This window comes from Pistacia vera, unplaced genomic scaffold (genome assembly GCF_008641045.1).
Source record: "Pistacia vera cultivar Batoury unplaced genomic scaffold, PisVer_v2 Contig291, whole genome shotgun sequence".
Lineage (NCBI taxonomy): Eukaryota > Viridiplantae > Streptophyta > Magnoliopsida > Sapindales > Anacardiaceae > Pistacia > Pistacia vera.
In genome coordinates, this window is record NW_022196103.1 from 1,236,354 (window position 1) to 1,308,442 (window position 72,089).

At 35.0% G+C, this 72,089-nt stretch overlaps 5 protein-coding genes across 6 annotated transcripts in view; 1 reads left to right on the plus strand and 4 right to left on the minus strand.

Moving 5' to 3' along the window:
- Positions 1-12,699: 12,699 nt before the first annotated feature.
- On the minus strand, positions 12,700-13,756 carry LOC116134793 (uncharacterized protein At1g66480-like). Its single transcript, XM_031420438.1, has one exon. The coding sequence runs from the start codon at positions 13,501-13,503 to the stop codon at positions 12,799-12,801; it is 705 nt and encodes a 234-aa protein (XP_031276298.1). The 5' UTR covers positions 13,504-13,756; the 3' UTR covers positions 12,700-12,798.
- Positions 13,757-30,021: 16,265 nt separating this feature from the next.
- Positions 30,022-31,402, minus strand: LOC116134790 (transcription repressor MYB6-like). The gene is made up of 3 exons (XM_031420435.1): positions 31,222-31,402; positions 30,957-31,086; positions 30,022-30,854 (listed from the first exon to the last, which is right to left on the minus strand). The coding sequence occupies exons 1-3, from the start codon at positions 31,349-31,351 to the stop codon at positions 30,431-30,433; spliced, it is 684 nt and encodes a 227-aa protein (XP_031276295.1). The 5' UTR covers positions 31,352-31,402; the 3' UTR covers positions 30,022-30,430.
- A 6,640-nt stretch (positions 31,403-38,042) lies between these two features.
- On the minus strand, positions 38,043-38,941 carry LOC116134818 (ubiquitin recognition factor in ER-associated degradation protein 1-like). The gene has a single exon (XM_031420469.1). The coding sequence runs from the start codon at positions 38,745-38,747 to the stop codon at positions 38,076-38,078; it is 672 nt and encodes a 223-aa protein (XP_031276329.1). The 5' UTR covers positions 38,748-38,941; the 3' UTR covers positions 38,043-38,075.
- A 2,195-nt stretch (positions 38,942-41,136) lies between these two features.
- Positions 41,137-59,911, minus strand: LOC116134781 (protein POLYCHOME-like). The gene is made up of 4 exons (XM_031420427.1): positions 59,851-59,911; positions 59,531-59,775; positions 41,558-41,689; positions 41,137-41,439 (listed from the first exon to the last, which is right to left on the minus strand). The coding sequence occupies exons 1-4, from the start codon at positions 59,909-59,911 to the stop codon at positions 41,137-41,139; spliced, it is 741 nt and encodes a 246-aa protein (XP_031276287.1).
- Positions 59,912-71,187: 11,276 nt separating this feature from the next.
- Positions 71,188-72,089, plus strand: part of LOC116134736 (pyridoxal kinase-like) — a 7,174-nt gene continuing 6,272 nt past the window's right edge. Inside the window, exons 1-2 of one of the 2 annotated variants that reach the window (XR_004128797.1) lie at positions 71,188-71,358; positions 71,448-71,550. Coding sequence is in view for 1 of the 2 variants with exons in the window: in XM_031420397.1 (XP_031276257.1) it covers positions 71,285-71,358; positions 71,448-71,550 (177 nt within the window). In the remaining variant the exon portion in view is untranslated. The remainder of the gene's footprint in view (positions 71,359-71,447; positions 71,551-72,089) is intronic. The other variant, XM_031420397.1, reaches the window with a different exon arrangement.

The following is a 72,089-nucleotide window of genomic DNA, read 5'->3' on the forward strand; positions in this document are numbered from 1 at the left end:
TCATTTATCACCTGAAACAAGGAAGTAGTCAACTTCCTACAAAGCAGCCAAGTCAACAACAATCTCAGCAGCCAACCCAATCTTCAATGGTTTTACCGATCAATTAATTGCATAAACTCTATATTTGTCTTGTTGAATCATTTCATTTTACTACTATAACTTTAAGTGCTTTTAATCAATTTTTCACAGGACCTTTTGTTGCTGGACAACATTGAAGTGGTTCAAGTGAAGAGTTAAATATATTCCATTTCATGCTTTATTTTGGTAACTTTTCAGAATATATATATGAAATTCTCTTAGATAAACATATGACTTATGAAAACTTTTGTTTTTGTTTTGCTGCTAGTCTACAGGATATGAATATCTTTTGTAATGGGATTTCTTTTGGGCAATATTGATGTACACAACAGTCTTGCATCCTTTGCCAAGGTTGTGTATGCAATACTGTTATTACTTTATATGTAATATATTTGGTGTTCAAATCAGATAATGGAATGATGTTGAACATCTTTGGTGTTAACTATTTTACTTTGACAACTTGCTTTGAACTTTTTATTTTAAATATAATGAACTCATTTGTCTGGTACTAAGTGATAAGGTTTTGTGTAAAGAGATCGAGTTTTGTGTAATGGTGTAATGTAGGGTCAGTGTTGTATGTGAAGAGATGGAGTTTTGGTATGTATATTTGTGTAGAAAAATGCTACATTTACAACTCAATCTCACAACCTTCTCTTACAACCCTAATGTGACAATAGATTGGCACGGTTATGTCAGCTCCCACCACACCCAAGGCACCCAGGCACTACTAGAAACAAATGGTCGTACCTTCAGAAGGAATAGTTAATGAAGGAACATCTAACAATCATTCCTTATGAAAGGAAAGGTTGTATTCCTTCATAAGGAACGCCCATTCAATTCCTTTCATAAAGGATGGTCGTTCTCTATGAAGGAATGACCGTTTCTTTAGTTTAGTCAAAATCATTTTTAACGTGACAATGTCAACTCAACTGTCACGTCGGGGTTATAAAAGAAGTTTGTGAGAATAGGTTGCCGGCGTAGCATTACTCATTCATATAAGGCAATGGAATTTGGTCTATTTTTGTATAAATTGAATGTGAAGATGGGTGTTCTAAATTTCTGTTGAATTCTAGATAGAGGTTTTTGTTGGTGTTTAAAAATGGAAATTTAGAGAGAAATTTGGGCATAAATCAGCTTATTATTTTGATTTTTAGCTAATTATTCTTCTTTTAAATGTTGTAATGGAATGTTGTTTTTAATAGAGAGAATATCAATAATGCTACGGACACCGGGACTCTATACCAAATTACGTGTCCCGTGACTCACACCAGCCACGTTTCACATTCACAAAATTTTTTCTTGTGAACAGCCGTTCATCAACTATGGACTGTCGTTCACTAACGATGGACTCCCGTCCATATAATATGGATGGGAGTCCACATTTAAAGGACACCCATTCATTAGTAAATGGAAAAAAACAATATAAACAAAAATAATGGACGGTCGTTCATAGGTTATGGATGGCCGTCCCTAAATAAAGGATGGGCATCCACATAAAATGGATGCCCGTCCAATCTTTAAATAATAAATTTTTTACAAACAAAAGTAATGGACGGGCGTTCATATGTTAATGGACGCCCCTTCACTATTAATGGTTTTAAAAAAATTAAAAAAAAATTAGGGACGCCCATTCATCAGTTATGGACAGCCGTCCCTGAATTTTGGACGAGCGTCTGCAAATAAGGGCTGCCCGTCCATAATGTAAATTAAAAAAAAAAAATAAAACAAAATTTTGGACGATCGTCCCTAACTTGTGGACGGGCGTCCCTAACGTGTGGGCTAGCGTCCACATATAACGGATGCCCATCCATTATGTGTGGATGCCCGTCCATTATGAATGGACGAGAGTCCATATAGAAAGGATAGTTGTCCATATAATATGGACGACCGTCCATAATATAATAAAAAGTTTTTTTAATTTACTTTTTTATTTTGTTTTTATTTGCAAAAAACATTAGCTTCTCCAATACGGCTTCTCCAAAAACAAGCGCCAAAATTCTTCAAGCAAAAGAAAGAAAAAAACTTCATTTTATACCTATTGCTGCCTTCTGCTTCATCGTTCCCGTCTGTTCTTTGCGTCTGCATTCTTCTCGAGTTTCTTCCTCAACAACCGTTTCTTCCTTAAAAACCAACTATCGTGACAAGAACGAAAGCCATAAATTTTTCATAAAACAATAGTTTAGAGTGGAAAGGGAGATAAGAAGATCAAAATTTGTCCAGATTAGAAAGATTTTTTGAGGTTGTTAAGTGGTTTTTATTTCACTTATGCATTTATTTAGTTTTGTATTTTGTTTTGGATTGAATATATGTTATAATAGAAAATAACTCATAGAGAATATTTGTTGGTGATTGTTGTGAATCAGATTCGTGAACGCGAACACTAGTACTAGTTTTGCATTAAATTACAGAATATGGAAGAGTCAAGTTTGCCTCATTTAAATGATGATAAGGTAAATTGTGCTCGAAACCTTAACTTTTTCGTTAACATGATATTAAATTTATTGTATCGTATTGTTTCTTTTGATGTGTTGTATTAGTACATTCTAATTTTGTCTATTATAAAACTATTAAATGATCAGGAAAATGAACGTGATGAATTAGAAGATATGGGATGTGCAGAGGAAAAAGTGGAGCCTCATATTGAAATGGTGTTTGATTCAGTTGATAGTCTGGTGAAATATTACAAATGGTATGGTAACAAAATGGGATTTGAAGCAATGATACATACGTCAAAGAAAGGCGATGATGGAGAGATGAGATATGTGACAGTGGCATGTTCTTGTTCTGGGAAGGAGAGATGTAAGTCCATAAATACCTTGAAAAAGCAACCTGTTGCCAAAACAGATTGTAAGAGTCGGATTAGTGCAACTTTGAATGGTGAATGCAAATGGGAAATTAAATCAGTTGTACTTGAACATAACCATGATCTTACAAGTCCGACAAAAAAAAGATATTTCAAGGTTAACCGAACGATACAACCTTATATGAAAAGGAGACTTGAAGTTAATGATGTGGCTGGGATTAGACCATGTAAAAGTGAGGCAAGAGGTGTAGAGAATTTGATGTTTCTACAAAAAGATTGTGGAAACTACATTGAAAAAGTGAGAAGGCTACGACTTGGAGTTGGAGATGCTTCGGCAGTACTTGAGTATTTTATGAAAATGTAAAAGGAGAATTCAAATTTCTGGTACATGATTGATGTAGATAAAGAGAGTCGATTACAGAATGTGTTATGGGTTGATGCTAGATGTAGGACTACATATAAAAAATTCGGTGATGTTGTCACCTTCGACACAACGTATCTGATGAACAAGTATGATATGCCATTTGTTGTTTTTGTGGGGGTTGATCATCATGGACATTCGATGTTGTTAGGTTGTGGATTAATTTCCCATGAGGGCACTGAGACATTTGTATGGCTATTTCATTCTTGGCTTGAATGTATGGATGTTGCTCCTAATGGAATTATCACTGATCAAGATAAGGCCATGCAAAATGCAATTGAGATTGTTTTCCCTAGTACAAGACATAGGTGGTGTTTGTGGCATATAATGAAGAAACTGTCTGAAAAGTTAAGAGGGTATAAGGAATATGAAACTATAAAGTTTAAGTTGCAAAATATTGTGTATGATTCATTTACGCGTGAAGAGTTCGAAGAACGATGGAACCAATTTGTTAATGTGCACAACCTTCACGAGAATGGATGGTTATGTAGATTGTACAAAAAAAGAGCACAATGTGTGTCTGCATTTCTTAAAGATACTTTCTGGGCAGGTATGTCTACTGCCCAACGTAGTGAAAGTATGCATGCATTTTTTGATGGGTATGTGAATTCCAAAACTACTTTGAAACATTTGTGGAACAATATGATAATGCATTGCGAGATAAAGTGGAAAAAGAAAAGGAGACTGATTTTAGATCTTCAAATCTTGGATACCATGCATAACTAATTACCCTATTGAGAAACAATTTCAAAGTGCATACACAACTACAAAGTTTAAAGAGTTTTAAGAAGAGATTGCGGGGAAGATTTATTGTGAATTATCTTTTCTAAATAAATGTGATTCATACGAGGAGTATCAAGTTTTGGAAGATGTTTGGTTTGGAGATAGTAGTCACCGTCTTCCGTTTGCGGTATACTAAGTTTAAAGAGTTTTAAGAAGAGATTGCGGGGAAGATTTATTGTGAATTATCTTTTCTAACTAAATGTGATTCATACGAGGAGTATCAAGTTTTGGAAGATGTTTGGTTTGGAGATAGTAGTCACCGTCTTCCGTTTGCGGTATACTTTGAAGAAAGTTCGTGTGATTTTTGTTGTACTTGTCATTTGTTTGAGTTCAGGGGGATTTTATGCAGACATGCCATTATGGTGTTGATTCATAAAAGGGTTTCACACGTTCCAGAAAAGTACATTTTACGGCGTTGGAGGAAAAATATAAACAGATGCCATACGAAAATTAACGTGAGTTATAATAGGTGAAGCACCAACATTGAAGGACAACGTTTTAATAAGTTGTCTAATTTAATGCTGACAGTAGCCGATATGGCATCAAACAATGAGGAAGATTATAATATGTTGACGGAGTTTATGTTTGACATGCGAAAAAAGTTGGAGTAAAAGGAAAGTAAGGGAGGGCTTGGTACAAAAGTGAACATCTTTTCCACAACCGGTTTGAGTAGTCGAGATGGGGACAGTCCTCCGAAAGAGGGGAATAGTCTAATTATTAGTCCACAGACAATTCATAGCAAAGGTCGTCCTTCATGTAGAAGAAAGCAATCGAAGGTTGAAGAAATTGTACGTAGGGTTAAAAAGAAAAAATTACAAAAACAAAGAATTGGTATGAGTTATACACCTATTCTTACATGAGTTTTTTTTTTTTTTTTTTTAAACATTATTTACTTATTTGAAGTTTAGAATAATATCAACTTGATTATTAATGTGTTATGCTACTTTTTAGGAAAAGGATAATCAGTAAAGCGAGAAAAGGAACAGTTTCTTTCATCGACTTCTGTGGCCGATGCAGAAACTCAAGTGTTGTTGAATGATGTTGTTACTACCCAGGTATGTGTTATGTATTTTGTATAATTGTAATTGGCTTAAGTTTTCTATAACGTGTGCTAAATTGTGGTTGTTAAACAATGACAGATGTCCACTGGTCTGGTTCAGAATCTCGCAGGACAAAGTAATTTCTATACTGGACAGGAGTTTGTAAATAATGAACATGTCTCGTTGGGAAATGTTTGATATTGTTGACAGGTTGAAACATATAGAATTGTATTTGGTAGAAATTATTCATGCTTTGGTTAATTTCTGCCAAATGCAGTTGAGTTGTATGTTGATTCAGTTGTTTTGTTTTTAGTATTTTGGTCATTTGTTGTGTATGAGTATGCTATCTACTGTAGGGTTGTGAATTCATGATAATGACCTTAATGTAACTTATTATGAATGTTTTCAGTATATATTATCGTCACATTGCAGACTCCAGTTGTAGATGGAATTTTCGACATGCATTTCATTTCAGATTTGAATTTTGATGTCTTTGGGTATGTCTAGTATTACATATACGTATGCATTCAAAAGAGTAGTTGAGATATGTATAAAAAAAAGGCAAATCTATTTATAAACAAAAGACAATCTTTATCAAGAACATCCGTTGAAATCAATCTATTTATAAACAAAAGGCAAATATAATCTTCGTACATAAAGCTTAGTATTTGAAGTACACATAATCATAATTAACATTCATAGTGCATTCCCCAAGAATGTTAACAAGGAGGAGGCTGTTGAGAAATTCTTCATCATGGTGCAGGGGGTGGAGGTTGACTCGAGGAGGAGGAGACTGTTGAGAAGTTCTTCATCATGCTGAAAATCTCTGTCATGCATTCCCCAATGATGTCAACTGTTTCTTCTATTCTTGATGCGAACGAGTTGAAATCACTTTGCAATTGATCATGTTGCTCTTGCATTTGCCTCTCAATATGTGAAAAACGCTCCTCTTGAAACTTTTCCATCCGCTCAAATCTGCTTACTATTTCGTCTAAAGTATGAGAAGACATATCTTGTACATTCTGAGATGATCCAGGTTCAATACTCGTTCTTCTTCTTTTGTGCACATAGACTTGTCATTCATTTACCCTTTCTAGAACACTGACACTTTCCTGAACAGTTGCATCTCCCTCCATTTCATCCCTAATCACAAACCATTCTCCTGCCATATTCTTTTTAATCAAACCCATTTTATTCAATGTCACATCCCCCAACACATTATTTGCAGAAAAATTAATCTTATTTGCTGCATCATCAGGGGTGATCTCAATACCCAACTTCTCACATATTAACGTAACAAGCATTCCCCAATATATTTCTCCTTTCTCTACTTGAATCTCTCCCAACTTCTTAATCAATAACTTCGTTGAATTTACTTGCCTCCCTGCTAGTGCCGCTTCCATGAACATTAAATTCTTAACTGTCGCATTTCTATTTGTCTATTTCCTACCATTACATGTGTAAGTCAGATATCTGTGAAATACTCTCATAACATGATTCTTTAACTTTGTAGATTTACACCTATGTGGATGGTAAATCCCTATCCCAGAAACATCTATCCAAGCTTGTTTGGAATCCCATGTTCTAGATACGTTATCCAAACCTTCAAAATCAAATCCTATCCAGGTTGCTAAATCTTGTGGTCTCACTACAAAGTTCTAATTCTTTAATCTAAAAAACATTGTATACGCCGAAACTCATCAGTGTCTGTCTCCACAGCTTCCAAACTACCAAAAAACTCATAGATCAAATGCTTATATCCATCATATCTAATCCTCACCAATCGGTCCCATTTCAAATTATGAATCCAACCATTGATTTCATCACCTAAACCTAAACTTGTTATAAGTCCTAAATCCAAACTTCTTCCAAGGCAAATATCTCTTTTCAACACCTCCTTATATTGTTTTTTTATGTCGCAAGTCTCGAAATTGGATTGCAGATGACGATGTGCCTTCATGAGGAATGGTTGTATTTTTTGCTCTCACCATTTTCTACTTTCTTCTAAAACCTGTATACATAAAAAAATCATCATCATAATCAGTCATAACTAAATTCATCATCATCCTTACTATTAGTCTGCAAATAAGACAATATGAAAACTTTGAAACAAAGAACTTATTTAATCAACTCCAATAAGAACATAAGGGAAAATCTTCAACGAGAAGAAGATCCCATTGAAATAAGAGAAAGCTTCTCAGACTCCAAAACAGATCATTTTGCTTAGGAGATTCAAACCTTAATCTAAGAAACACCATCACATGAAAGCTTTCAGTAAGTAGAGATCCAGTATAATAAAAGAACATCAATTTTCCACTCAATACAAATGTCTTCCAGTTTAATTATGAAGTTAATTATACCATGAGATCTAAATGTCATTATACACATATGGATGGAGAGTAAAAAGACAGAGAGAAGGAGAATAGTTAATTAATATAGATCACAATAGAGCAAAAAATTAGAAAAATAAGAAACAAAATTGGAAACTAGCAGTCACAACAGAAGGTAGATCAAATTTTAACACTAGAAACTTAAATGTGGCTAACAAGTTTTAACAAAAATTTTGAGGACAAAAGATCATACCATAATATAATTATTGAAAATTGAACTTCATCACAGGCATAAATATTAATAGGAAATATTATAACCTATCATATAGCTACAATCACCAGCTCAATATTTAAAGGAATTGCCACCTCACACAGATAACCAAAAAAAAAAAAAAAGGCAACTATGAAGCAAAATAGAACTTGAAAATAATTACATACGGTGTTACCCCCGTAATTTAAACTTGGTGAAGGTACTGTTCACGTGCCTTCAAGAAACAGCCGTTCATTGGAGAAGAACGGGCGTTCTTGCTGCACAGAAAATTTGTAATGTGGAACAAGCACAGATTATTGAACCCTTAACTTTGTAATTTGTATACTCGCAGTATTGATTATACAATAATGTGGTCAAAAATCTAGTTTATTTCTTTTCATATTAACCATAACAGAATATTTCTTAACAATCGTAACATCAATGCTCAATTGTCAATTTTGTTAATTATATATATATAAAGAGAAAAAATTAAGACTTGTAAGTAATGAGGTTTTCCAGCCTTAGTCTAAACAAAAATTGGCTGAGAAAGCTAAGAAAATTGAACCAAATTCTTTGATAAAGTACAAAATTCATGTACATATAGAGGTTTTCTCAATGTATCCATTTGGTAGTAAAAATGAAAATCATGAAGTTCTATTTAGGTCTACACAGGGCAGGAACAGAAACTATGGGAACTTCAGATTTCAACTGCCACCCTGATCCCAAAATCTACTGCTTCAAAATTTCATATTGATGGTCCACAAATTCTTCAAATTATTAAAGCAAATATTCCCAGAAATGCCAACATATTTGTAATAAATTATAGTTGCATATTAGATATGGTGAAATATGGAATGCTTCAAGATCTAGCTAATATATAGTTTCCTGAAAAGGCTCATTTCATGTATCCCTGGTGAGATCACTTAATAAAAAAGTAACCTCTATTATTGAAAAGTATTATATACCTCCCTAGATTATCAAAAAGAGAAAACCTCATAAAAGTACCGAAAAAAACAAAAAATCCTGTACACGCCACAAGTAAAAGTTCAACAATATAAATCTGCATGCAAGACAGTCATTCTATTCAATATCATGTCAATGGTTAAACTATACATATTTCTATAGGTAAATTCTTTGAAGCATGATTATCATAAATATCTCAATGCTAAGACAATTTCAAAGCAATACAAGATAATAAATTTTTGAAGATGCTAGTGAACAGGGTTGGTGAAACAAGAATATGAGTCCATTCAACCAAAAACACTGCAGTAAACACAATCTAAGCTTTTTCCAAGCCAAAAACACTCAAAAGAGATAAATTTCTTTGAAGTGGCTTTTAAAAGCAAAATTACAAATTACAAATCACAATTGCAAGTTGTTATTTGACAACACGTTGAGAGGATTTTGAGATGAGATAATGCAAGAAATCACAATTGCAAACTGTGAACACTTCTATATATCAATCACACAAACCAGTCCCACCAAATTGACTGGATTTCTCTTTATCAACTCAATTCAAGAAATCACAACACAAATAATATTCCACCCTAATTCCATTCAACACAAATTTCAAATCCAACACATTCATCCAACATAAAAAAAAAAAAAAAAAATAATAATAATAATTGAGAATTCGATGTGACTAATTACCTTACAATAATAATGGCAGATGAGAAACTTGAAGAAGAATCACGGCAGATGAGGACCTTCGACGAAGAAGAAGAGCGCGACAGATGAGAACTTCGAAGAAAAAGAAGAAGAACGCAGATGAGGAATGAAGACGAAGAAGAAGAGCGGAGATGGGGAATGCAAATGAAGAAGAAGCGGCGGTGTTTTAATTTTAAAAACTTCCCCCAAATTTGTGTTTTAACCTAAATTTTTTTTATTTTTCTTTTAATTTTCAATACAGACGGCCGTCCAAAAATAAAGGACAGCCATTCATAAGTTATGGATAGCCGTCCATTCATAATGGACGGGCGTCCACACGTTAGGGACACCCGTCCACAAGTTAGGGACGGCCGTCCAAAATTTTGTTTTATTTTTTTTAATTTACATTATGGATGGGCGTTCCTTATTTGTAGATGCCCGTCTAAAATTCAGGTGATGAACGGGCGTCCCTAATTTTTTTTTAATTTTTTAAAACCATTAATAATGGAAGGGTGTCCATTAGCATATGAACGCTCGTCCATTACTTTTATTTATAAAAAATTTATTATTTAAAGATTGGACGGGCGTCCATTATATGTGGACGCCCGTCCTTTATTTAGGGACTGCCGTCCATAACCAATGAACGGCCGTCCATTATTTTTATTTGTATTGTTTTTTTCGATTTACTGATGAACGGGCGTCCTTTAAATGTGGACTCTCGTCCATATAATACGGACATGAGTCTATCGTTAGTGAACGGCCGTCCATAGTTGATGAACGGCCCGTTCATGAGAAAAATTTTTGTGAACGTGAAACGTGGCTGGTGTGCATCACGAGACATGTAATTCGATGTAAGAATTTGGTGTAGAGTCTCGGTGTCCGTAGCATTATTGGAAAGAATATAGCCGTTGAAGGTTGGGCAAAGTTACAGCCTTTTAAAATTTTGTCTGATCTGTAGAAGTAATTTGGTCAATCAAAAATATTTTTCCTTCTTCTTTTTTCCTCTCTCTCTCTCTCTCTCCTTTTTTTCTCTCTTCTCTAGGTTCTCCACTCTTATCTTTGGTTTACGAATTAATCGAACTCTATATGTGGTAGGCTAATTAAACAAAAATTGTTACTTTTTAAATATGGGTGGCAAAAAGGGTTGTCATGTCGAACAAGTTAGAGAATTTTAATCTACTCAAATATGATCCGTTTAAGTATTCATGTCATGGGTCCCAACATGGATATGATAAAAGTATTAAATAGGTGATACAACTATGACCCATGAAACCTGTTTAATAAATAGGTACTCTAACCTGCATGTAACCAGTAACTCATTTAGCATGTTTATGACACATTTAACTCATTTAACCTGTTTATAACAGGTTTAATTTATTCAACATTTTTATCAATCGTGTCATAAACAATTGTATCATCAACTAGCTATATGACCTATTTAGTTAATTGTGTCATAAAATAATTTCCTAGGTTGAGTCCAACTAGAATATAACACGATTAATAATGAGTAATGCTACATTTACACCATTTTCATTACATCATGATGTGACATATGTTACAACCACACAAATTCTATTATAATATTAAAAATTTAAAATAATTAAAAATTTGTGTGGTTGTGGCATATGTCACATCATGATGTAATGAATATGGTGTAAAAGAGTGGTGTAAACGTAGTATTACTCTTAATATATGAGTTGATTTCGTCAACACGAATATGATCAACCCTAATCCATGTAAACTTTCTAATCTGTGTTGTGTTGACTTGTCGTGTCAAAAATTGCCAAACCATAATGTTAGACTTATATATATATATACACACACTATACTTATTTTGTTATTGGGCTTTTAGGTAAAATAATAGTTTAGGGTTTTAATTTGTGACAAAAAATGGCTCTTTTATTTATTTATTTACGTGGGTCATTATAGTAGTATTCCTTAATCATGTATTTTCATTTATACTTACTTTCCAAATCAATCAAAATAAGATGGATAAATGTAAAATAAGATGAAAAATATTAAATCTTTTGATTTAGACTATGAAATTAATGGTGGAAAGTTTATGGAAATATTCAATTGTAACAAAATTCTAATTCAATTTGCTGTGTAACAGGTATTGCTCAAACCTATATTCACTATTGTTGATGAGTTACTAGGAAATCTCAAGATATCTAAGAAAGCTAAGAACACACAGAAAATTAATAAAAGAACCTTTGGATTTAAGTGGTTTAGTCCAAAAGTACGTGAACCTATATTCACTATTGTTGATGAGTATTTCACAACCTAACAAGAAATCAACTTTGAATCCTAATCCTACTTGAGCACTCGAGCACCACATTACCTATGGAACGAAGCACAACCCACTACATGTGGAACGAAGCACAATCCACTACCCTGAGGATAAACTATTAATTACAACCTTGTGGTTGCACAAAAAAATAATGCCCAACTGCAGGCACTATTTCTCTGACTGTCGACATATATAGGGCTCCAATAATAGCTTTATACGCTGCTCTATCCTACTCTCTCCCACTCTCTAAGAGTTCCCTAGGCTGTCTAAACAATCCATATTGCTTTCTCTCCTCTAAGCTCTACACGACAACTTTGTTACAAGCCCTTATTTATTGCGGGCTAAGAACTTCATAGACTTTTTTAGTGGAATAGGACTACTTGACCTTTTTTCTATTAAGATACGAAGAACCTCATTAGTCCTACTTGGATACAAACTCTGTTCTATTTTAATCCTACAAGAATATAAACGGTAATTCTCTTAATCCTACTTCATTATGCCTTCTCTTACACAAAACAATCAGTTGACAACTTTAACCAAATCTTTCTTAACTTAGACAACCAGTTAGAGTAGCGACAATTTTTTTCTTCTACACGGTCCCTAATAAGCAATCTTTACATTTTCTAATTCAATTCCTCTTTCACCTGAAAATGATCTAGAATTATCAAACCGATTTGACAAAATTCTTATATAAAATAATCTACAATAAATTGACCCTTTAATGTTAGACATGAATACAAAATTGGATCACAAAGTTTGGAAGCATTCAAGTTATCTACACTACCTATAAAGTAATCTTAGTTATGGATAAATTTTTAATTAAGAAAAAATATTAAAAAATATTGTCTTTCTTTAGGGCAATAAGGGTGTNTTTATCACAAATTTTTTCTCACAATCTCGATATGACAGTTTACAATTGATCAATTCGTAATAAGTCTAACCTCAATCCCACTTAATAAATCACGACTAACTAATTATGAGTTGTTAAGTAAAAGGGTTGAAAAGAAGAGGTTGTAGGTATAGTATTACTCTTTCTCCAAGAGTAATACTACACCCAAATACAACCTTTGTTCTGCCACAAATTTATTATTCATTTTTGTATGCATGAATAAGTAAACACTTAATTTTATAATGCAAATGGAGGTATCATCTTCTCTTAATTCACAAACCAAATTCCTAGAATGAAATTAATCATTGACATAATCAAAATGAGAACTGAGACAATTTCAAAGATTATTAACAAAACCAAATTTAGTAAACATACCTCACGTGCCTTATGATTCTCTCTGACGCTACCAAGTCTCGGTTTCCACTCCTCTCCCGGTAGCGGCGCACCACCGGCTTTTCCAACATAAAGATCGACAAGCTTCTCAGCCGCCTCCGCTTCATCCTTGCTCTCATCCATCAATTTAGCCACTTGGGATTTGGGCAGCCTCATTTTGACCCTCATGCGCCCATCATTAAGTTCCGGCACTTGCCCATCAGATCCACGGCTCGTCGACGGTTTAACCGCAGAAAGATCAGAAACTGCCCGCCTTGACAACATCAGTAACTCAAGCCGGTCCTTTGCGCCCATGTGAATCCCGGATTGAACCCTTCTAGTGGGCATTTTATTTTTCTCTTCAGGAATAAACTTGGGTAACTCCACCAAGAAATAAATTTTCTTGGCCTTCAGAATCTGTTGAGGCTCCAACGGCTTCGCCCGAACGCCATAGTGTTTCACAGCTTCTGAATCTAACAAAACGTGACCTGGGTAGTCTTTAACGACGTCGGAAACTTGAACTGGAGTCTTTAACTTGAACGTTTCTCCATCAACTTTCATCACCTTGGCTTTCTTTCTTCCTCCTATGGTGTTCCCCATGTTAAATTTTCTTGTGTTAATATTATAAAGATTATGATAAAGGTTGGAATTGTTTATATACGGGATTTGGTGAGGTGTGAATCAGTGGAAATTATTGTAGATTCCTTTTACTGAAGATATGGATTCATGATTAAGGACAGGTGAATTGAAGTGGGAACGTTAATGAGTTTGGTTGGGGTCGAGACAAAGTCTGTGTTTGGCGTAGATGGAAAATAGAAAATGAAGAATTGAGTTGTGACAAACCAAACGTACATATCAGCTTTCAAGATTCCCATTAAGCTATGTTTGTTTAAGTACTTTTTTTTTTTTACCTATTTATCATGTGAAATTAAGCGCTTGTGGGACAACTTTTGTAGAAAAGGATAAGCACAAGGAAAAGTGCTTTTGGCTTGCACCAACTAGCATGGCTAGTCGACGTACAACAGAAATTGTCCTGTTAGGCTAGCCCATCTTTTCCATCCTATTAATTTTTCTCATCTATAAATAATCATTTTTTCTATTAATATAAATGATGCCAATATATGGATTCAATTAGAGTAATATTATACCCTCAACTTTTTTGTATAAGTTTTTTCCACAAACTTATATGGTAAAAAATGATTGGACAAAAGTTTATTTTAAATATAAAATCACTCAATCATCTTTTATCACATAAGTTTGTGAGAGAAAGTTTATATAAAAAAGTTATAGGTGTAGTATTATTGTAATTTTTAAGCGTTAATCACATCTTTCCCATTAGAAATTGTTAATTTTTAAGCATTTTAAAATTATTAAATACACCTTTACCTGGTGTTTTGATATTTTTTATAATTTTTTTCAATAACGCTAGGTCCACAACTTTTTCTCCAACCCTGACATGACAGTTTATCATTTGTTAGCTCGCAAATAGGTAGGCAAGATCCACACAAGCAGGTGAGACCCATTTTACGAAACGAGCTATCACATTGGAGGTTGTGAGATTGAGTTATGTATCTAGCATTACTCAAAGTTTTTTTATATATATTTTAAAAGTTATTGGTAATTTTATAAAGATTGTTATGCAATCAACCAAGATTCAACCAGAAACAACCAAGAAAACAGAAAACACAAACAATCAACACCGGATCTTTACCGTCGTTCACTTGCCCTATTTGAGCAAGCTACATCCACGTTGAACTCCGGAAAGGGAGTTCGCTGCACTATGATTATAGAACAACCAATTACAAACACGATTACAAAGAATGACACCCAAGAACCCAGATCAAACAACTCTGAATCAAACCCGTAATCTGCTCTAGGAATCCTCTAACCTGGAAATCCCTATAACAAGAACACAGTAGTTCTTCCCTTGACTGATTAACCCAAACCACTCAAGAAACCCATAGATTACAACTGAAATCAGACCCAAAAGAAAGAACCCTAATCTCACAAAGGAAAAACGAAAATATAGCTCTCCACTTTTCTGTTTAACCTACAGTTAAATAAGAAACCTTAATCCTTTTATAGTGTTGACTGGAGGCTTGATCTCAGCCATTAGTTTTTCCTCTGAATCAGAGGTCAGGATCATCTTGGAGCTGTCTCAAAACGACACCGTTCCATTAATACGCAGTACGACGTCGTTTCAGCATTCACTCACAACAATCTCCACCTTGAATGCTAAACATTCACAGTGCAGCAAACCCAAACAGTTCCATCATTGTTCTGGTCTTCACAGGTTATCTTACATGTAGCAGGTTCAAGCAGTGCTTGAACTTTGCAGGTGAGACAACCTTGGTTCCCATGTCAGCAGGATTATCTTCAGTGGATACCTTTACAAGATCAATTACCCCCTGTGTTACTAAGTCTCTGACAAAGTGGAAGCGAACATCCACATGCTTGGTCCGCTTATGGTATACTGGATTCTTACTGAGATGGATTGCACTCTGACTATCTGAGAATACAGTAACCTTGCCATCAGTCAGTTTTGCTTCGGCCAACAAACCTTGTAGCCACACAGCTTCCTTAAACGCATCAGCAATAGCAATATACTCTGCTTCAGTTGTTGAGATAGCAACAATGGGTTGAAGCTGTGACTTCCAGCTAATGCAATTTCCTCCAAGGGTAAAGTAATATGAGCTGGTGGATTTCCTTGTGTCTTTGTCACTTGCAAAATCAGAGTCTACAAAACCCCCCAAGTCAAGTGTATTATGCCTTTTACAGAAATTTAAACCAACATTCAGGGTACCATTAATGAACCTTAACACTCCCTTTAAGGCAGTCCAGTGCTCACTGCCTAGATTTGCCATGAATCTGCTCAGTAAGGAAATGGAATAGGACAGGTCTAGTCTGGTACTGATCATTCCATACATCACAGATCCAGCAACATTTGCATAGGGGATAGATTCCATTTTGATTATCCCAGATTCAGTTGTGGGGCATTGGCTCTTGTTTAACACAACATGGTTTGCAAGAGGCATGGACACTGGTTTTGAGTCAGCCATACCAAATTTAGACACTAGTTTTTCTAAGTATGATTTCTGCCTAATGATTAATTCATGTTTACCCCTGTTCCTGATAATGTCCATTCCTAGGATTCTTTTGGCATTTCCTAGATACTTCATGTCAAATTCTGACCTAAGCTGGCCCTTTAACTCATGAATTTTAGACTTAGACTCACTCACAAGTAACATATCATCCACATACAGTAAAAGATATACAGGCAGATTATGATTCAAATTAAAATAGAAACAATTGTCATATCTACTCCTAGTGTATCCTATACTTACAATGAAATTGTCAAACCTCTTATACCATTGTCTTGGGGACTGTTTCAGTCCATACAGTGATTTGTGTAGAATCACACATGGTTAGGTTTCTTAAGATCAATAAAACCTAGAGGTTGGCTCATATAAATCTCCTCTTCTAAGTTACCATGCAGAAAGGCAGTGGTAACATCCATCTGTTCTAACTCTAGGTTATAATGGGCAACAATGGAGAGCATTAACCTAATGGTTTTATACTTGACTACAGGGGAAAAGACTTTATTGAAGTCTATTCCTTCGCGTTGGGTGTAACCCTTAGCTACTAACCTAGCTTTGTACCTGAGGGGGTCAGTAGCTGAAATTCCCTCTTTAATCTTGTACAACTATCTACATTTGATTAGTTTTTGGTCCTTGGGTTTGGGAACCAAGGACCAAGTTCTGTTTACCTCAAGTGACCTCATTTCCTCTTCCATTGCTTGCCTCCATTTTTCCCTTTCCTTAGGGTTCATTGCTTCTTCATATGAGTCTGGTTCTGTTATTTGAATCCATGTTCCTGCAAGCAAAGCAATGTATATCAGTTCAGCATAAGAAAACCTAGTAGGGGGTCTTACCTCCCTCCTTATTCTATCTCTGGCAAGTTGATAGTGTTCTAATTGTGCATGTTGGGGCTCTGGGGCATCTGCTTCATTTTCTTCACTATCAGATCCAGGATCCTCTGGTCTTGGTTGGTTTTCAAGTGCATGTTCCTCATTGGGTTGAGGTGGTTCAGCTTGCTGACCCACAGGCTCCACCTTAATGGTTGTACTCTCAGTTGTATCCTTTGTAAGTTCAGATGGGGTGGTGGTACCAGTGTTCTATTTAGTGGTTTTACAAGGGAACACCCCTTCATTAAAGACCACATCCCTGGAAATGATGATTTTTACCCCTGGTGAATTTTTGTCCCAAAGTCTGTACCCTTTAGTACCATCTTGATATCCTAGGCACACACACTTGGTGGATCTAGGCTCTAACTTTCCTCCCACTGTATGTGCATAGGCTGCACACCCAAATATTCTCAAATAGCTTAAACCAGGCTTTCTTCCTGACCATACTTCTTCAGGACATTTGAAATTTATGGCAGTAGAGGGCTCCTATTTATCAGATAGGCTGCAGTGGACAAGGCCTCTCCCCAGAAGGTATTAGGTAACCCTGAAGTGAACAGCAAGTATCTGACTTTTTCTAGGAGTGTCCTATTCATCCTCTCAATTACTTCATTCTACTGAGGGGTTCTTCTCACAATTCTATGTCTTAGGATTCATTGCTCACTACAAAACTTATCAAATTCAGTGTTATAGTACTCTAATCTATTGTCAGTCCTTAGGGTTTTTACCTTTCTGTCTAGTTGGTTTTCCACTAGGGTTTTCCACTCTTGAAATTTAGATAATGTCTGGTCCTTAGTTCTAAGGGTGTAAATCCACACTTTTCTGCTAAAATCATCTACAATGGACATAAAGTAACTACTGCCCCCATGAGACCTCACTCTCTCAAGTCCCCATAAGTCTGAGTGTATGTATTCTAAACAACCTTTGGCCAGGTGTATGCCTTTTGGGAAACTGACTCTGTGCTGTTTTCCTAAAATACAGTTCTCACAAAATTCTAGGGTTGTAGCAGTGTCCTTTCCTAATATGCCTTGGTTACTTAGGATATCTAGCCCCCTCTTACTCATATGTCCCATCCTAAGGTGCCATTTTTCGATTACTGACATATTTGGGGTGACAAGGGAAGAACTTAGGCAATCAGAATAATATTCTCCACATAGGATGTATAACCCATTCCTTTTTTCTTCTTTCAGAATTAGATTCTAGTTTCTATACACAATCAGCCACCCATTTTTGGCTCTATAACAGGATCCTTCCGCATCTAAGGTTCCTAAGGATATGAGGTTCCCTTTGAGTTCTGGAATGTACCTAACATGGGTAAGCTTTATTAGTTTCCCACTACAGAGTCTAAGGGTTATACTACCTTTACCTTTGACCCTACAGGCATTGTTGTTCCCAATGAACACAGTCTCCCTATCATATTCCTCATAGTCTTGAAACCAGTCCCTATTGGGGCTCATGTGGAAAGAGCACCCAAAATCTAACATCCACTCTCTTGTATTGTCAGAAACAGAGACAGTAAACACCTCTGTTTCTTCAGCTAAGTGTTTGGATGAGGCTAGGTTACTCTCTGTGTTTCCCTGCTTTTGTTTCTTAAGCCATTCAAATCAATTCTTCTTCAGATGACCAGTCTTATTGCAGAAAAACATTTTCTAGACTCTGCCTTATGCTTATTGTTCCATTTACTCTGTTTCTTGTTTTTGGACCCCTGGCTAGGTTGACTGCCTTTACCAGATTGAAAGGTATCTGGTTTTCCCCTAACAAACAGGTTACTCCCATTTCGTTTTTGGACCTTTAACTCAAGTTCTCTAGCCTTAAGACCAGCCACAATCAAGTCAACACTAGGGACAATATCGGAATACTGAAGTGCATTCTTAACAACAAGATAATCCTCGGTAATGGAGTTTAACAGTATCATGGCTAGACTAGTCTCTCCTAGTTCCTAATCTGTGCCCTTTAAAATTAAGGTCATTTTTAGGAATTCATCTAGGTTCTCCTCTATTGTCTTGCTACTATCCATTTTATAAGAAAACAAAGCACCCTTGAGAAAAGCTAAGTTTGGTGCAGATTGAAGTGCATACAAAGTTTCGAGTTTACCCCATAACCCTAGAGGGGTTTCGATTCTATCAACCTTCCTCAATACACTGTCTGAGAGGTTCATCATGAGCAGATTGCAGGCTGCTTCATCAATCTCCTCCTTCTCCTTCAATTTCTCCTCGGGCCATTTCTTTTGATCCTTCTCCAGTGCAAGGCCGACTTTATTATGTGAAAGCAGAGCCTTCATTTTCTTCTTCCAACTCCCAAAATCGATCTTCCCATCGTATTGGGAGATCTCCATACGTGTAGTGCTCATGGTATTACACAGACAATGTGATACAGTCTAAGGTGTAAGTGGCATTGTTACACCAGAAGTTGCCAAATACTGCCAGGCAGCTTTTAAGGCGGTCACTGGTTTCCAGCCTATATACCCTTAAACTTGACAAAAACGAAAAAGAACACTACATGTACAGACTCAAGGCAATGACCAAGATTACTCTCCTTAACTAGTGTTTGTGATCTAATCTCACAAAAATAACCCCAAGACTTAGTAAGAATCAAAGTTCTAAGGCTCTAGGAACCTTTGGATTGAGAAACCCCTAAAATCTGAGAAACCCTAATTTTTCGAACAAACCCTAATTTTGATTCGTCAAAAAATTACACAATTTCTAAAACCTGGATACACCCTAGGACGATGGCTTTGATACCACTGTTATGCAATCAACCAAGATTCAACCAGAAACAACCGAGAAAACAGAAAACACAAACAATCAACACCGGATCTTTACCGTGGTTCACTTGCCCTATTTGAGCAAGCTACATCCACGTTGAACTCCGGAAAGGGAGCTCGCTGCACTATGATTATAGAACAACCAATTACAAACAGGATTACAAAGAATGACACCCAAGAACCCAGATCAAACAACTCTGATTCAAACCCGTAATCTGCCCTAGGAATCCTCTAACCTGGAAATCCCTATAACAAGAACACAGTAGTTCTTCCCTTGACTGATTAACCCAAACCACTCAAGAAACTCGCAGATTACAACTGAAATCAGACCCAAAAGAAAGAACCCTAATCTCACAAAGGAAAAACGAAAATACGGCTCTCAACTTTTCTGTTTGATCTACAGTTAAATAAGAAACCTTAATCCTTTTATAGTGTTGACTGAAGGCTTGATCTCAACCGTTGGTTTTTCCTCTGAATCAGCGGTCAGGATCATCTTGGAGCTGTCTCAAAACGACACCGTTCCATTAATACTCAGTACGATGCCATTTCAACATTCACTCACAATAAAGATATTAAATAGTTTCTAAAAATTACCAGAACACATGAGACTTGGATCTTGAGAGTGAAATTAACCAAATTTGTAATATTAATTATATTATTAGTATTGTAGGATATCCTGAATTCAAAATTTAACATTTGTAACTTATGTGTTAATTAATTAACTCAATGTAAAAGTAGTTTAGAAGGTTAATTAAAAGAAATGAATCATCTTGAGTTGTATATTACTTGGATTATTGCTCAGTCAACTAATGTTTATCATTAGATGAACCCATTCAACACCCGAATTAAACGTATCTAGATCTCCAATTAAACTACTTAATAAAAATACATAAATGATACCAAAGTTTACTTCCCACAAAATAGCTAAATTAAGTTGATTATTTATATGATTTTGAATATGGATTAATGGGTCAATGAATTTATAAAAATCATGTCCATAAGAGAAGAAAATATCTTCAAAAATTAAATTAAAGGTTTTATAATGTCAGAAGAGATAACTATAAAGTTTCTAGCAAGTTTGACCATATATAGCCAGTACCATTCGATTGATACGGCCTAAAACATTGAAATAGCATAGTTGAATATATGCTTTTTCAAGATATTAAATTAAGTCAATAAGAAAATTCAATATCTCTAATTAATTCTTGCATGGCATGTGTGTGTACTGTGTAAACTTAAAATATTCTTCTCAAATTGGAGTGTACGGAATACCCCAAAATGATAAATTATTAATCTTAATTACAAATGTTAATTTTAAGTTAGAGATCCCTTAATGAATCTTCCAGATCTTTCTTTTATAATATAGTTGTGATTCATGATCCGGGGCTTCACTTAATTAATGTCACGTGAATTATTAGCAATATATCTTTTATATAGAGGAAGTTATGACGAAAGAAGAAAAAGAAAACCAGCCTGTAAATTAAATTAAATTATGATGTCGGATCTATGGAAGTTAATTCACGGCGGCTAGGCTTAATATGCGTCCCAAGTCAGCAAATTAAATTAAAGCGGTGGGATTAACATGATAAAAACTTTATATTAAAAGGAAGTTCACAAACTTTTATTGACTAAGAGGTTGATTAGTCAGAATTAACGACGGTTTTAGTGCACGAAATTGTCTCCGACATCCAAATAGTTGGACGTCTAGAAGAGGACATAATTATATATTATTACCTTTATAATGAAAACATAGAACGACGGTGGAAAAGCTTCTGATTATAAATGGACTCATTATTGTTATTTCAATAAATTTAAATAAATTATTTAAAATTTTAAAGAGGCTTTTGAGAAATTGAGAAGATTTTGATCAAATACATATTTGATTTGGTGACTGGGAGACTATTTACACCGAAAGAATTATATCATAAAATTAAAAAAAAGAACTAAAATTTTTAAAATTTTATTATTTTGCTTCAAATATTTTCATGAGACAAAATCAATATATTAATGTGTAATGTACATCTTGGCTAGGCATGGCAATGCTCCCCGGAATTTTGGGAACCCACCCGATTTTTTCAAGGATAGGGGTGGGGTTGGGGGGCGTTTTAATACCTGTCCCCGAGGATGGGCGAGGGTGGGTGAAGTCTTTCCCCCGCCCCGCCCCGTAAATAATATATAAAGTTATATATATATTTACTTTACACTAATACCATTATATTTCACCTAATTACACAATTATCCTACCTATATAAACCTATATTATGTTTTCATAAGGAGAATTCAAGGAAATGCTCAAATTTATGTTTATGTAAAATTAACTATGTTTAAACGATTAATTTAAGTGTTTGTCATATAGACGAGAATTAACTATGTTTAAGCGATTAATTTAAGTGTTTGTCATGTAGATGATAATTAACTTGTAATGACTGCTTTATACGAGGATACTTGTAGAAATATATCAAGTAGAATATATGTATAATAGCAAAAGTAAATGGGCCCAAAATTTTCTTTTATTACATATAAACATTATTTATACAAAACAGAGCATCATTTACAAAATGGTATTAAAACAGTGGACAATGTAGTTATTGCTCTTCGCTTACCGACGCCCATCCAACCGCGTTCTCACCTAGATCCTGCAACCACAAAGAAAAACAGCGGGGTGAGCATGAAATAATGCTCAGTAAGTAAATCCTCTACTCGACTGTCCCCGTAACTCTCTCTAATTCTTTCCTTACAATTCTCATCTTTCACACAGCTCTCTTTACTTAACTGCTACTATATGTCACGGCCTCATCTTACCGGAGGCACGGCTGGGTGGAGTTCACACAGCACTATCCCACTCTTCGTGACTTACGGGTGAAGCTCACAAAGCACCAACCTGCAGTTAGTGCTCTTCTCATTCTCTCTACTCTTAGAGTAGTTCATTCACACAGTTCTCTACTCTTTCTCAAACTAGTAGTCATAGTGTAGCTTAATGCTTAGAGTAGGTTAGTCACAAAGTTCTCTACTCTTTCTCGAACTACTTCTCAAATGCACAATTAATGCGTATGGATGGTTCATATTCATTAATGCACTTAGGCAATGCCAATATACAATGTTGCAAAAATTAAGGTTCACAACTCATGCTCATACTTCTCTTAGGCATTTCATCAAACAACTAGTGTGCATACCTAAACTCCACTTTATTTATAAGTCTATCCCTCTCTTGAACCATCCAAAATAGGAGAAAACTCCCTCACCAAGTTATAATTTCTGCCATAACTTAACACTTCCAAAGAGATTTCTCAATCTCCTCCAATTTCATCACAAACTACATTCTCATCACACATCACACTTCTCAATTGAAGTGTATTTAACAACCACAAAATAACTACTCATCTCAACCCAAGTTCTCAATAACATAACATATATCATGCATAAATAAATCTCTACTCAAAGGATTTCTCAAATATCAACTTGAATTGAGATTTACTTACCTTGTGATAGTGTGATTCCACTAACACTTTTCTTTTCCTTAGTAACTTGTCCCTTCTCTACAACTTTAAACAATAAAACCATAAGACTTCAATGTACAAATATATGCAAAACTTCACATCTAAAGCAAGAATCCTTACCTTAGGATGCCTTAGATTAATTCTCTACCAAGATCCAACTAAAAAGCCTCAAAAATCCTTGAAAGCTTGAATGAAGAATTGAGAGGAAATGGAAAATGGAAGAGGCGGTGGAAGAAGAATGAATGAAGGGTTTACTAAACTTAACCCTTTTTTAGCTCAAATTATCTTCATTCATTCCCATTTTACCCTTACTCTTTCTTTGGAATTTCACTTTTGCCCTTTGAATTCTTTGCAAATGCACCCCCATTTAAACTATTTTCCATGTAATTTCCTTGCATTTCACTTCCCATTTTTTCTACTAATTAGGGGTAGAATGGTCATTGTGCCCCAAATAAAGAATTCTCTAGAAACTCAATACACATTTTGTCAATCCCTTTGCCGCGGCGAAGAATCTTTCTTCGCCCCGGCGAAAACTTACAGAACCTACACCGTAGGTTGCAGGACTTCATCGCCGTAGCGAAGCTTCTTCTTTGCCCCGACGAAGTCTGTAAAACAAAAATTCGCCAAGTCTTTACAAATTTCAAGGCAACCACTCAACCAACTCACAATATCCATTCAACCAAGGACTAACCAAACAATATAACAACTCAATTAAGAGCAAAACAATAAAGATTCAAGCAATGCAACGTAAATTAGCTACATACCTCAAGTAGGGCGTTACGTAACTATTGTGTTTGGTAATGCTCAAATTAATTTATGTTTATGTAAAATTAACGGGGCAGGGACGAGCCTCCGACATTCCCCATGAGGCGGGGAAGGGGAATTCCTATAATCCTCGTAAAGGGGATGGGGCGGGGGTGGGAAGTGATTTTGAAGGCGAGGATGGATACGGCGAATGAGATCCCCGCCCCATTGCCATGCCTAATCTTGGCCTCACTCTAGTTTAATTTATTTTTAAAATAGTTCTTAGAACAGTGAAATAGAAATAGTGTATGCTATTTTTAATTAATTGCCCAAAATACCCCTGAACTGTTAAACTTAATTTGATGGTGTTAGGGTTCAGGGGTATGTTTTGATAGTTTCTTGCATAAATGCCATGAGTCAAAATATTAATAAAAGGTTAGCGATAGTTTTTGAAAATCTCCCCAAAAAATAATAATAATAATAATGTAATTCACAAATTTTGTTGAAAGGTGATAAAAAGTCTGTTACTCTTTTTACGTACTTAATAACAATATGGGTGAATGGAGAATAAATTTGGGTGCAAATAACCCTTACACATCTTAAGCCATTTAAATATGATTTCTTACGTGTTAAGTTATATCGATTTAAATTTTTATCTTAAATATATGATATTAATTTATAATAAATTATATATTGTAAGTAAGTATATAAAATACTGTGACGGCAACACATTCAGTGGCGGAACCAGAAAATTGCAATTGGGGTAGCTGCAATATAATGCTTAACTAACGAGGGGACCAAAGCTGGAAGATGTATTTAAGAAATTAATATATTTATAGATTGAATTTAAAAAAACTTTAGGCGCAAGCTTATTGTAGGTCCACCAGTAACGACAATACATTGGCGTATACAGAAATATATATAGCCTTTTAAACAATAAGAATCCTTTTTATCGATAAGTTTTGGGATTATGAAAATGTGTAAAGTAAAACTACGACTGCCAAAATGAATGTATTTAGAAACACAAATTTAAGATCTCAAAATGTGATAACCAATGCGCTGGCAACACACCTAGGATATGTTTGGCACGCGAGATAGTATTTCATTGATACACTGCATAATATTAAATAATACTCGTACAATAGAGTGTTTGGTAACAAAACTGCATTGCAATAAATAATCTACATTTAATAATGCTTACTAAAACCATTACATTAGTTGATGTCATGTTACTTAGTCAACGTGGATCAATAGTGTTAACCGCCCTTTTGACTTTCGCTGATTGGCATTAACCACTAACTCGATTAACTTTTGATCTTTTTTAATTTATTAGTCAAATAATTGAAAAATATATTAGTTTTTAATAAATAAAATTTTGTTAAAGAACAAATATTATATAGCATTATATAAAAATAATATGATGTAATGTTATACCAAACATTATACAACACTTAACATATCATTATATAATACAATGCAATGCTAAGTTATTATGCAATTTGATTAATAACATTCTATGTCGCTCGTCAAACATTCCAACAATAAAAACTTAAAAAACAAAAACAAAAACAAAAATAACTATGCACTAAATGAAGGATCAAATTATAAGTAAAAATCAAAATTTGACCATTAAGTCCTTGTGTTAGTCAATTGGGCCTATTTACAACAGTAAAACCGTTATTTTGAAAGAGTGGTGTTAATTAGGTCTCACTCAATTTTTTTTTTTCAAGCCTCAATATTAATCAAAATGATTTCAAAAATATAATTTACAAATATATTATATTTCATTCAAAGATTACCCCTCTCTAACATTTTCTTCCAAATCTTTTTGTTAACACTAACCTATTTTTTTTTTCTCTTGAATTAAATTTCAACCACCATTTTTATCTGAATTTAAATCTAAATGCAGTCATTCAACAAAATAGAGACAGGAAAAGATCAAAAAAAAAATATATATGAAGACAAAAACAAAAGTCAAAACTTACTTTTTTGTTTTTTTTCATAATTATTGTCTTCCATTGATTGAAATCATCTTCACCACTATAGAATATTTTTAATCTTAAAAACACAATTCTAAACATATAGAAGGGTTAGAGTTCTAACAACAAAGATTTTTTTTTTTTTAATATTTTAAGGATTTAAACGATTAAATATTTTTTTTTAGTTTTACATATTTAAAGAATATATAATTTTTTGAAAACATATTATTGGGGCTTCCCCCACTTTTAAATGTATTTTTGCTTTGACAAATTTAACCTTAATAACATAATAATTTATAAATATATTCATTCTAATTTTATATTTTTGCTTTAATTTTTAACCTTTACATAAACCCTAGATTTAAATTTTCTAAATCATTGAAACATTTTTTCTTTATTTCAAATAATTCTTTGTTTGATGAAAGTATATTACTAATGTTATGGAAAAAGAAACCACATAACGGGATGAATATGAATCTAAATGTGAAGAACAAAAAAGTAAGTTTCAAATTTGAAAATGGAAAAATAGGTATAAACAAAAAACCTAATTAAGAAAACAGATAAAAGTTGTGTAAAAAAAACCCTAATTAATTTTGGAATTGGGGAAAAAAAGTGTAAATAAAAACCCTAGTTAAACTAATTAAGTAGGGTTATTTTTGGTATTAAATGGAGTTTAAAGATAGTTTTTTTAAATATAATAGCGGTATATTTAACAATGGATGATATTGATCAATCTGGTGAGAGCTAAAAATCTCTTCCCTTTTAGAAAAGGATTGAGTTGGAATTAAATAACATCACTCCTTTTGAAATATGTTAGGAGTTAGGACTTAGGTCCACTTAAAAGGTGTCAAAGTCACGAGTGATAATGAGGATAAAACTACAGTATAATCTTATATTTAATATTAATTAAAAAAATAAGCCTACATTTTAAAACCACTTATAATAATCCAAAATTAATTCTTAAAAAGAAAATGAAAGAATGCTTATGAATTCATCAATGTAATGGTTAAACGAAGATTAAGTAATATTACTCAAATTTGACAAAGAGAATTTCCATTACAAATAAACAGTATATTTTAGAAAATATTTTTTAATTTTCACAAAAGAAGGAAATTTTTATTATTGAAGAAATATGATAAAGATTAATGAAAATTACAAAATTCAGATGTGTTTGTTTTGTTATTTTAAATAGCATTTTTAAAATATATTTATAAAGTTAAGTTAGATTATTATTTCGAAAATATAATTTAAAAAAATATATTTAATTGAGTTATTACTGCAGGAATATAATTTATAGCTTTAGAATGTATTTAGGATGGTATATTAGAGTTGAATAAATTATTTGGTATATTATTTTATAAAGGATTTATTGCTAAATTAATTTATTATTACAGCCTATAAACTTTTCAAGTAACGTTTTAATATTATTAAATATTTAATTGTTAAAGGTTACGCCGACGATGTGGTAGATCTGGAGTCGTGTAAAAGCCGCTGGCGGCGATCGAAGGTGGTGGCCTCGGGTTGGAGGAAAGCCGACGAGGTGGTAGATCTAGAGTCGTGTAAAAGCCGGTGGTGGCGCAAAAAAACTGGTGGCCTGTGGTGGAGGAAGGTGGCCGACGATGGCTACATGAGCTGGATCTTTGGGCGCCGGGTTTCAAGCCAAAGCCCATTTTAGGAGAAGGAGTTGAGGGTTCTCTTGGATGATGTTTTTGAATGCAGGTGGAAGAGGGTGTTAGGCTGGTTGTAACGATTTGGATTTTTGGGCGCCGGTGGTGGTTTCAAGCCGAAGCACGTTTTTGAATGCAGGTGGAAACCGTGTGTTAGCGTGGTGAAGGAAGAGGAAGAAAAAACTGAAGAGAGAGGAAAAGGCCAAAAAAAGTCGCCTGATGTCAGCGTCGAAATTTTCAGAACGGCCAAATGGCGTCAGAAATCAAAATTTTCAGAATGGATTTCCCTGAGTAATAAAACAAAGACATTCTAAAAATTTGATTCAAAATAAGAATAAAAATACTAAAACAAACACAAGAGTCTTCTTCACAACTCTCATATTAACAGCCCACAAAAACTGACCTTTGGGCTTATAAGAGAACTAATTAACCCAATAAATCGCCTTTTAAAGTTTTCTAGTTATAAGGCCTTGATGACACCACTATTAAATAAATCATTTTTAATTTGCTCATAAAAAAGATATCTCTTAAAGGCATTTATAAAATAGATATCTATAAGAATTTTCCTTCAATAATATACTCAAGTTGAAATATTTAATCTTTCTTGTTAACTTTTTATTTACAGTTGAATATCTTTACAGTGATACTCTATATAGGAATAATATCTATATAGTCATAAAAACTTTCGATCCTAACTTGGATCAGTTATAAATAAGAATAAATTTCACATTGTAATAAGTTATAATTTTTTAAAGTCTCGTCTTAAGGAATTTGTCTCTACATAGTAATAATTATATGTATATTGCAAAAAAATATGCTATATTAAATTAAATGTTTAAAATGAAATAAAATATTTATCTAAAGTTGTTTAAGACAATGATTTATGTTTAAAAGTTGTTATTACATATTTTATCTTGCGGGTACATAATAAGCATCAGCATGGACACATTCTTATCAAAATATTTCTAACTCTCAAATATATTTAGAGCTTTTTGGCATGAAATTTTTGGTATTTTCGTACTATCATCCTTAAAATTATCTCCTTCATTTTCTTGTCTAATTCTAGTAATGATTTCTTTTTCAGTTAAAACATGCACGACTAATTGCTCATTTGGATTATTGAGGAAGACAATAATATCCATTTGATCAGTATAGTGAAGTTGTCGAATCTGATCACTCAATTTTACAGTGACTTTTTGATATCCATTTACGTGCTATCCTAATGTTACTAAAACAATGAATTAAAATTATAATACTACTAAAACATGAATTATAAAATCAAAAATCAAAACAATAATTCTTGTAACTATACCTCTATTAAATTATAACCTTCTTATAGTAATAAATTTAATTGGTCTCAACATTATGACTATAAAGAGGTTATACTGTATATAATTTTTGGTTAATTTTCAATTTAACTTTCTAAGTTTAAACCACCTTGGAATTACCTACTATATTTGTGACTTACTTAGAACATTGGATTTGTAAAGTGTTCATTAGGTTCCGGAGATTAGTTAAGGAACGTACAAACTGGCCCGGACACCCCGATTATCAAAAGAATAAAAAAATACTTCCTAACTTTTTTCAAATTTACATAAAAAATTCTTTCTTATTTTCTTTTCTTTTTCTGAGGCTAAATTTAGTGGAATTATGTGGCGATTCTTCTTTATTGTTGAAGTATCTACCATTAATTAATTTAATGGTGGTATACCAACCACCTAACTTTAATTAATGTTTCGAAAGTCTAAAAGTTCCCAAAACACTTTACTTCAATTTCTCCTCTCGATTACTAATGTTTCACCTTCGATAATATGCTAATGTCATTACGCAGAGGCGACTTTTTGGGAGAGTAGAAAGAATATCATAAATGTTGATCCTTATTTCAATGCATTATAAAGTGACTTTGCTAAATTATTTGCCGTTTTTCTTGATTAACCTTAATGTATTAATACTCCCAAATAATCTAATGGAGATTGTTCCTAACATCTATTGACTCTGAGGTGCGTTATTGCTCAACACAATCATTCTTTTAGCTGATTAAAATCCACTTAATTTCTGAATGTTTTCAATCGATCTCTCTGAAATCTGAATCATCACCTGTGCTCAACTGGCCTCCCCATAAAGCAGTTTCAAGTTGTATATGGTTTTGGAATGACAGAATTAATGGTCATATATCCGCCAGAAGAAAAAGTGCAGCAAAATCGAATTAAATCTTATGTTCTTGCTACCCCAGTTTATGAATCTGAAGAAAGAATTCATTTTTATGCTATATGTTGCATGCATTTTAATCTCAACTAACTCTCAGTGGAGACCAGTGCAGTAACCCACCATCACAGCCACCCATTTCTATCCACACTACCTCTAATTCATCATAATCATCTGGGTTATCATTTTAATTTATAATTTATAGATATACAAAATATCAAATCGTTTTTATAAATCAATTAATTATCAGAAGCCTCTTTGTAAAAAAAATAACAAAATTGAGAAATAAATACAAATCTTCATGTCATTGATTAGATATATAATAATACATAAATAACACACACTGGATAACACAATATATACAGTATATTGTGTTGTCATTATCATCCGACATTAATTTTGGCCTGCAGGGGCAAACAACAATTGAACCTTATATTTGCACCGTTTTGAAATCAGTGAGAGAATTGCACCCTCTGCCTAATTAATTGTGTTATCCTTCTAATCTAATCTAATCAATCCTTCTAAATCTAATCTAGATTCTTTTTCTTTGATTATTTCTAATTAAGCTACTGCATTTACAGTCGGTTGGGTTACATTAATGGAAAGGATCCAACCCTCAGTGAGCCCTTCAAGAACCAGCTAGTACGTTTCTTCAATGCATAAAAATTTGGTTTGAATTTAGTGTCCCAATTTTCAAACCTTGGATTTTCTCATCTAAAAAGAAGAAGGGTGGGGAGCTCATCACTTCCTATAGCACCAGCCACAACAGACACATTATTTTGTGGCTTATTATTGTCTTCATCAACAAGCGCGGACGAAAGAGAGGGAACAGAAATGGTGAGATCAAGATTCAAATTAGAGTCACCAGACGTTTCATCTTCAAGACAACTTCCGGCATCAGAAACTCTATCGTTATCGGCAGAAATTACTTTCGCGTTGGAAACTGCATGCTTTGATGTGACAGTAGCTGAAATATCATGACGTTGTGGAAGCTGAGGACGAGGAATATGGTCGAGCCGATGGTTATTGGGATCAATACCCATGCTTATCAGCTTCTTTCTGAGATGAGAGTTCCAATAGTTCTTCACTTCATTGTCAGTCCTCCCCGGTAACCTTCCAGCAAGTAATGACCACCTGTAAGAAAGAACCCATAAATCATAAACAAAAAGAAGCATAATAATAATAATAATAATAAATGCATTTATAGATATAAAGATGGAGAGAAAGAGGTGGTACCGGTTGCCAAGGAGAGCATGAAGCTTGATGATAAGATCTTCTTCATCTTGTGCAAAATTACCACGTTTGATATCTGGCCTGAGATAATTTGTCCATCTTAGCCTACAGCTTTTACCGCAGCGGTGTAAACCTGAAATATATATTTACATGAAATTAATTAAGCGATTCAGAAATTAGAATGACAAGCTCTTGCACAAACTTAATTATATATGGACATGCAAGCATGAAGCTCATGCACATATATAGGGAGGTAATTAATAATTACCAGCCGCTTTGGGGAGAGAACGCCAACAGCCTTCACCATGAGTTCGAATATAATCAATAAGTTTCTGGTCTTCTTGCTTGGACCAAGCGCCCTTGTTGGTGTCTTGTTTATCACAGCAAGGCTTTCTCATTATAATGTTGAAGAGAATGAGAGAAAATTAGAGGAAGAGTGAAACTAGGGAAAGAAGAGGGAGAAGAAAGGCATAGATATAGCTGAACAACAGAGGAGGAGGAGTTGACTTGGACCGGTGGTTTTGAGTTTATAAATTAGGTGGGTCATGAGAATTAGGATAAGGGTCTTTGTTTTGAGGGTCTCTCGTTTGTTTACCGTTAAGTAGATGTCACTTTCCCTACCTACGCTTTTCAAATTTCTTATTTTATTTTTAATAAAATTTCATTGGAAAATTAATCTGTTCATGCTCTACCTCTACCTATCCAAATACTCTTTCCTGGTTGGTAGCGCAAGTTTCTCAACAAACTCCCTTTTTTTTTTTTTTTTGTGCTTTGTAAAATATGGTAGAGTTCATTCTACAGTAAAGAAATATTATATGTCTACTATTGTAATTAGTCCTTTCATAATACATATGTGTTTTTTTTTTTTTTGTGCTTTGTAAAATATGGTAGAGTTCATTCTACAGTAAAGAAATATTATATGTCTACTATTGTAATTAGTCCTTTCATAATACATATGTGTGCAGCAAATCTAAGTTATATTCCTCCACTTTTCATAACCAATGAAATTATGTCTTAACCACCACTGGGTAGCTTGATGACAAAAGAGTAAAAAAAAGGTTTCATGAGCTCCTGAGTTCGAATCCTCTCATGCACTAATAGAGATTACCATTGAGGCTTTTACTTGGTCGAACATTCTAGGGCTCCAGAGAATTAGTTGAGGCACTCGTAAGTTGGTCAAAACACCCTCAGTGATAAAAGGAGGTCTCTTTAGTGTTTATATGTTAGTATTTTACTTACATAGGCGACCTTATTAACATTTTTGACTTCTTGTTCATGTTAAGAGTTTCTCTTATTTCACCGTGCTGTACATATTAGTTGTTGCTCTTTCCATGCTCCTTGTGTTTTATTTGCTTGCCATAGTGTTAATCTTTTTCCCATTGTTTTAAAACCTGGCCCAGTTTGGCTGGTTCAACCGGGTCTTAGTGCCTTCACTGGTTAGGTTACAATTTTTCCTACTCATTTAAAATCCTAGAAATTAGGACATCAATCTATGAACAATTGAAGGCTAGAATATTAAGGCTTTTAAAAAGAATCTACTGATGAGTGCAATGGTGGCAACAACATCAATTTCTGGTGACTGAATCGATTGGAAATTACAAAATAATGTCGTCGAAAAAATCCATCTGTTGCCAGCGACTGGGGAGGTGAACGAGGGCGGGGTGAGATGGGTTTTGGTCAGGAGGCTAAGGGGAGTGTTTTCATGGTGATGGAGAGTGTTGTTGTCGCTAGAAACATGCCCTATTTGCCAAAGCCAACGGTGGCTTTTGGGGTGTTTTTGCAAGATTTTAAATATATAAGGACTTATATGTAATTTTTAGGGGTATTTTTGTTAGATTTCAAACTTTTGGACATTGGTTTGACCTACCGGTCAAACTGGGACCCTGCCACTTTGTCGGGTTTCACCTCGGATTGGGTTTTAAAACATTGCTTTTTCCCATTTGGAATGTTTCTGCTGACCCCTGATGAAACTTGAAATATGTTGCTGAAAGCATTCGAGGATTACAGGTAGTCAGTTATGAAAAATCTGATGAAAGGTTTATTGTTTCGTCGACATACAAAATTTTATAAAAACATTTGTGAAATTCAATGTTTGTTTTGTAGTTTATTTTACAGAAATAATCCTAGATCACAGTTCATCTCCCTCAATGATGTTTAGGGGAGAACTGTTACTAAATTCAATGAGTTTTCTTCTTCTAAATGTTTCTTGCTTTGATATGAAACCATGAGCAGTAGTAGGATACATATACATAGAGGCATAGCCACGATTTCTAATCAGTGGGGTCAAAAAATCTAAATAAATAAATTTACAATAAAATATATACTGAAGTAATAAGTATATAAAAAAAAAAATTTAATCTAAAAATTTAATTTTAAAAGTTATACATACCAAATTTTTAATTCTATAATTGTCCATGATGGTATTTCATATTTTGAAAATGTTGCATAAACTTACCTTGTGATCTTCAAATAAGTAGTCTTCCTTGATTAATCCAACTAAAGAAAAAAAAAACGTATTAGAGAAAAGGAGAGGAACTGAGGAAGAGAGAAAATGGGAAAAAAATATGGATATTTTTAAATTCTAGGATCAATAAAAAATGAAAATATTTTAGTAGGATCAATAAAATATAAGTAATTTTAGCCTTGAAATTTATCAAAAGACTCCAATGATAAAAAAAAAAAAAAAAAAAAAGGAAAATGAAATTACCAAATACCCCGGTGATGAAAAAAAAAAATATCTGCCTTGAAAATTAAAAAGAATTATAAGAGCAGAGAAATAGACTGGAAAGGGAAAGGGAATAGGAAAAGACAGAAGAAGCTGTTGGGTAGCTAGTATCACAGTATGCAAGAAGATTCGAGAAGTACAATATGGTCGACTGGCTGTCGAACCCTAGCATCGATTAAATAAACCAAAACTTTATAATAATTTGGTGCGCATTTTTATGACACTCCGATATATCACAAACGATGTATCTCCTTTCTCACCAGCTTGCATTTTGTCGTTTCTTGTTTTCTAATAAACAATATTCAGGAGAAGTGCTGACAAATTTAGAACATGTCCTGTTAAGTTACACTAAGGAAAGGTCGATAATTAAGCCAAAAATTAAACAATTAAAAATAAAAACACCTGAGCTGTAGCTGCTGGTGATTTTTTATGTTGCATTATTAGGGAGACATGGATTTCCCTATATTATATTGCTACTGTGTAATGAAAACAACACAACACTAATATATTTCACTCAACATTTGGTAAGATAAAATCTTGATGATGGTAAATTAGTGTACAATTATACAGAGGTGAAACGACTTACACCTATCTAAGGTTTGATGAAACCACGATTGATACCTAAAAGATTTTAAAATGACAAATATGTACCTTCTGTTAGTGAAAAGACTAGAATACTCTTTAAGAAATATTAGTCAGATTCCGACGGATACCTACCCAAAGTTTGATGGAATTAATAAAGTTAAGGAGTCTAAAAGTAATTAAGAGTATTCTAGTCTTTTCACTAACAGAAGGTACCTGTTTGTCATTTTAAAACCTTTTAGGTACCAATCATCGTTTGGCCAAACCTTGGGTAGGTATAAGTCATTCAGTCTTATACATACAGAATAAATGACAACAATAATGATATACTTACTCACGAGTTTACTAACCGTCTTACTACCTTTGTTAAAATTTTATATAATACCCGTACTATGTGTATAATACCCGTACTATATATTATATTTACAAAGGATAGTAAGATAGTTAAGAAGATTATTAATAAGATTGTGAGTAAATATAACATTACCTTCGATGGCAAAATGAAGGGTCACTTCACTTTCACAATAATGCAATAGGCAGCAGATGTACCAGATTACATCCGAGGCTTTTTGTTGGACTCCGTTGAGTGAAAAAAAAAAAGAAAATGTGAAAGCTGTAAATAAATGAAAGTGCAGGCGAGCCGGTGGGTGAAAACAATCCTAGGGAATGCAATCACCTTGAAACTAGTTAAGGGAACCTCACCTACCAAGTACATTATACATAATATTATATTTATAAAAACAGTCACCTTGAAAATAGTTGCAGAGCTCTTAATGTCCTCTGGAGTAGCTGCTTTTCTTCCATCACAATCTTGACGACTTGACCTACCTAAATAAGGAAGAAAAGCTGTGGACAATATACAGAATAATGAACAACACTTTGCTTTGATTCTTCCATCACCAAACCCATGCCCAATATTAAACAATACTTCCTTTTACGTTGGTGCACAGCACACCTTTCATAATAATGAACAACACTTTGCTACCTACTTTTCTTTCAATTAGTTATACATACAAATTAAATTAATTATGTTTTTTGGTGTAATTGATTTAAATAAATCTTTATTTGATTTGAATTAATCTTTTAGTGGTTAATATATGACTTTCTAACACAAATTTCAGTGTCATTAAGTTTGAAAAAGGTGACCAAATATACATGAATTTGTGACTCGTTATGAGGTTGATTGATTCGTTGGACCGACAGAAAATGACCTCTAATCAGTTAAACTATATAGTATAAAATATGTTAGGTGTTCGAGTAGGGTTTATGTGTCAAGAGTAACAGTTTTACAACATCTCACTAATTAGAATTAAAAACTTAAAAGAAAACCTCAATTAAAAAGAAAACGAATGCATATTATAAGAGATCATAAGACCTGGATAAAATCATTATAAATTAGAGATTTGTTTAAAAGAAGTGCTTACTTTTACCCAATGGACTAATTAAATTAAATTAATTAACTACAGTTTGATATGTAACTAGATACGAGTATGAGTATATTACTCTTCCAACAATGTATTACTAATTATAATCAAATCATCATATAACAATTTATTACTAATGTTTAAATCATCATACACCAGTCAATTAGTAGTGTGACAGTATACCACTTTATTACATATTATTATTCAGGATATAAGACTATATATTGAGAAACTTTAAAACTACCCGTAATATATAGTTAATTACATATATATTTGAAGTGGTAAGGATAAGGTATATCTGAACTGACACATTTCCGTAAATAACCACGTATTAAGGTCATCTGGAAACATGAGGAAACTCAACATTCTATTATATCTACCAGTCACCATTTGCATGGACGACTCCCTTCCTTTCACGCCGTTTACGCACCGAACAGTCCAATTCCCCTCTTCTTTGATTTTATGGAAATGGAATGTTCAGAATTGACCATTTATTATATACTAATTAATTAATATTAATCTCATTAACTCTGTCTTTACTTATTATGACCAGCAGTTGGGTGGCCGTCAGTCTAAGCTTGTTTGTTTTCTGAGAAATCGAAGTTTTCTTTCATTTTCATTTCCAAATATTTTTCTGGTTTTGAAGTTTTGATTCAACGCATGCAAACAGAGAAGTGGGGTTGGATTGTGGACCATCCTCCGTAACTACCACAACTAATTGCTTACATATTCATCCTCCACAAATTTAATTATTTTATATTTGTTAATTAATTATTTCAATCATTTTTTTAATAAATTATGCTTATGTTTGTTTCACTCTTTTGAATCATTTTTTTTGTTATCCTATTTGGATTAAAAAAAATTGAATATGTGTTTGTTTAGTTATTGAGATTATTATTCTGAATCAAATAAATTTTTTTTTTTCTACTGAAAATGAAAAAGGGGAGACTTGTTTTCTATTATCTTATTCTATTGAATTCAAAACATTTTTTCAACTCTATTCAACTAAAAAAAATTATATTTCACTCCTTCCAATCTGAAAATTAAGCCACTCAAACTGCCACCGCTTGCCAGCAACCAACGGCAGTTGGCAGCGGCTGATGGAACGACGCACAATCGGTCAATCGTGCGTCAATCTTGTCATTTCCGGTCAAATCCACCATGGACCTGGTTAGAAACTGTCAGATCCACTACTATATTCTGTCGGATCTAGCCATTAACGATTAGATCTATCTAGCTATTGATAACAACTAGCTTTTGGTCATCGTTGACAACTAGATTTTGGGGGGTGTTTTAGTTCATTTTTAAAGTTTTATTGTGGGGGGTGTTTAGCTAAATTAATAAATACAGGGGGTTAAAAAAGAAGTCTAAATGTTTTTAGAAAATGTTTTCTAAAAATGTACCAAACAACTATTCATCATTTTATCCAACTCTAATATAATTTTCAGATATTATCAAGCACATTCTCATAATTCTATCTTATTCAATTTAATCCAATTCAACTCAACTTAAAATAGTTTTTCAGAATAACATTTTTCAAATAATCTACCAAACAAGCCAACAGTATGAGAAAATCTAGAATTAATATTAAAAAGATAGTCATATCATCTATACCGAAAACTAATACATTTATGTTAATTATAATTTATTTTTTTATTTTCATATATCTTTACAATGAGAAAATCTATAATAGTAATTAGTAAGTGTATTAATACATATATGTCATATTATTATTATTTATTTAAAAACTACAAATTACATTTATAATAAAGACAAATGAATGAGCAAAAAATTTGCCAACGGCATACAAAGTTTACAAACATTGATTTGTGCTATAAGTGATGTGAAATTCATGTTTTATATTAAAATTAATATGATTCATAAATATTAAATTGAAAAATTATGTGACATGATATAAGAGACATGTATTAATTGGTGGTGTAAGAATATAAGTGTGTTTGATACACCGTATTGGTATTGGATTAGACTAACTTCATAGGATTGAATTGAAATGAATAACAATAAATTGAATTGGATGACAATATTGATATTAATACTACGCTATGTTTGATATAATACTGTATTCGACAAAATTATTGATATTAAAAATTTATTATTTAATTAACTTGAATAAAATATATATTTTTAAATATAATTATGTAATTAAGAAATTATATTACAGTAGTAAAACATCTTTAAAATTCCGAACTTGATGCAAACTTCATATCTGTAGGATTTCGTTTGAGATACTGATTCATCTTTGAGTCTACTGGAATTAATTTCTTATTGATTAAAGAACAATTACATAACAAATTGGAAAAAAAGCAACAAAATCAATTTGATTATTCTCTCGAAGTAGTAATTAATGATGAAAAAAACTAAGCTAAGCAATCAACGCGTTAGCCTGAAACTTTTCCCGGTAAATGATTGGAACTTCTCTGTGCTCTTGACTGTTTCTTCTCGTTTGGTATCCTCTTTCACTGACGCTTCAGCTTTTTCTTTCCCAGACCTGGAATCAAATACAAGTTTTCCTCCAGCCTTACGAGGCTCAGGCGCCTCTGCACATGTACTTTTGCCTTTGCCTTCTGCTGCAAGCAACTCCTTCTCATTCTGCCCCGATCTTGGCATCCCATCCAAGCGCCTTGCTTTACCACTGAATGGTATGAAAGCCTTAACCTTTTCTTCTTCCTTAACAATCGCCTGCTGCTTAACTGGAACTTTAGAAGGCTCAAGTACCTTCTTCACCGGTTTTCTGGGTTCTTCATAGTCCAAAGGCGGCGCAAAATCGACCTCACAGTCTGTATCGATCATACATACAGCAGGAGAAGGCTTTGTTTCCAGTATATTAATGTAGAGCTTCTTGTTGTCATGCATGATCATGATGGTGTCTCCAGTGGTTAAACAAGAAAAGTTTCTTAGACTTGTTTCGAGGAGAGCTTTTGGATTCGAGAGTTTCAAGAAATCCTGAGTGTGTGGCTGCAACTTCATGTGCTCTGCTTTCATTAAACTTACATTCTTGAGTTTTATTGAATCATATTCTTGAATCTTCATAACTTCCATCATCCAAGTAGGCACGTATATGAAACCGTCCTCGGCAGTGAACTCGAGAACACCACAGTGAGTGATTTTACCTGAACGAAGATTAGATCACTCAAATTCCAAAGGGTATTTGACATTGGTGTATTCAAGTCGGTGAAGGGCGGATTGAGGCATGATGATCTTGTTACCACTCTCTAAGTGAAGCTTATCAACACGCGAGAGAGAGTAACAATGATAATATTTTTCAAAGAATTCGAAGTTATCATCAGCCTCCCACCCTTGATTGTCATCCCAATCATCCATTGAGTGCGCTTCGAATTTAGAAGAAGGAGAAGAAGAAGAAGAAGAAACAAGAAGAGTAATTAGAAGACTCGATTTGAAACCTGTGATTATGTGCAAGCTGAGAGGTTAATATATAGGTATAAGGCCAACCTAGTTTTTTAATAGGAATAGGAGGTCTATTCCTAATCCAATCCAATAAAGTTGTTCCTAACACTTGCAGAATACGATAATTATTTGATTATTTAAATTAAAATTAACAAAAATTAACCTGATTAATTGAGGAGACAATTGTCCTAATGAGCTTAATCATTTGTAAAACATGGGCAAACAGAATCTAAAACCTAAACTTACTTGGACTAAGTACAGACCGAACAATCCCAAAGATCAGTCTCTGTACTTGGTAAGACGCACATGGTTCACCATCCTAATCCAGAACTTCTCCAGCATAAGATCCTTTTTCATTAGGATTAGATTGCTTAAAACAGGAAAGTAAGCAGCAAATTTGCACTTGCCAATGTAATAATACATGACCATTAAAAAGCCTTCAAAATACAATTTCCACTAAGAGTAGAAGAAAATTATTCACAAAAGTAATACTTCTATCCTTGTGGACAAAAACAAAGAACATACACTTCCTCAATACCACCCACTGTTTCATGTTTGCTTATAATAAAAAGAATTCAAACTCATTTAATTTCAGAAGGCAAACCTGGTTAACAAGATAATTCAAGAACTTTAGGCGCGTCGCAAAATTTTTCAAACATCCAAAAGACAGTTGTACACAACTTCATCAAGTTTTAGATACTATTAAAGAAATAGCAATCCCAATGAAAACAAATTTAAGGTGAATGATTGTAAACTGCAAAGGTGAACTATTAAACTCTAAACTCAAATTCGTATAGAGGTAAACAGCAAATCTGTACCTACGAGTGTAACAATACACAACTATTTACATGCTTCAAGCTACAAGTTATGCTAAAGTGTGCAAGAAAATTACTAGTAAGCTAACACTTTCATAGAACACAAATAAGAACATTGACTTTCTCCCATTGTTTAAAAATAACATATAACAAAAACAACTCAAGACCCAAAATCAGGTGAAGGAAACCTGAAGATATTAAAAGTTTTGTTGCATTGCCATAGAACTTCACAAGGCAAAACTGTATTTTCAACCCACACCTTAATTCAAGAGGTTTCAGAAATTTAAGAAAACTTTTATACATTCAGAAGACCTTGGTATGGGGTTTCATCTTTTCTTTTGGTACTATTTATGTTTTTACTCTCACCTTATTGTCTTATCTTTTATTACCAAATAATTTCCATTGTTGTTAGAAAACTCCGAGTTGAGCAACTCCAAGTGCCATTAAGAATCTTGCTTGTAAATGTTACAGCAGGAGACAATGAAACACTGAGCAAATCAGAGTCATCAGACAACTTCATCAGCAGACAGAATGCCTCAAAGGCAGCCACACAAAAAATTTAAACCTTATTTAGAAACAAAATCACAACAGTCTTTCCCTTCTTGTGAAAATAAATGTATTAATCATTTTCATTTATTATGCAAGATTCATATTATAGCACTAATATAGCAAATGATCCAGGAAGGCAAAATGGAAAACGTAACGAAATATCATTCTCAATTAAAACAAACAGAATTGCATGATAGTAAACTGTAAAGAAACTAATTTACTCTTAAACTCAGATTTGTACAAAAAGATTTTATTCAATTTTGGGATTCCCCATTTCTTCATTTTTATTTACAGGGCACCCTTCTGTGTAAAGACTATGCTATCCTTATGAAACATATGCTTAATTGACTACATTTTACAAGGATAAAAAATGGGAATTCAATCTCAAGTGTCCCATTTCATCTTTCATAGAAAGAAACTATTTACAAGGTTGCATATGCAAATGCAGAAGGAAAAAAGAGCTTCATTGGGAAGAGGGAGAAGAGGAAGTAGTACTACTTGTTAGAACAACAAACATATCACTTCGCTAGTCCTTTAGGGACATCTGAAAATGGTGAGAAGCAAGATATTATTGATGCTGGGGTGGGGTCAGGCAACTCCTCCAATGAACTTGCTCTTTATCTGGAGGATTCTGTGAGCATCTACTGTTCTGCTCTCAGTTTTCACCGCATTGACATTAATGTGCCAACTCTTTTCTCCCTCTCAGCTGTCCTAGCACTTGGGGTCCTCTTCAGTTTTCCCAATTCCTCTATTATGACTTTCTCAACTTTGACAATTGAGTTCAAAAGTTTCTTCTGAGGTGTGAGAGACTCTAACTCTCCACCAGCCTGATTTGCGATGATATGAAGCAAAATCTTAGGGAGACAATGCTTCTTATGGAAAGTTGGATTTGGTGACAACATTGAAGTATTGTGCTCTAGTTGAGCACCTGACAGTGGCTCAGGGGAATCAACTACTCTTTGGTCCTAACATTGGACTTTCCATTTGTAGACCTTCAGCTGCTCCCAAGCGAGCTCCTTTCCTTTCAATCGCCTGATGAAAGCCAGAGTTAGAAATCTCTATATATGTCCAATGTCTCAGTACTGAAGTATTGTGCTCTAGCTGAGCACCTAACAGTGGCTCAGGGGAATCAACTACTCTTTGGTCCTGAGACATTGGACTTTCTATCTGTAGACCTTCAGCTGCTCCCAAGCGAGCTCCTCTCCTTTCAATCTCCTGATGAAAGCAAGAGTTAGAAATCTCTATATATGGCCTTAGAAAGCCCCAAATGGAAAGGGGAATTATAACAATGGACTGCAAAAAGGATTTTACTTTGACTCAAGTTAAGGCCAATGATATCTCTGACTCGAGCATTTATGAATAAACACAATGGCTCTATGGCACTTCAAGCAGATTGTCAGCAGGGTGTCACTTGTTGAATGCTTAAATTAAACAATGCAGAACACCAAATAGGAATGCATTAATGCACAGGACACCGTGAAGATTCTCATGGCCAAAAAACAATACAGAACAACATAAAAACGTTTACCAGAAGGGAACGCTCTAACACTGTTGATACAAAAATCTACACTAACCAGCAAGATTCGATCGACCTTGTCGGGATCGGAACTGATGTGTGCGTGATTACGGATAATCAGTGATGAGTGAATGATAATGCCAGAAAGTAAATGACAAAGAGAACTTTTAAAGTGGTTCGGCAAAGTTAATTGCCTACGTCCATTGTGTTTTATGTATATGTTGTGAGAGCTTACAATGTAGTTTTAATCCAGAATTTGTATCCTCCCCCTTATCGTTTTAGGGGGTTTATATACAAGATTTACATAAAGGAAAGAGCGAAATTAAGGGGATTACAAAGGATTTGAATCACAATTCTCATATCCTTGCGATTAAGCGCTATGATCGCGCAACGATAACTTTTGATCTAGTCATTCCCGCGATATCCGGGATCTGAAGTAATCTGGGGATTGATTGATTAATTCCTAGGATTGTCCGCGACTAGCTTGTGTTGGGTCGAGCTACGGCTCGACGAGCTTATGCTGGGTCGATCAATCATAGTTGCCGAGATCATTCTAGGCCAAGCTATATCCTCGCGTTGACCCGAGCTTGGCGGACAAACCACACACAACATCTACCCTCTAGTTTTTGATGCTCATTTCGGGCTTTGAAGACTATCGCTTGATCTGACGCCAAGCTTGGCTTCAACAGTGAGTCTCTGAATGCATGCTCGATTGGGCTTCCACGATCAACCTTACGTCTGGTCGACGTTCTTCACACTTGGACATTATTGAAAGAAAACCATGACGAGGTGGCGGAAAATGTAGATTGAAAGCATGAAAGGGTTGGATTAATAGGATTCAATTTTTTTTCAAATAAAGCTTGAAAACATTATACCTTCTCCTTTGCTTAAGGTTGATGAAGCCAAGATTCAAAAAGATAAATCTTCCACACTTTAGCACTACCTTGAGAGAGTGGCCAAACCCTAAGAGAGAGAGAGATTGTTTTTCTTTTGAGTGAACCAAATGAAAAACTTAACCTAAAATGCAACCATTTGCATTTATATATATATGGGCCATTTTGTAATTAGTTGTTTTTCACTTCTATGCCCGAATAAAATCTTATTTTAAACGGAGCCCAAGTATTTATTATTTGACCTTTTGAATAATCAATATTATTTAAGGGCCCATATAAACTAAACTAGTTTACATTAACAACCCACAAGTTTATCCTTTTGCCCTTTAACTATTAAAAGGTTATTTTAGTTCATCTCATTTATCTTAACGCTTTAAGAAATAACAATTAAATACAATTAATTATTGCTTGACAATTTTAACCCTTAAAATGTCACAAATAATTTTCTATGTAACTATTATCATAGAAATCTTGTCATTACCCTCGAAAGGTGCTAGCCCTCTTCGGATAATCATCTCTCTCTCTCTCTCTCTCTCTCTTATTCTTCTCTAACTTCTCAAGGCTATTGGTGTGACCATGTAGGTCCACTGTGGATTAGCCGTGAGCCGATTCTGAATGAATCCGAAAACTTGTCCGGAGGCCCAACGACTATGGTAAACATCTAGCAATGTGTCATAGTCTTTAAACCACGATGAAGAAATACTTCATCGAACCCATTTCAGATCATATGTAAGTCCCTCCATTGATATATCCTGATCAAGTAAAAATTCATGGAACGTCAAAATCCTAAACTTAATCTTCTATTGAATCGTCGATCAATATGTCTAGAACTCGTCATCACGAACTTGCTTTCGTATGACTAATAATAGACTCTGGCCAGAGATTCTGATTTTCAACATCTATTGACGTTCGTCCAGGAACTTAAATCCAAATAGAGTCAGCGGTACTCATGATCCTATATTTTCGAGTCAATTGATCTTTTCTTGACTATTGTTTGTTTTTGCATATGAACAACGCATGACCAAATAGGCTTTATCATACGAAACATGACTAGTCTCGTACTTATACATGGTATGAACCATACGCATCCGTATCGGATCCGACCACAATGTCTCAGGTCAAAGGGCTACATCGTGCACTGATATAACCAAACGATAAATCATTGACTACATGCTTTTACAAGTGATTTATTGTTATTCGGTCACGTTCGAAAAGCAGTTCACCAACTGCTAATTCATACCAATGCCCCAATGACATGACTATCATCGTCATCCGTACTTATATCAACTCATGATATATTTCAGAAGCATCCAGTAGGCCTACTATGCAATATAGTTGCCCAAATTATATTGCTTCCGTAGGGAACTCTTTTGATAATTCATTTACCGATTAAATGAATCATCTGGACAATTCATATACATACTTTATTTTAAATGCATGACTGAATAAAAGAAGCAATTTATATATATGAATTAAAGAACTCTTTTTTCTATTATTTATGATATATTGATACAAGACAAAATGCTCTAAAACCGACAACACGAATGGTTTCTAAGGCATACACTAATATATACTAACAAACTTCCACTTGCACTAAAACCATTCGATGTTGTATCTCATACCCATCTTCTCAAGATGATGGTCTAATTGCTTTAGTGTTATCGCCTTAGTCAGTGGATCAACTACACTTTCTGTTGAAGGTGTCTTCAGAATTATAATCTCTCCAGCTCCAACGAATTCTCTCAATATGTGATATTTGCGTTGAATGTGTTTGGATTTTTGGTGTGCCATTGGTTCCTTTGCCTGTGTAATAGCTCTAGTATTGTCACAGAACATGCTTATCGGGTAAGCCATGTTCGGAACCACACCAAGTTCAATTACGAACTTTCGCATCCAAATAGCCTCCTTTGTTGCTTCTGAAGCAGCAATGTATTTAGCTTCTGTAGTGGAGTCTGCTATGGTTGTCTGTTTGAAACTTTTCCAACTAACAGCACTTCCATTACATATAAAAATGTACCGTGACGTAGACTTTCTATCATCAATATCTGATTGGAAATCAAAATCTGAGTATCCTTGAATGTTTAACTCTGAACATCCATAACTCAGAACTAGATCCTAAGTTCTTCTCAAGTACTTAAGGATCGCTTTTACAACCGACCAATGTTTCTTCCTTGGATTTGACTGATATTTGCTCGTAACACTTACAACATAAGCTATATCAGGTCTTGTACATAGCATTGCGTACATTAAGCTGTCTACAGCAGACGCGTAAGGCACATTAAGCACTGCTGCTCTTCATCGGTCTTTGGACCCATCTCCTTGGAAAGATGAAGACCGTGAGTGAAAGGCAAAAGACCTCTCTTAGAGTTCTCCATGCTAAATCTTTTTAGCATTTTCTCTATGTACAATTTCTGGGATAATCCAATTATCATTTTCGTTCTATCTCTATAGACACGAATGCCAAGGACATAGGTCGTTTCTCCTAAGTCTTTCATCGAGAAAGTTTTAGACAACCAAACTTTAACCTTTGTCATCATGCCTATGTCATTTCCCATCAAAAGTATGTCATCTACATATAATATGAGAAACGTGATGGCATGATCTTTAACCCATTTGTATACACAGGGTTCATCCGGATTCTTGACAAAACCAAATGATTTGATTATGTCATCAAATTGAATGTTTCAGCTTCTTGAAACTTGCTTCAATCCATAAATAGATCGATGCAATTTGTATACCTTATGCTTTTCAGCAGAGGATACAAAACCCATCGGTTGTTTCATATAGATGTTTTTATCAATAAACCCATTAAGGAAAGCTGTTTTGACATCTATCTACCAAATTTCATAATCATGGTATGCTGTAATGACTAGCATTATACGGATGGATTTAATCATAGCTACAAGCAAAAAGGTTTCCTCATAATCCAATCCTTGTTTCTGAGTATAACCTTTCGCCACCAGTCGAGCTTTGAAGGTCTCTACCTCCCCATCCTTGCCAACATTTCTCTTGTAGACCCATTTGCAACCTATAGGAACTATTCCCTCTAGTGGATCCACAAGTGACTATACTTGATTGGCATGCATTGATTCTATCTCAAAATCCATCGCTTCTAGCTAGAGGTGGGCATTTGGGATTGGGTCCAAAAACCCAGCCTAAAAACCTGATCCTAGGACCGGTCCTTGAGAGGACCAGTCCTAGGAGGCCTGGTCCCGTTGAGGAGGGCCCAGTGGACCGGGCCCCCCTCTAAGGCCTGGGCTTGGGCCCAAATTTTTTTTCACATTTTTGGTTTAGTCCCTTGTACAATTACAGATTTTAAAAATTAAAATTTATTATTTTTTAAAGTTAAAGTCTTCATGTTATTTAATTGTACATAGCTCATGTTAAAAATGTTTAGCATTTTATCGGTTAAAGTCTTCATGTTATTTAATTGTTTATTTGTGAAGCATGAATGTGTGAAATGTGAATTTATGTTAAAAATTAAAATTTATTATTTTTTAAAGTTAAAGTCTTCATGTTATTTAATTGTACATAGCTCATGTTAAAAATGTTTAGCATTTTATCGGTTAAAGTCTTCATGTTATTTAATTGTTTATTTGTGAAGCATGAATGTGTGAAATGTGAATTTATGTTAAAAATTAAAATTTATTATTTTTTAAAGTTAATTAAATTCTTAGAAACTTACTAATCTACCCCTGAAAAATACTAAAAACCCCCTATAAAATTTTATTTCGCCTCTAAAATATGAAAAAAGATCGGGGGGGGGGGGGGGGGGGGGGGGGGGGGGTGAATTATCTAGGCCCATAGGATTGGTCCTGGTCCCGTAGGACTAGTCCTAGGGACCGTTTCGGGTCCTAATATTGCTCATAGGCCTAAGATCGGTCCTAGGCCTATGAGCAACTGGTCCCAAACGGGCCCAGGCCTGCTTAGGACTGGTCATTGACCAGCTCTACTTCAAGCCATTTTCCTAAATCTCTATCCAGTATTACTTATTCGTAGCATCTAAGATCATCACCATGATCATCTACTCCCACTAAGTAAGATTTAAAATCTTACTCATGTAGGAACCTATATCTTTTTGGAGGTTTTGATATTCTAGAAGAATTACGCATTAGAACCATAGTATCTGATATTGAGGTTCACTAAGTGGATGTTTTAGCTTCAACAATCTCGGTTCTTCGAACTCTTCCTTGAGTTCAATATTTCTTCCAACACCGCGTTCCTCCAAGAACTTGTTCTCGAGGAAGCGCGTATTTCTACTGATCCAAACTTTTTGATTACTTGGGAAGTAAAAGTAATACCCTAAACTATCTTTAGGATATCAAATGAACCGACCCTTCTCGGATTTAACATCCAGTTTATCATATTTAACTAATTTAACATAAGTTGGACAGCCTCAAATCTTTATATAATTCATACTTGGACGTTTTCCATACCATATCTCATACAGTATTTTATAGACAGTTTTAAACGAGACCCTATTAAGGATGTGCACATCGGTCTGGAGAGCGTACCCCCATAGAGACATTGGCAAGTCTATAAAACTTATCATCGATCGTACTATATCCAATAGGGTACGATTTCTCTTTTTAGACACTCCATTAAGCTGGGGTGTATAGGGAGGAGTCAATTGTGAGATGATCTCATTTTCTTTTAAGAACTCCTGAAATTCTGTACTCAAGTATTCACTCCCACGATCTGATCGTAGTATTTTGATACTCTTTCCAGTTTGATTTTCTACTTTATTCTTGAATTTTTCAAAGGATTCAGATTTGTATTTCATTAAATACAAATACCTATATCGTGACATATCATCTGTAAAGGTAATGAAGTATTCAAATCCTCCATTGGCTAAAGTACTAAATGGTCCACACATATTTGTATGTATGAGTCCTAATAGTTCTTTAGCTCGTTCTCTTTTACTCTTAAAGGGAGACTTGGTCATCTTCCTTAGAGACATGATTCACAAGTTGGATATGGTTCAGAACCCAATGAGCTTATGATCCCACTTTCTTCAAGCTGTACTAATCTTCTTTCTCCTATATGACCCAATCTATGATGCCATAAAATTTTAGGAATGGTATTGATTAAAGCATAGTCATTTAGTTCTAAGACATACAAACCATTTGTATTCACAACTTTACCAACTAAAACATTTTCAAAATGTGTTGAACATTCATTTCCATTAAACAGTATATAGTAACCTGCTTTACACAAAGCAGAATAGAAATGACGTTTCTACTGATTTTTTCAAAGTACAATACTTTAAATAAATTCAAAACATGCCCCGAAGGTAAACTTATTGGGCAAGTCCCTATGGCCTCAGCTGCAACTCGTGCCCCATTTGTCATCCTCAAAATGATATCGCCTTTTGTCACCTCAGAACTATTCTGAAGTACCTGCAAAGACATACAAACATGAGATGTTGCTGCTGAATCTAATATCCAGGAATGACTATTTGAATTAACACTTATTTCATATTCAATCATAAGACATTGGTTCGTATCTACTCTTCCTTAGACTATTCAGGTATGGAGGACAATTCCTCTTCCAGTGTTCATCTTTTCCACAGTGAAAACATTTTCCCTTTGCATTAACCTTCTTGAAGCTTTTATTCTTGGGTCCAACTTTTGGACCTTTCTTTTGTTGATTTTTTGGTCTTTTATTAGCCCTGTTGGTGAAGGCGGCAAAGACATCCTCATGTCCTTTCCCTTTCACATTCTGCCTGTGAAATTCTTGAAGCTCATTTAGCAATTCAGAGAGATTTCGCTCAATCCTATTGAGATTGCAGTTAGTTATAAATGGTTTATAACTTGAAGGAAGGGATTGTAGAATCAAATTCACTTTGAGGCGTCTGGCATGACCACCCCATATCCATCCAGTCAACCTAATCCATTGATCAAGAAATCTTGATAGTATGATCATCTGGAGGTACCCTTTCCCTCAACTTCATGCTAAAAAGGGATGCACATAACTCATACTCAACCACTCTTGGATTTTCGCTATACAACTTTTGTAGAGCTGTAAGGATATCATAAGCATTCGAAACATTTTCATGCTTTGTTTGAAGTTCTCTATTCATTGAGCCTAGCATGTAATTTCTAGTCCTCCTACTATCCTCTCTCCATTTTTCAAAAGCATCAAGCTCAGCTTGTGAAGCATCCGGTCCAATATCAAGTGGAAGAGGTAGCTTCCAAGACATAAGCAATCCTTTTGAAATCTAGAACGATTCTGAGATTTCTTAACCAATCCTTAAGGTTGAGTCCAATTAACATATTATTATCCAGTATCTTTAGGAGAACATTATTGGCCATTTTTTATTATATATCACAAAGATGAAACTGCAAAAAAAAACCTTTTATTTAAGTTGAATTGCTAGGAATGACCTTCGAGTCCTAGCAAGCTTTCTGGATAAACTTCCCTTGGGAGAGCTTAGATGGTTGGAGATGGCAAGGCAGCATGAGAGCCAGGTGCCTTAGCTATTGCTATTACTTTACTGAATCGGAACCGACGGTCGGTAGGGAGAAGCGGATGGATGCTTTTGATTATCGCTGGAGATGTTCACCGAACCACCGGTGGAAGGTCGAATCATAATCCGTATCTAATAGAGAATCCAATATCGCCGTAGGCGGTCTTGGAGAAAGAGTTCATTCTCGCTTTCATACCGCCCATTCGAAGAAAGATATGGAAAAGCAGAATAACTATAACTCGACTTTGCCTCGATTGAATCGTTCTTCAATACTCGAGCATTTGGAAGGCATCCATTCTCGTGCTTTGCTCTTATCCTCTTTCGACACATAGCCCTTCTTTCAGTTCAATCAATCCAACTGCATCCTTGCATTCTTCTCTTTGGTTCCAACCCCTTGCATCGTAGCCTCTCACTGCCTTTGCTAGCGATCCCATCCATCAGTTTCAATAGGAGGTGGGATCCGATCCCATCATTCACTTCCCAGCAATCAATACAAGTAGATCTCTATGAGTGTCCTTCCCATCCTTTCTCCCGTCGTTCCATCTCAGTCTGTCAACACCCAATCGACCTCCTAGTTGCAGCCTGTTGCTCTGTCTTTTGGATTCATCTACGAACAGAATATGGATTGCCAGTAGCGATGTAAGAGATGGAAACATGGGAAGTGCAATCTTAGGTATGGGTTTGAATATCTACCACTACTGACTGCTCATTGCAGTTGTCAACCTGAAGGACTGAAGCTCAGAATCGCTTAGTGGAATCCCGAATGGATTCTGTGACGCTCTTCTTCAGGTTGAAGAGGTAGTCAAGATCCTTGATCTGCCTCCGGTTACAAGAGTACTGAGCTAGGAAGAGTCTGCTCAGCTCCTTGAAGTAAGAGACAGATTTCGCTAGTATCTTATGGAACCAGACTAATGCCTGCTCATCAACTCGAATAAAAGGTTTTTCTTTGCAGTTTCATCATTGTGATACATAATAAAAAATGGCCAACAATGTTCTCCTAAAGATACTGAATAATAACATATTAACCGGACCCAACCTTAACGATTGGTTAAGAAATCTTAGAATTGTTCTAGATTTCGAAAGGATTGCTTATGTCTTGGAAGCACCTCTTCCACTTGATATTGGACCGGATGCTTCATAAGCTGAGCTTGATACTTTTGAAAAGTGGAGAGAGGATAGTAGGAGAGCTAGAAATTACATGCTAGGCTCAATGAATAGAGAACTTCAAACAAAGCATGAAAATGTTTCCAATGCTTATGATATCCTTACAGCTCTACAAGAGTTGTACAGCGAAAATCCAAGAGTGGTTGAGTATGAGTCATGTGCATCCCTTTTTAGCATGAAGTTGAGGGAAAAGATACCTCCAGATGATCATACTATCAAGATGATCAATGTATTAGGTCGATTGGATGGATATGGGGTGATCATGCCAGACTGCCTCAAAGTGAATTTGATTCTACAATCCCTTCCTTCAAATTATAAACCGTTTATAACTAACTACAATCTCAATAGGATTGAGCGAAACCTCTCTGAATTGCTAAATGAGCTTCAAGAATTTCATAGGCAGAATGTGAAAGGGAAAGGACATGAGGATGTCTTTGCCGCCTCCACCAGTAGGGCCAATAAAAGACCCAAAATTCAACAAAAGAAAGGTCCAAAAGTTGGACCCAAGAATAAAAGCTTCAAAAAGCCAGTAGCGAAGGCAGAGAAGGTCAATGCAAAGGGAAAATGTTTTCATTGTGGAAAAGATGGACACTGGAAGAGGAATTGTCCTCGATACTTGAACAGTCTAAGGAAAGGCAAAGGAAGAGAGGTACGAACCAATGTCTTACGATTGAATATGAATTAAGTGTTAATTCAGATAATCATTCTTGGATATTAGATTCAGCAGCAACATCTTATGTTTGTATGTCTTTGCATGTACTTCAGAATAGTTCTGAGGTGACAAAGGATGAGATCATTTTGAGGATGGCAAATGGGGCACGAGTTGCAGTCGAGGCCATGGGGACTTGCCCAATAAGACTACCTTCAGGGCATGTTTTGAATTTATTTAAAGTATTGTACTTTAAAAAAGTCACTAAAAACATTATTTCTATTTCTGCTTTGTGTAAAACAGGTTACTATATACTGTTTAATGGAAATGAATGTTCAACACATTTTGGAAATGTTTTAGTTGGTAAAACTATGAATACAAATGGTTTGTATGTTTTATAATTAAATGACTATGCTTCAATCAATACCATTTCTAATCAAAGAACTTGATTTGAATCAAATCCTAAAATTCTATGGCATCATAGATTGGGTCATATAGGAGAGAGAAGATTAGTATAGCTTGGAGAAAGTGGGATCATAAACTCATTAGGTTCTGAACCATATCCAACTTGTGAATCTTGTCTCCAAGAAAAGATGACCAAGTCTCCCTTTAAGAGTAAAGGAGAGCGAGCTAAAGAACTATTAAGACTCATACATACAGATGTGTGTAGACCATTTAGTATTTTAGCCAAAAGAGGATTTGAATACTTCATTACCTTCACAGATGATATGTCACGATATGGGTATTTGTATTTAATGAAATACAAATATGAATCCTTTGAAAAATTTAGAGAATTCAAGAATGAAGTAGCAAATCAAACTGGAAAAAGTATTAAAATACTATGATCAGATCGTGGGGGTGAATGCTTGAGTACAGATTTCAAGAGTTCTTAAAAGAAAATGGAATCATCTCTCAATTGACTCCATTCTATACACCCCAACTTAATGGATTGTCTGAAAGGAGAAATTATACCCTATTGGATATAGTACGATCGATGGTAAGTTTTACAGACTTGTCAATATCTCTGTGAGGGTACGCTCTCCAAACCACTGTGCACATCCTTAATAAGGCCCCATCTAAAACTGTCTATAAAACACTGTATGAGATATGGTATGGAAAACATCCAAGTCTGAATTATATGAATAATATGATAAGTTGGATGTTAAATCCGAGAAGGGTCGGTTCATTGGATATCCTAAAGATAGTTTAGGATATTACTTTTACTTCCCAAGTGATCAAAGAGTTTGGATCAGTAGAAATGTGCGCTTTCTCGAGAACGATTTCCTTGAGGAAGGCGGCGTTAGAAGAAATATTGAACTCAAGGAAGAGTTTGAAGAGCCAAAAACTGAGATTGCTGAAGCTAGAACATCCACTCAGCGAACCTCAGTATCAGATACTATGGTTCCAGTGCGAAAGTCTTCTAGAATATCAAAACCTCCAAAAAGATATGGGTTCCTACATGAGCAAGATTTTGAATCTTCTAGAATATCAAAACCTCCAAAAAGTATTTTGTTACGTTTATTGAAGATTATTCTCGTTGCACTTAGTTATTTTTAATGAAAAGTCGTTCCGAATTATTTTCTATCTTTAAATCTTTTTGTGTTGAAATTATAACACAAGTTAATACTGTTATTCATGTGTTTCAGAGTGATAGTGCTCGTGAATATTTTTCTGCTCCTTTTACCTAATTCATGTTATCTTAGGGAATTCTCCATCAATTCTCTTGTGTTTATGCTCCACAACAAAATGGAGTTGTTGAGCGTAAGAATAGACATTTGATTGAAACTGCCTGAACCTTACTTTTACACAATCAAGTTCCTTTCTGGTTCTGGGCAGACGCTATGTTAACTGTCTGTTTCTTGATTAATAAGATGCCTTCTTCTATCCTACAAAACCAGGTCGCTCATTCTGTTTTGTTCCCTGATCAACCGTTACACTTTCTTCCTCCACATATCTTTGGTTGCACATGTTTTGTCCGTATCCTTTCCCCAAGTACCAACAAACTGTCTGCCAAATCTACCAAGTGTATTTTCCTAGGGTATTCAAGGCTTCAAAAAGGTTATAAGTGTTATTCTCCATCCACTCGTCAATACTTTATATCCGCTGATGTTACCTTTTTTTAGTCTTCTCCTTTCTTTTCTACATCAGACAGTGATTCTATCACAATTGTCCTTCCTATACCCTACATTGAGTCTACTTATGATCATCCTACAGAGTAGGTTACTATTCCTCCAAGTCCTACCCCTATGGGCGAGTCTCCTCCTCTAGGTGATGCTATTATTCCGAGTATGACTACCGACACTCTTCTTGATGATGTTCCTGAGGCTCATGTTCCTGATCCTCTTGCGTTAGATTCCTCTCCTACTGCGGCCCTACCTCTTGAAGACTAATTTCCCATTGCAATTCGTAAAGGTATGCGGTCCACTCGCAACCCTTATCTGATTTATAATTTTCTTAGTTATCACTGCTTGTCTCCATCATATTATGCTTTCGTGTCAACCATTTCTTCTGTCTCTGTTCCTTCTAATGTTCGTGAGGCACTGACTGATCCCAGCTGGCGAGGAACTAATTCCCAAGTATTATTATGATGTAAAGCCGTCATCTCTTCAACCATAGCTTGACGCCAGCTGGGATCAGTCAGTGCCTCACGAACATTAGAAGGAACAGCCTATTGGTTGTTGTTGGATTTATACTGTCAAGGTTGGCCCAGATGGACAGGTTGATCGACTGAAGGCACGGTTGGTTGCAAAAGTGTATACTCAGACTTATGGGTTAGATTATTATGAGACCTTTTCTCCCGTGGCTAGGATGTCTTATGTCTGCTTGTTTTTATCAATGGCTACTCTCCACCACTGGCCTTTGTACCAATTAGACATTAAGAATGTCTTTTATCATAGTGAGCTTAAGGAAGAAATATATATGAAGCAACTGCCTGGCTTTGTTGCTCATGGGGAGTCTGCCTTGGTATGTAAACTTTGTCACTCTTTTTATGGTTTAAAACAGTACCCTCGTGCCCGGTTTGGAAGATTTAATAATGTCATTCAAAAGTTTAGGATGATTCGGTGTGAGTTTGATCACTCTGTTTTCTATAAACATAACTTATCAGGGCAATCCATATATCTGATTATCAATGTCGATGATATTGTTATTACAAGAAGTGATCAGGATGGCATTAAACAATTGAAGACACACTTGATCCACCACTTTCAAACCAAAGATTTGGGATTACTTAGATACTTCCTAAGTATCGAAATGGCTCAATCTAGCTCAAATATTGTTATTTCTCAAAGGAAATATGCACTGGATATTCTGGAAGAAACAAGGATGTCAGATTATAGACCGATAGACTCTCCTATGGATCCTAATTCAAAGCTCTCACCTGGACAAGCGAAGCCTCTTATAGATGCTAGAAAATACCAAAGATTGGTTAGTAAACTTAACTATCTCACCATTACACAACCTGATATTTCCTTATCCGTCAGTGTTGTTAGTTAGTTTCTACAGTCTCTTTGTGACAGTCATTGGGATGCAGTATTTAGATTTTAAGATATATCAAGGGCACACCAGGTAAAGGACTATTATATGAAAACAGGAGTCATACATAGATTGTCAGATATTCTGATGCTGGCTGGGCAAGTTCTCTATCTGATAGACATTCCACTTTAGGTTTTTGTATTCTTGTGGGAGGAGACCTTGTATCTTGGAAAAGTAAGAAGCAAGATGTCGTTGCCAGATCGAGTGCAGAAGCAGAATACCGTGCAGTGGCTCTAGCAACTTCTGAGCTCATTTGGTTGAAGCAACTAATCCATGAATTGAAGTTTACAGAAATAGTAAAGATGAAGTTACTTTGTGATAATCAAGCTGCTCTCCATATTGCCTCCAACCTTATGTTTCACGAGAAGACTAAGGATATAGAAATTGACTGTCATTTTATCTGATTGTATCACCACCAGTCATATAAGCTTAAATGATCAGCTAGCAAATATCCTTACTAAATCACTTAGAGGTCTTCGTATTGACTTTATTTGTAACAAGTTTGGTGCATATAATTTATATGCCCCAGCTTGAAGAGTGTTGAGTTGTACAAATATGTTAAGTTGTACAAATCAAATGTTTTAGGAATAGGATCTTTAGAATAGGAAATTAGATCAACCCTTTCCTAGTTTAAATTATTTCATTTCCTTATATGGACTGTTGAATGTGTATATATTGTTGTATTTTGTTCACAATCTACATGAAGAAAATTCTTCTGATTTTCACAATTCGTAACTCATTATTCAGGGGACCGAGTTCGTTCTGGCCTCCTAAGCATATTGCTCGTGGGCTCACCTTGAGCTTCCCGCTATATCTGATCCTCTGTAGATCATATTCATGAAGACCTCGTTAGGGTTTGACGAAGCCTGTTGAGCCGGGGTCTGTATCTGGCCTAGGACTTGGTTACTTTGCTCGTCAGGATTCTCTCGAGTTGATTTTGCCTTAACAAATTCTTTCAAATGACCTCTTCTTATCAAGTTCTCGATGACATCTTTCAAAGCTCGGCAATTATTCGTATTGAGCCCGACATCCCTATGATACCAGTAATATTTTTGCCGATCTCTTCTTCTTGGAGCCCCCCTTATTCTTTCCGGAGCGGGCAACCTCTTCGCCTCTCACGAAACCTCATAGATGTGGGTGATGTCTTAAGTAAAAGGGATGTACTCTGTATACCGTGGGAAAGGCTGCCTATCTCCACGGCTATCTACTCTTTGTTTCTTTGGGAATTTGTTACGATCCCTGTTGCTGCGATCTTAGCCTCCACGCTTATCCGAGAGGCGATCTTGTCTCCTGTCCGGGGCCCCCCGCGTCGAGTTCCAGGCTAGTGTAGCTAACAAGCTTTATACTCGTTGGTATTTTGCGGCTATCTAGTATAATTTGGCCAAGCTTACATGGTCTTCGCTCTGGAGCTCTTTCCACAACTCCGTGTTAGGTCTAATCCTTGCGATCAAAAGAGTCTAAATGGATTCTTCGAAGGCCTCAGCGACCTTTGCCTACTCGTTTTGGAACCTCGTTAAATACGAGATTAGCGATTCGTCTCGGTCTTGGCAAATATTGCTCAAATAGCTGAGTAGCATTACGAACTGTCTCCTTGCCTGAAACTGCTATAGATATGGCGCAAAGAACTATTGCCAAGAATTGATGGAGTTCGCCTTGAGCTGTTTGTACCACCCTTGGCATCTCCGACTAATGTGACTGCGAAGCACCAACATTTCGCTAAGTCATTGACCTGGTAAAGCTCCATCAGGTCATTAAAGTTATCGAGGTGATCTCTGGGGTCCCTCCTCCTGTCGAACTTGTTTTCTGATGCCTTGAATCCTTGTCGGAGCGAGGCCTGGCGAACTTCCTCCATAAAAAGGAACTTACTATTTCTTCCGCTAGGTTGTTCTGGCGAGCTTTCAGATCGTCAAGCATCATTTGCATGCGATCTAAGTCTTTATTTGGGTTCCCCTAGTTAGCTCTATTAAGTTGTACCTCGAGCAAATGGGTTCGCAAGTCTATCGCTTACGAAGCTCCTCCAATATGCGCATTGATACACGATGTCGAGTCATGATGGCTGGGTTGGTAGGTGCTATCATGCTCGTAAGTGCGTTGCTCGCAACGTCGATCATAACTGGAACGGCAGTCATTGGCAGATTGACGCACATGGCTCGCTTCGCAAGCCTGCAAAGATCGATCTTGTCTTGGGTGTGGGTTAAAATCGGCACGTTAACGCTAAGGATACAGCCGAGCTTTTCAATGGTGTCCGTCGCCTTTGCTTTCCCTCAACGGCTGCTTTCTCGGTCGCCTCCTAGGATTTGTTTGCCCGCAAGACTCTCGCTCGTGCATGAAGAGTTGCCTGCAAGGTTAGCAATGTTGATCGCCCCCTGGCGACGACGAAACGGACTGTCAACCTATCGAATTCATATCTGTTAGGGTAACGTTAGTGAAGCACGGCTGGTCGGGATTATGGGTGACTGGTTGTTGGTTCTTCAACTCAACCACGTTCACCTGTGCAACCATTGTTCTGATCATCTCCATCAGCTGGCCGTTCTCTGGATTTAATGTCTCTGCCCCTGATTGTTTACGACATGTTGAGCTAGCAGCACAGGTGGTCGACGTCCAACGTTCTCCTGTTACACCTCCTAGTAAGCAGTTTCCACGTTCTCGTGATTTCTGGTGGTAGTTCTTAATCTGGTGAACACCATTTGGGTCTGGGACGACCCGGATGGGTAAATCACGATGAACGTTTGTCGGGATCTTTGAAATAGTGGCAGAGGTTTAGGCCCTCCTTCTAGCGCCAAAATGTTAATATAAAAATCTGTATCCATTAGCGAGATTCGATCAATCTTGTCAAGATCGAAACTGATGTTTGCGTGATTACGGATAATGTTAGGTTAACTGCCTACGTCCACTGTGTTTTGTGTATATGCTGTGAGAGCTTACAATGTAATTTTAATTCAGAATTCGTATCCCCCTCCTCATCGTTTTAAAGGGTTTATATACAATATTTACATAAAGGAAAGAGCGAAATTAAGGGGATTACAAAGGATTTGAATCACAATTCCGATATCCTTGCGATTGAGTGCTATGATCGCGTAACAATAATTGTTGATCCAATCATTTCCGCAATATCCAGGATCTGAAGTAATCTAGGGATTGATTGATTAATTCCTAGGATTGTCCGCAATTAGCTTGTGCTGGGTCGAGCTACGGCTCAACAAGCTTATGCTGGGTCGATCAATCATAGTTGTCGAGATCATTCTAGGCCAAGCTATATCCTCGCATTAGCCCGAGCTTGGCGGAAAAACCACACACAACAGACACTATCCAAAGAATTAACTGAGCAACATCCATGCAACTCAAATTTAGAAATGATAAGAGCAAAGTTCGCAATATTGTCCTGTTAATGATAATAATGAATAAGCACAAGCAGTCAACTACAATGTGAGAAGAAATTAACCGAAAATCATCAGTTTTGCCTAGACTTGGCAAACGGGTGGATATGGGTACGGGTTCATAGGTAAAAAAATTTCACGGGTTTGAAAATGCATGATTCGTACCCGCCCATGGAGGTACAGGTCGACCCGCGGGTCATCCGCGAAAAAAAAAATCATATGAAAGAAGACAATCTATAGGTTTTATATTTGCGTGAAAGGTCCATCATTAAGGCAAAGTGCCTGTAATAATTAAGTACTTGTTCAGTGGAAAGGTGGCACGACATTTTTTTGTCTTCTGAAGCGATTTTTTGGCATGGAATCTGAGGAAGAAGATGGCGAATATTAGTGCTACTGCTAAAGCTGCCGCTGTGAGAGGGATGAAGTAGGAGGAAAACTCATTTATGACCACGAAAGCCTTACATTAAAATAGTAATATTATTAACCCCACTCCAAGAAATAATTATTACTAAAATCTATGACCTCGTGCCAAGAGTTGATGAAGCCTCTTGAATATTTATCATTTATTTATTTTTTAATAAATGATAAACATTCAAGTTAAACTGAGAGCTGAAGAAAGAGAGGGAGATTGAAAGTTGCGCCGTGACCGTGAGAGAGAAGACGAGTTGAGCGTGAGAGAGAGAGATGAAGAGCTGCGTGAGAGAGATTGAGAGTTGAGCGTGAGAGAGATGGAGAGCTGCAGGAGAGAGATTGAGAGCTGAGCGTGAGAGAGATGAAGATTTACGGACGGGTCAGATACGGGTAATTTTGAAACGGTAATATTTAGAGATATTCGCACCCATCCGTTAGATGCGGGTACCCGTCTACCCGCGAGCACGGGTCCTCTTTGTCTAGTTTTGCCTAATGAAGTTTAATATCTACGGAATTTATGACACAAGAACTCAACATGTCATTTAATTTACTACCAAAAACACATGATTTAGAGAATGAATCTCTTTCAAACAAGGATAACACGTGATTAAAAAGATAAATATCTTTAACACAAAGAAAACACATGCTGAAAATAATGCAAAACTGTCTAAATAGCAATTATTTAATCAACAACTCTGCGACAAATCAAGGGTAGATACACGATAAAAATCTTCCCCTAGATTTACAAGCATCATAAACCCAAATAATTATTGAATGAAAACGAAAGATTAACGTATCCCATTAATATCCAAAACACACAAATCGAATCAGATGCAAACAAGAGCGAATGGAAAAAGAAAAACCCTAATTTAAGGAATATTACCAAAATACGTCATAAGAAAAATTATCAAATGTCAAAAAACTTAAACACTAAAAGTCAAGATTCAGTTCAAATCATAGCAACATTACCAAGATTGACAAACATACCAACTAAGACTCTAGGAAATGAAATTAAACGAGAATAAAGATAACAAGAAAGTTACCCTCACAACAGCAGTAACGTCCCTTAGAGGCCTCCTCGGGTACCAAGCAGGTAACACAGAAGATCCTCTCCGAACACTTCCTATCTGCGTATTCTCTCTTCCCATTGGTCCACCTGTCGCCGATGTACATCCGTACAAATTTCTTCTTCCACGACCGAACGCGCTTCTCGGGGTCCCCAACCCACCACCTCTTCCTCCACCTATCGATTGTCCACGCGCCGCCGCCGTATTAGCCTCTCGAGTGACTGAAGATTCCAAAAGATTTGAACTCTATTCTGGTTCATCTCTAAGGATTCCGAGAGTTCCAGACCTTCTCTGACTCTGAGTGTAGAGGGTCGCAAAATCAACTACCGTCACTAGTCTTCCATGTGACTTCGCCATTTTTTTGCTTGTTGATTTCTTTTGAAAAGATTTATTTATTTATTTATTTTTAAAAATCAAATTAGGATTCCAAACATTATTCTTGCAACAGAAATTACCTTGAAGGGGACAAATGAAAGAGATAGAAGGGAGAACAAAATAAAGAAGAGAATTTGCGTGTGATGAAGATTGAGGAGAAGTGAGCGGTATTTAAAAATTTTAAAACTTTCAGCACGTGCGAGCGAGGATGTTTTGAATTTCAAATTTTGTGCTCGGTAATGACTTTGTTACCCCTTTATTTGTTTTTCATTGTTTATACGTTTATGTGTTGGTTTAAAATTTTAAGACAAAATTATTATTCAATTAGGAAAACAATCTAATGCTTCGGGGACTTGAGTAATTAATTTTCTGGACAGAATCGATGCAGTAGAAGCAATACCTATGATATAAGTTTCTGAGAAAATGCAGGAATAACAGCCAGATTTTACTTCAGTAATAAATTATAGTCAACTTGGCTTTTGAGGCCCGAAAAAGATGTCAAAAATGCTAAAAACAACTGGGAATACGTGGTTTTCTGCTGGGTCAAATCCAATTTGGGTTATAAAGAACCCAACCTCAGTCCAGACTCCACACCTGATGTAATTGACCATTTCAGTTCTTAGAATTTGTGCAGCTCATTCAACAGAAATAACTATCCATAAGTTGTATTGTTGTCGATTAAAGACTTGCATATCTAGCTTAATACTTACAAGTACAACAAGTGAAATTGATCATGAGTTACTACTGCATGTCCATTGACCATATTGATAGGTGAAATATGGCAGTCGATTGTGTTCACAAGACAAGAGTCTCATCGCCATCCAAACCATATTTGGCCAACATCAACTCCTGCTTTCAAACAGTGAAGGCCGTTATAATACTAATACCTTTCCAACACTTGAATCACTTCCCAAATCTTTTATTACCGAATAATACACAACTTTAGGACGCAAACATCCAAAAGACAATTGTACACAACTTCATCCAGTTTTAGATACTGTACCTGTTGTTCCTCTCCCTTTTTTTTTTTTTTTTTCCCTCTCGCATTGAATACTTGTCCAATTTCTGAAAACTCAGGGTCAACAGCTCCATATTCAGTGCCACGAAGAATTCTGCTTGCAAGTGTTTCAGCAATAGACAATGAAACACTAAGAGCTAATCAGAGTATAAGACAACATTATAAGAAGATTCCTCAAGGACAACATTTTTAGGAGATTCCTCAAAGACAGCAACAAGTATAATTTAACACCGGAGATGGAATCACATACCAAGTCACAGAATGACAGAATCATTAATGGTATTTCTCTTCACCTTAAGGATTCAGGAAGCTAAAATGGAAAACATAAAGAAATAGCATTCCCAATGAAAACAAATTAAAGGTGAATGACTGTAAACTATAGAGTGAACTATTAAACTCTAAACTCAAATTCGTTATTCGTATAGAGGTAAGCAGCAAATCTGTGACTGTACCTACAAGTGTAACAATACACAATTATTAACATCCTTCAAGCTACAAGTTATGCTAAAGTGTGCAAGAAAATTACTTGTAAGCCAACACTTTCATAGGACACAAATAAGAACATTGACTTTCTCCCACTGTTTTATGATAACATATAACAACAGCAACTCAGGACAAAAAATCAGGTGCAGGAAACCTGAAGATATTAAAGGTTTTGCTGCATTGCCATAGAACTTCAGAAGGCAAAACTGTATTTTCAACCCACACCTTAATTCAAGAGGTTTCAGCGATTTGGGAAAACTTTTATACATTCAGAAGACCTTGGTATGGAGTTTCATCTTTTCTTTTGCTACTATTTATGTGTTTACTCTCACCTTATTTCTTATCTTTTACTACCGAATAATTTACATTGTCGTTAGAAAACTCTGAGTTGAGCAACTCCAAGTGCCATGAAGAATTTTGCTTGTAAATGTTCCAGCAGGAGACAATGAAACATTATGAGCAAATCAGATAACTTCATCAGTAAGACAGAATGCCTCAAAGGCAGCTACACAAAAAATTTAAACTCCCAAAGATGCAACACCTTATTTAGAAACAAAATCACAACAGTCTTTCCCTTCTTGTGGGAATTAATGTATTTATCATTTTCATTTATTATGCAACATTCATATTATAGCAAATGATCCAGGATGGCAAAATGGAAAACGTAAAGAAATATCATTCTCAATTAAAACAAACAGAATTGCATGACTGTAAGCTGTACAAGGAATTAATTTATTCTAAACTCAGATTTGTAGCTTCTCTTTGCTAGGAAGCAAAGGAAACACATTTGTGACCGAATCAACAGTTATTGACAAGAATACATTATTTGAGCTATCATACAACAAGAGCATCTAATAACATTAAAAAAAAAAAAAAAAATTCTAATCTCACAAATTCAATGAGCTTTATCAGTAATTATAAATGTGAAGGAGTTGGAATGGAATTACGCTCTACATGAATTCAGAAGGGGAATTGGCATCCGGCTTTCCATTATCGCCCAATCCTCCAGGGTGCTGCAAATTCTGCAAAACCTGAGGCGGCAATGCCCCCAACCCACCACCCAATCCATCATTTGCTGACCCGTAAAACTGACAAACTAGCCTAGCCATTATCCCCAAAATCTGCAACTGATTCTGGCAGGCGTCGGCGTGCATTTGCATCATGGACTTTTCATGTTCAATCTGCAAACTCAACATTCTCTCCCTCCATTCCATCTCCTCCTCCTCCATCTTCTCCTCCATTCTCATTCTCCTCCTCCTCTCTTCATCCAATTCCATCTCTATCCTCACTCTTCTCTCATATTCCCTCCTTGCCCACTTCAACTCCCTCTCCTCCAACTCTGTTTCTCTACTTTCCACTTCCTCTTCTCTCTCATTCTGCCACGTGTCCTTCTTCCACTCCATTTCTCTTCTCTTTTCCTCCCTCTCTATCACACCCTTCTCTCTCACAAACTCTCTTTCACTTCTTTTCTCTTCCCTTCTCACCACAACATCCCTCAAGTCCAAACCTTGTGCCCCAAGCAAACCGAAACCCTTACTTCCTCCAAAACCCTTCTTCCTTTTCCTGTTCTTGACCATACCCACTTCACAAATTTCTCTTTCCATCCCATATTCACTCTCACTCTCAATTGTCTCCTCAACCCCACCACTTTCTTCATCTTCATCCTCCTCCTCCAAATCCTCACTATCAATCCCAACAAACCCCAAATCACAACAATCCTCAAATAAATCACCACCATCAGATTCACTCACCCTCTTCCCCTTAACTTCAACCTCCACATCACCAAAAACCTCCTTATACTTCATGAAATTCTCCCAGTGATTCTCACCATTTTCCAATTAAACTCATCATCAGAAATTCTGATCTTTTGTTTGACACCCAGGTACTGATGCCGCATATTCTGGACTTTGATGGAGACGTCACGCCAGGACCACTTGAAGGGGAAGGTGATGGGGTCTTGAAGATGGTGAGTAGAATTAACGTGGTCCGCAATGGGGCGAAACTTCTTCTCTCGGGTCTTGAGTTTGGAAAGTGTACCGGTGTTGAGGAGATCGGAGTACTTTGACAAAAGGGTCTGTTCTTCTAGCTCAGACCATTTCTTTCGCTTCATTTTTGGGGTTATGGGATGGGTTTTAGTTGCAGAAGAGAGAGGATTGAAGAAAAGTGAAGAGAGTGAAAAAGTGAAGCGATTTTGGTGATGGGTTTGTCTGAATTGTTTCAAGTAGAAGACGGTGTTGAAGACTTTTTACTAGTTCACTGTTGTCAAATTATTATTATTAAAATTTTAAAAAATAAATAAATTCATTTAATGATATTTTAGATATTTGTTTCTTGGTAAATTTCTCATAGGTTAATGAATAATTAATAACTTAGTTTAGGACTAGTTTACAACTGAGTCATACAACCAGATAAAAAACAAAGGATAAAATAGTTATTTTACATGAATTTTATACAATTTTTATTTGGTTGTATGACTCAGTTGCATAACCTAGTTGTAAGCAAAATATTATTATTGAAAATAATCGGTTTTGAACATAATTTTGGAATGTGTTTAGTAAAAGCTATTTTCATAATTGCTCGTAGTTTTCAAAATTTATGATTGTGTGTTTGGTAAATTAGATTTTAAAATTATTGTGTACGTATAATAACCAAAATGGACATTTTATTTCTTAAAATATTTTTATAATTCTAATTTGTATTTTGTTAAGTATATAATAAAAAATTAAAAATATAATTAAAGTTTATGTTAAATAAGTTATTAATTAATTAATAATTAAAAACAAATTAAAAAAAATTGGGATCTAGTTGACGGTGATCAATCGTTGGTCAAAGCCGATCAGCCACCATTGACTGGCGGTTAACATCAGTCAACGGTGAAGCATTAATGTCACAACCAGTCCTATTAAGACCAATAAGAGCCGATCTATTCGAATGTGGCGGAATCACTGGATTCTAACAAATCGACATGCGTCATCAGAATTCACTGGAATATGGCTGCCGTCGTCCACTACAGCAGCCACCGCCAACCAACTGTTTTGTCGCTTCAATTTTATTTATTTCATAAAAAAAATTAAATTATATATTTAAGAGATTAAATTTTTATTTAAATTCTTTGTAAATAAAACTATAATATAAGAGTATATATGTCATTTAAACATACAAAATCAACTTTGAAATAATCAGATTTTGAAAAACTACCTTTTAAAATCCTTTTATAAATCTGGTTATTTTATAATCAGCTTTAAACTTAATCGTTTCAAAAGTTTTTTATCAAATAATTTTATTGTTGTAACTTAAAATAAAATTAATTATTTCTTAAGCTACAATAATCTCAAACACACAATTAATACGTGGAAAATGATAATAAAAGTAAGTAGCAAATAAGAATTAAATGTATGGTTCTTGTTCATCATTTATACACAGTAATTTTAGCATATAAGATTGTATTCCTAATTTAGAATATGAGATAAAAATTAGTTTATTAATTTATGAAAAAATTCCACAAAACCCAACTAAGAAATTTATGTATTCCTAATCTTAATGAATATATTAGTAATAAATAATGAATGTAGTGTTACTAAAGTTCTTAACAATTAATTAAATTACCAACCATAAAAGTATTTTTGAGCTAATACATTATTTTACACATAAGCATAGAGCTAATGTGATAATAACAAACTTCAAAGACAATTACATGAGTTGGTTGATGTAAATTAACAAATATGTTATTTTTAGAAACCACGTTAATATATTGGAAAATGTAATATGTTATATTATTTTTTCTATAATCCATATAATTAACATTTAACAACTAGATTTAAAGTTGAGACCTAACTTTATATATGTTGATGCCAAATTTTGCACCAAATTGGAAGTTACAACCTTGCCCTTGGATCATATAGATCTTCCACGTTTTGCCCTCGAGTTAGTGTCTTTGAGATCGTGCTTGCCTGGATCGCCCTTCCTTGTCCCAGTAGAAAACAACAGAGTTCTTGCAAGCTTGCAGGGTTAGAAAAGGAATGGGAAGCTAATTTAGTCTGTAGTCAAGTTTCACTTGGAATGGTCTAATATGAGGCTTTTCTGTATGAATTGTTATGTATCATTTAATACTATTAGCCTCCCTTTATTTATTGAAGTAGAGAAAGTTTCAAGAAAATACCTTCCTTATTGTAGTAGGACTATGAATATGAAAGAGATTGTGAGAGTTTTAGGAGAATGTAAGATATGTCTCCTTTTTAGATCTTATCTTGTCTATATTCACTTCATAATTTGAACAAACTTCCTTATTCCCTCAGATTCCTCATTTAATAATAATTCTAATTTCTATATTAGAAAATATCTCTTGAATTATTTACTTAGGGTGCAAGTAATATGTTATAGAGAAATTATATTTTTGCCATTGGGGAAATTCAGGCACTATAGAGATTGTGAAACCCTATATGGCAAATACTCCTAGAGGGGGTGAATAGGAATCTATAAACATAATTTCGGAATAAAAACTTTCAACAACACCAGTAGCTTGCCATGAGTTTAACTAATCAATGACCAATAAATAAACTCTACAAGCAATGAATGGCAATGTTAATGATCAATAAAGATAATCAATGTTTAGCAATAAATGAGAGAGAGTAATAACATGTAAGGAATAATAAATGAGTTGAGAGAAAAGAATTGTTTAGAGATTTATAGTGATTCAGAGCTATATTCACAAGCCTCCTACATTTACTTCTTCAAGACAATTAGAGGTGGGTAAGGCCCGAGCCCAATAGGAAGAAACGGTCTTAGGACCATGAAAATTCATAGGGCCCATACCGGCCTTAGGATCGGCCATGGGCTTGGAAAATTTCTTTTACCCTCTTAATTTTTTTTATATATTTGGTTAAATTGAAAATTATGTAAGGGGGTTTAGTAATTTTTCAGGGGTGATTCGTAAATTTTGTAATTAATTAATAAATAAATATAAATGAATGGTTATAATGGTTTTGATTTAAAGAGATAATTTAATTTTAACATAAATAGAATATTCACACTCTAAAATGTGCAAATTTAATTTAAACTTAAACAAATAAACAATTAAATAAATTTATTTTTATTAAATTATTAATTTACATCATCCAAATCTGTGTTTTTTAAGAGGTCGAGTAGTTCGGGATCTTCAGGGTGTTGCTATAGTCTTCTGTTTGCATGAATCCAATCCTGTAAACATGTTATGACTTCAACCATCTCATTGGTTAAAGAGTATCTTCTGTTTTCAACAATGCAACCACTAATTGAGAATGTTAATTCGGATGCAATTATCGAAACTGGCACAGATAAAATGTCACATGCCATTTGGGCTATAATGAGGAATTGACTTGTATTTTGGTTCCACCATTGAAGCAAATCCATCTCGTGTTTCTCATTCTTGGTCATGTAGGACATGTCCATTTGTAGATACCATTGCAGCTCATTTGGTCCATGTCTGTACGAGTTGGAGTTGCTACTTCCACCACCACCGCTACTAAGTTCCATATACGTCTATATGCTCGATCCCTCTTGATAAATGTCTTCATCAGGTTCATGCTGGTCGTCTCTGCTGGTCTTTCCACTGTACCTATTCTGATATAAAGAAAAAATGTTTTTCCAATTTTCTGTTAAATTCTATAAAATAAAAACTATAGTCATGTCCTAAATGTTGGTCTATCTCAGTAACCATACAATTAAATATGTTTAATTTAAACCTAGGATCTACAATAAGGCCTAATCCATATAAGAACGGAATATCTAACCAATATTTTCGGTATTTTGTTTCCATGTCTGAAACAATATCTATTAAGCCTGAATTATATCTATGTTTAACAAAAGTTTTAGAAATTTGAAGTAAAATATCTAATGCTAAATTAATAGTAGGATAATAAACACCACTTAATATATTAGTAGAATCATAAAAAACTTTAAGAAATGAATGAAAAATACTGCAAACCGTCGAATCATCATCATTGATGACTTCATCCAGATAGTTCTTCTAGTTGATGAACTCTATAATTTGTGTTACGGTTGGCATAACTCTTTGCAACATCAAGTACATGGAGTTTCGATGGACAGACATGTCACAACATAACTTCTATGGTCGAATCGGCAGCTCCTCTTGGGGACAATATATTACGCACTCATTCTATCTTGTATTTCTACTAGTGATAAATCCAGATAGTCGTGTGCACCCTTTCAATCCTCACACGTATAGCTTCTAAACTCGTTTTAATAATCAAATTGATGATGTGTCAAGCATATCTCTGGTGAAAAAATATGTCTTTCACCAAGCGGATCCAATATCTTTTTAAATAAAGAAATTGTCGTGGTGTTAACAGTTGCATTATCAAGCGTTAGTGCAGCAACTCTCTTAGTTAATAAATGATCTTGCAAAACTTCAATAATTGTAAAATAAATAGTCTCAACACTATGTTTATCATATAATGGTTTAGAACCTATCAATTTTTATTATAAATGCCAACTATGATCTAGGTAATACATTGTGACACTAAAAAAAATCTGTTTTTGATCTAGTAGCCCATGTGTCTGAAGTAAGTGTAATAGATATATTTCGAAAATTTTGAAATTCTTTTTTGAGTTGATCTCTTATTTTAGTATAAAGTTTTTGTATGACCTTTCTACTTGTATCTTTACTAATTGGTCTATATTGTGGACAAAAAACATTTTTAATCATAAAATGAAATTTTATAGAAAAAATGTTAGTTGACCGTTGGCACTGACCGTTAAGGCAACGGTCCACTTTTTTTCTATAAAATTTCATTTAAACCCCTATATTTATTGTCAATTTCATATAAAATAGGGGGTTATGGATATTTGCCAGTGGTTTAAATGAAATTAGGGAGGGGGTTTGGGCCTGGGCCTAGGATCAGTCCCTCCTCATTGGGCCGGTCTGGGTTTTGGCTTAGGCCTTATAGGACCGGTCCTAGGTCTAAGCCAAAATTCTCATATCTAAAGGCAACCTTCTTGAAGTTCCACTAGAATTATATTTCACCTAATACACTAGTTTGACAGGATTTTGCGTCTAGATTTATAGGATTTCACCCACAATATATTTGAATAAAAGTTTGTGAAGGATTGCCTCTTAAACGAGGCTTAAACACACAAGAAGAACAATACTCTCAAATGTTTTCAATATGTGTACAAGAGGGTGATAATTGATTTGGATTTTTAGCTTAAGGGATTATGTGAGAATGTTTTCAATAAGACTTTTGTTTCTCAGATATTATCTCTATCTTTCCTTGCAATAACATGCTCTATTTATTGCTTGTCTCTTCCCTTTGAAGTAATGAGTCATTGTTGCATTTAATGCAACTTTGAAAATCTGCAGAACCCAGGAGAACGATCGTTCCACCATCGTGAACGATCGTTTCTTTCATAACGGTTACTTTCGTACAACTTTAGGGTTTCTGGAATAATCGTTCCACCATCGCGAACGTGTTGTCACCATCACAAACAGTCGTTCCATTGGCTCCTTAAAAGTCCACAAAAATTTCAGAAGTATGCACGACTTCCTAGAACGATGATGTATTGCCAAGAACGATCTTTGAGTGGGAATGATTGTGTGGCATGCTCGTTCCACTTGAAACACTTAAATTTCAACTTGATCTTCATGGCTTGTCCTTCGAGATTTATCAAAGGCCCAAAATCATTTGAATTTGAATATTTTGACTTTTGACTTGAGTGGAATAGGCGTGCAGCTTGGTGGTGTCGTTGTGAGTGAATTGACATGAATTTGGACAAAAACATGCATGATCATATGAAACGTGATTGTGCTAAGAAGAACATGCTTTTGGGCAATTTTATGAAGCTAGGAATGGTCGTTCTTTTGTCTTGCATAGTCATACCAATTGGGAAAACTGTATTTTGATTTTGGTTATAACTTCTTGCTGTTGACATTTGGAATATGAATGCACGCCATATTTAGAGGATTTGGTGGATTTGATATAGTTTGATTATAGATTGATTAGCTAGAATTGTACTGTTGCCCTTTATACAATGATTTGTATTTATTTCTCTATATTTGCTTTCCTTGCATTTACAATACAGAATTCTTCTTCCTATTGTCTTGTTCTTTTTCTTTTCTTTCGACATACTCAACAACTAAGTTGCTTCTCTTACCTCTCCATATTTTCCGTTGGCATACTTCGGTCTTACTGCCTCTTCTTGCCACTCCAATTCCAGCTTCTTACACTTGTCATATCATTGCATGTTTGTTAAAAACCAATCAACTCTTTAGTTAGTTTTGAAGTTAGTTTTGACACATCAAAACACATGAGGGCTCAACAGAATCGCTTGGTTTGCAAAGTCATAGAGCTGTCTTTGTAAACAAACACTGCTGCTCAAATTCTTTGAGTCTTACAAGGTTACACATGTTCTAGCGCTATTGCTTTAGTTGAGGACCTGGTCTCTGCACTTTACTTTTATCGCAAAGTTGAACGATGGCTCTGGAGAGCCTGTAATATTTTCCATCTTTGATGGCCACTTCTAAGGCTAGCTTAAACTATTGCTTTGATGGGTTGGATTTGTAATTTTACCATAAGGCCTTTTGTTTTTTATGTTCTATCTTTTGCTTCCATGAGCTGATGAGCATGCTCTTTAGTTATTATAACCAACTAACCAAGGTTTGTGTTTTGACACTCCGTTTGGTCTTCATAACTTTGACACATAGGAATAGCAAATTAGATAAAACTTCAAAATAACAGTGTTAATGACACTAACTTGCAAAGTTTATCGATCCTCGAGCCTCAGGCTACTACCTATTGGCTCTGGCGCTCTGCCACTTGGCTGTGTCGTATTTTCAACGCTCTTGGATGATACCTTGGTGTTTTTGTTCAATAGATGACATTTGTATTTAGCAAAGAGGTGCACAGTAACGACACATGCTTCACTTTTACTGGCCATGCTTAAGTTAAAATTGGGTGAGAATGTGCAATTTACGAAACTACTGGGGGGAAAAGTGTCGTTTTGAAATTTGATGGGTAGGAAAGTGTTGTTTTGTAAAACCTTCGGTTAGAAAATGTCTTTCTCCCTGTTATAAATATGTCATGTTATGATGTCTATATAATTATTTAGATGTACTTAAGATAATATAAAGTTTAATAAAAACTTGAAAAAAAAATTATCAGATTCGATGATGTAATTGCAATGAAAAACAAGTAACTTGTAGAATAATTGAAAATAACTTTTATATTAGGGTTAATTTCGTTTATTAAATACTGATGTGAAATTATTAAAAACTGTTCCAAAATAAATAAAAAATCAATTAAAGTATTAAAATTCATAATAATTATTAGATTTTTTTTGGATGGTTGATACTTAAAAATTTTCCACTGACGAACGAAATTAATTCTTGCGTTGGAGAAGGTTTTTTTTTTTTTTTTTTTTAACTATTTATAAAGCCACATTAACTAACAAATCAATATGAAATTCCAAATATTCTTTTTATCACTGCCAAAGAGTTGTCGAGTAACAGGTTGTATCTATTCTATTATTATGTGGAATATTTTAAAAATTTATTATTATTAATATTTCTAATTTTTTTAATTTACATGTGGCCTTAGTCCTTACTTGAATTTTAAGTTTATGTAATGGCCAATTCATAATTTTCATATCACAGTTGCAAACAACGTGAAATCGCACAGAATTATAACTGGTCAAGACTCCAACTCAGAATCGACATCCACGTAAATCAAAACCCCAAATTACCCTCACTGCCTCCGCAAATGACGGCAAATCCTGTTGCGGCATTATGGTCATTCCATGAAAACTCACCGTCACGCTAATGTGCAACTATAAATACCATTCACCAAACACAAAGCGTTGAAATGCTGTCTACGCAACAGTTTTTAATCAGTAGCCGTCCTCGTTTGGGCATTTTCCCAGAAAATCACGCTTTCTGGTAAATTTTAAATATTTTCCCGAGAATCTTTCTTCATTATTGTCGATTTTTTTTTGCTTTAATTTGATGAAGTCTGATTGGATTTGAAGGAGGCGAAGCTTGAGAAAGTTAGGAATGGCGCCTCCGATTCTCTCACTGGCTTTGCCTTCTGAGACTGGTCGAGTTTTGAGCATTCAGTCGCACACTGTTCAGGTAGCTCATTTTGTCTTCTGTTTCTTTCTTTTTTTCTTTTTTTTTTTAATTTTTTTAATTGCGTGAAAGAACTTGATTATAATAATAATTGTGCTGGAGTTCATTGCATGCCGTGTGAAATTACTGTATTATCGTGTACTCTGCAAGATGTATACATATCAGATTGAGAAAAGCTGTGACTCATGTTTCTGGTCCTTGGGTGATAATGTGAAGCAAAAATAATTAATAATTAATTTCTATTATGAAAGGAGGTGGTTTAAAGAAGATAAGAGCTACCTATTCTTGGATCTTTTAATAAGTTAAAAGTTGATTTCTATTATGAAACTGCTAGATATGTCCTTTGATGCTTTGTGCTATGTACAACTCAGATTACTACATTTGCCATCAGTCATGACAGAGGGTTATAAAAAAGTGAGAGTATGAGGGAATATGAAAAAATGTTGCCTCCTTGTTTTGATTGTAAATTTTTTTCCCGGTACTTAATTTTAGGTAAGGTAAGCCATCGGCTTTTTTTTTTTTCTCTATGACGGGAAAGGAGC

Coding starts and splice junctions, on each gene's coding strand:
- LOC116134793 (XM_031420438.1), bottom strand. CDS start 13,503: ATGGGGAACACCATAGGAGGAAGAAAGAAAGCCAAGGTGATGAAAGTT.
- LOC116134818 (XM_031420469.1), bottom strand. CDS start 38,747: ATGATGGAAGTTATGAAGATTCAAGAATATGATTCAATAAAACTCAAG.
- LOC116134781 (XM_031420427.1), bottom strand. CDS start 59,911: ATGGCGAAGTCACATGGAAGACTAGTGACGGTAGTTGATTTTGCGACC. Junction 59,776..59,850: donor TGCGACCCTCTACACTCAGA/GTCAGAGAAGGT, acceptor TGGAATCTTCAG/TCACTCGAGAGGCTAATACG. Junction 41,690..59,530: donor ACGTTACTGCTGTTGTGAGG/GTAACTTTCTTG, acceptor TGCTTTCATCAG/GAGATTGAAAGGAGAGGAGC.
- LOC116134790 (XM_031420435.1), bottom strand. CDS start 31,351: ATGAGAAAGCCTTGCTGTGATAAACAAGACACCAACAAGGGCGCTTGG. Junction 31,087..31,221: donor TTCTCTCCCCAAAGCGGCTG/GTAATTATTAAT, acceptor TATATATTTCAG/GTTTACACCGCTGCGGTAAA. Junction 30,855..30,956: donor CATGCTCTCCTTGGCAACCG/GTACCACCTCTT, acceptor TCTTTCTTACAG/GTGGTCATTACTTGCTGGAA.